This window comes from Lithobates pipiens, unplaced genomic scaffold, assembly GCF_037356315.1.
Source record: "Lithobates pipiens isolate NorthernLeopardFrog02 unplaced genomic scaffold, aLitPip1_a1.2 Scaffold_8, whole genome shotgun sequence".
Classification (NCBI taxonomy): Eukaryota; Metazoa; Chordata; class Amphibia; order Anura; family Ranidae; genus Lithobates; species Lithobates pipiens.
The window spans coordinates 50978834-51050922 of NW_027507903.1; the positions used below are offsets into that span (position 1 = coordinate 50978834).

The 72089-nt window shown below is 45.1% G+C and overlaps 1 protein-coding gene across 1 annotated transcript; it reads left to right on the forward strand.

Moving 5' to 3' along the window:
- The first annotated feature begins 20433 nt into the window (after positions 1-20433).
- LOC143963752 (zinc transporter ZIP1-like) lies at positions 20434-36584 on the forward strand. The gene is made up of 3 exons (XM_077473480.1): positions 20434-20647; positions 33297-33427; positions 35535-36584. The coding sequence occupies exons 1-3, from the start codon at positions 20470-20472 to the stop codon at positions 36213-36215; spliced, it is 990 nt and encodes a 329-aa protein (XP_077329606.1). The 5' UTR covers positions 20434-20469; the 3' UTR covers positions 36216-36584.
- The last annotated feature ends 35505 nt before the right edge of the window (positions 36585-72089 follow it).

Genomic DNA, 72089 nt, shown 5'->3' on the forward strand with positions numbered 1-72089 from the left:
TTCTGAATAAGGGCACAGACAGCAAAAACAAAATGTTACAGGGGTGATAACCCTGCCCTATATTATCCAAAAAGCTTACTAATAGATTTTTGGGCTGGAGCTACACCTGTTCCAAATTACAAACAGAGTCAACTTACCAACATACAGTCCCTATCTTGTTTGTAACCCGGGGACCGCCTGTATACTGCTGTTCAGAGTATATAGTGCCTGGGGGCCCCACGCCTTTTTTTTTATGTGGGTGCGGGGTTCCCCTTAATATCCATATCAGACCCAAAGGGCCCGGTAATGGGCGGGGGGGAGCAACATTACATTACAGCCACAAGCAGTTTTAAATTACTTTTTTCCTTTAGAAATGACATTTTGTGCAGGGACTGTTCTAAACACGGGAAAAATGCACCAATTTACAGGCATACTATAGACACCCCCCAGGCACAATATTTAAAGGAATATTTCACTTTTATTGTTTCACTTTAAGCATTATTAAAATCAGTGCTCCCGAAAAAACATCAATTTTTAAAACTTTTTTTTGCATTGATGCATGTCCCCTGGGGCAGGAGCCGGGTCCCCAAACACTTTTTATGACAATATCTTACATATTAGCCTTTAAAATTAGCACCTTTGATTTTTCACATTCGAGTCCCATAGACTTTAACGGGGTTTACGCGTTTGCACAAATTTTTGGTCTGTTCGCATGTTCTGCCGCAAACCGAACCGGGGGGGGGGGGGGGCTTATTCGGCTCATGCCTAATCTGTACTAAAAGCTTGTCTTTTTTTCAACTTGGCTATGGCACCAGCTGGTATAAATAGCAGTAATGACATCAGTTTAATGGACAACTGACTCACAACATTCCCATACATTGTTCCTCTCACACTAGTCCCAACTGAGCATCAGCAAGTAAAAATACCACCAAAAATTTTCCATTGTAGACAGCAGTATATTCTTTAGGGAAAGGGGAAATGGAGAGAATGAATAACAAGGAAAATAATTTTTTTCCACATTGCTTGATTTGCTGTAAATAAAAGCAAATCCTGTGTCACATAAATACATTAATGTTGTACATTCATTAAAAGATTGTCTTCCTCCCTTCAAATCCAGCGGCAGCCTGTCCATTAGGGCCCCCCATCCATGCGTTTGGTTCCCCAATCTACATACAGGGCGCCGGATGCATGGATGCCAATGGGGGGTGGTATTTTATAAAGCACGTGATTAGAGTGGCTCTAATAGGTTTCAAAAAGGGTGGGCTCGGGATGTAGAGCACTGCATTCTGAGCCCATCCAATTGTGTGACAATGGCAAATGAATATTCACCATTGTCACACTGATCCTCTTCCTGGCCAATCAGGAAGCGGGTCATGAGTGGCCGAAAGGAGAAGCCAACCTATTGGCCTATGAGGAGGAAGGAGGAGGGGGGAGGAGACGTATGGCCAAGGAGACGCATGGGAAGCCCAACCAATGGAGCCTGGATTGAGGGACGGGGGGGGGGAGTCAGGTCCGTGTGCCACCCCCCGGCTGATGGAGCACCAAGCCGCCACTGTTCAAAGCTATGTATTCATTTGTATCGAATATATGGTAGTCCTTGATAGTGTCATAGCGCACTGTCTGTATGTTATTTTTATTTAATAAGTATATTATACTGTATAAAGAGCTTGTTCACACTTACAGTTGGGGAGGGCGGTAAAAATGTGCGGTTTAGCCATGTTTTTGGCACATATGCTTCGCTGGGAAGCCGATGTTTCTGTGCTGAGAACACACTCGCTGCACGCCCCCCAGCACAGAGACCAAGCTGTCAGAGACAGCTGTTGGTCCAGACTAATAATCGTCAGCCAGCGGGACTAGCTCCCAATCATGTGACCACTGTGATAGCCAATAACTTTCACCCCCTTCCCGCCCAGGCCAATTTTCAGCTTTTAGCGCTGTCACAATTTGAATGACAATTGTGCAGTCATGCAACACTGTACCAAAATGAAACTTTTTTAAACAGATAGAGCTTTGTTTTAAAGGTATTTAACCACTTAACAACCGGCCCATAGCCGATTAACGGCTACAGGGCGGTTGTCTAACTCTGAGAGGCCATTAATTAACGGCCTCCCAGAATTCAGCTCTTTCGCGCCCTCTGGGGCGCGCACTCGAGAGCATCTGTGACCGCCGGGTCCACAGGACCCGGCGCATCACGGATCACGGTAAACGGCCGCTCATTGTGGCCGTTTACCACGTAATCGCTCCGTCAAATGATGGAGCGATCACTTGTAAAAAAAACGGTGTCGTGTTATGACGCCGGTTCCTCCCTCCCCCTTTCTGTACCGATCGGTACAGCGGAGGGGGAAGAGATCGGTGTCAGCAGCGCTGTGGGCTGCATCTGCAGTGCCCACATCGCTGCTCACCGAAATGTAACCCCTTAATTCCCTGCCAATACTCTGCAATACCCTGCCAATACTCTGCAATACTCTGCCATACCCTACCAATACTCTGCAATACCCTGCCAATACTCTGCCATACCCTGCCAATACTCTGCAATACCCTGCCAATACTCTGCAATACACGCCAATACTCTGCAATACCCAATACCCTGCCAATACTCTGCAATACCCAATACCCTGCCAATACTCTGCAATAGCCACCAATACTCTGCAATACCCGTCAATACTTTGCAATACCCGCCAATACTCTGAAATACCCAATACCCTGCCAATACTCTGCAATACCCGCCAAGACTCTGCAATACCCTTCCAATACTCTGCAATACCCTGCCATACCCTGCCAATACTCTGCAATTCTCTGCCATACCCTGCCAATACTCTGCAATACCCTGCCAATACTCTGCAATACCCTGCCAATACTCTGCCATACCCAATACCCTGCCAATACTCTGCAATACCCTACCAATACTCTGCCATACCCTGCCAATACCCTGCCAATACTCTGCAATACCCAATACCCTGCCAATACTCTGCCATACCCTGCCAATACTCTGCCATACCCTGCCAATACCCTGCCAATACTCTGCAATACCCAATACCCTGCCAATACTCTGCAATACCCTGCCAATACCCTGCCATTTTTTTTTTATTTCAGGCTTCCCAGCCTATAGGTGAGATGCGGGGTCTTATTGACCCCATATCTCAGTGTAAAGAGGACCTGTCATGCCTATACTAAAATAAATAAAGTAAAATGAACAATAAAAAAGAAAACAAAAAATTTAAAGTGCCCCTGTCCCCATGTGCTCGCATGCAGAAGCGAACGCATACGTAAGTCCCGCCCACATATGAAAACGATGTTCAAACCACACATGTGAGGTATCGCTGAGAACGTTAGAGTGAGAGCAATAATTCTAGCCTTAGACCTCCTCTGTAACTCAAAACATGTAACCAGTAAAAAAATTGAAAGCGTTGCCTATGGGGATTTTTAAGTAGCGACATTTGACGCCATTCCACGAGCGTGTGCAATTTTGAAGAGTGACATGTTAGGTATCTATTTACTCGGCGTAACTTCATATTTCAAGTTATGCAAAAACATTGGGCTAACTTTACTATTTTGTTTTTTTTTAAGCACAAAACTTTTTTTTTTTATAACGCGTTCGAAAAATTGCTGTGCAAATACCGTGCGTGATAAAAAGTTGCACCATTGTATTCTTTAGGGTCTTTGCTAAAAAAACATATATAATGTTTTGGGGTTCTCTGTAATTTTCTAGCAAATAAATGATGATTTTTACATGTAGGAGAGAAATGTCAGAATTGTCCTGGGTGCTCCAGAACGCCTGATGGCGCTCCCTGCATGTTGGGCCTCTGTATGTGGCCACGCTGTGTAAAAGTCTCACACATGTGGTATCGCCATACTCGGGAGTAATAGCAGAATCTGTTTTGGGGTGTAATTTGTGGTATGCATATGCTCTGTGTGAGAAATAACCTGATAATATGACAATTTTGTGAAAAAAAAATCTTGATTTTTGCAAAGAATTGTAGGAAGAAATTACAACCTTAAAAACCTCCCCATGCTTCTTACTAAATACCTTGGAATGTCTTCTTTCCAAAAAGGGGTAATTTGGGGGGTATTTTTACTTTTTTGGCATGTTAGGGTCTCAAGAAATGAGATAGGCCGTCAGTCCTTCGGGTGTAATACATTTTCAGATATTGGCACCATAGCTTGTGGACTCTATAACTTTCACAAAAACCAAATAATATCCACCAATTTGTACTTATTTTTACCAAAGATATGTAGTAGTATAAATTTTGGCCAAAATTTATGAAGGAAAATGATTAATCTGCTAAATTTTATAACAGAACCGAAGAAAAATTCATTTTTTTTACAGAATTTTCTGTCTTTTTTCTTTTATAGCACAAAAAATAAAAAACCCAGCGGTGATTAAATACCAATGTAGCGGGGTCTCTTTAAGAACTATAAAACTACTGTTCCCAGAACCCCGCTGGTTCCCAGGATGCTTTGAGTTATGCCCCAGAGACTTATGGAGGAGGAAATATAAGGAGGGGGAGAGGCCTAGTTCGCTCTCTTTGGACACCCCCCTCTCTTCAAGCAAGAGGAGATCTGTGCTGAACTGCTGAGGCACAAGGCCTGAAGCCTGGGCCTTGTGCTCTTTTCCAAAGAGCTCTCTGCCAGCCTAGTTGCACCTGAGAGACATTTTCTCATTCCTTGCTGCTGTACACCAGAAGGATTGAAGACTCGGAGGTCGGTGGATTCCTGTTCCTAGACGAAAAGGCAGAGAAACCGGACTTGGACTTGTCCAGGTGGTGAGAGCTGTTTAAAGACAGATGCTTTATCTTTATTATACGTTTGGATTACAAAGTTGTTCTTCAAGTGCACCACCGAAAGATTGCTAGCGAATATTGTTTTACTGGACTTCCATTTAGATCAGTCAGGCCTGACTGCATAGGTAGACAGTGCTGGGTGTTTACCCATGTGGGGAAGTAGCTGAAAAAGGGCAGCGCTAGAGTTGCATAGCAATACTTTATTATGCTGATTACTCTGTTTATCTTTATTACTGGTTACTGCAGGGACCTGATTATGTGTTGCAATCCAAATGCTTGATTCATGTTATTCCTTTTATAAAAACAATAAGTAAAGTCAGTTATATACTTTCAAAGATTGTCTATGAGCTTGAGTTACCCACGCACGCACACACACATATTTAGAGTATAAGTGATTTAATGTGTATTGCTAGATACTAACTGTGCCAGAGTGGGTAGTGCAGATTGCCGGGGGGTTGGCGGAGCTGTGCTCAGGACCCAAACCAAACTTGCGGCCCTCTTAAGTGAGGGTATCGCTATACGTGGGGGCTCGTAAATCCGGGATTTCTGAGACAGCGGTGAACACTCCAGAGGTACCGGCATGGACCCACAGGGAGTCAGAGCGTGGTGTGAAGCGGCTAAGGCCGACCCAAGTCAGTCAGTGGTCATTAGCCTCCCAGGGGAGGAGCCATCGCCAACGGGATCACCGCAGGCTGCGGCCCGTACCTCACCCGAGAGTCCCAGATCAGCACCGGCCACCCTTAGCGCAGAACTGTGTGCTGTCCTGGGGGAGATTGTGGCCCAGTGCAAGAAGGATCCCACAGATTACCCGATGTCGGGGTACAGGAAACTCCAGATGTTTTCAGGGAGGAAACCTGTACCTTGGGAAGAAGAGGGATTTGAAGATTGGTTAGATAGCGCAACTCAGGCACTAGAGGAATGGGAATTTCCAGAGCGCAGAAAGAAGCAGAGGATTGTGGAAAGTCTAAAGGGGCCTGCTCTAGAGGCCATACGCAACCTGAAGATGAGCAGGACAGACTGTAATGCGCAGGAGTACCTAGATGTACTACAGACTGTGTTTGGTGGGACAGAGAAAATCTCTGAGCTTGCTTATGAGTTAGAGCATTGCTACCAGAAGAAAGGTGAAAAACTATCAGACTACATGGGACGTTTAGATAAAATCTTGCATAAGATGATCCTAAAGAAGGGGATCAGCCCAGGAAAAGTAGATGAGGCCCGTACTCAACAGGTACTGAGGGGAGCTCAACCCATGGATCCTATTGCATGGACACTGTGTGTCCGACAGGATGGGAAGAGTCTGGAGTACACTGACCTCATCCGAATGATCAGAGAGGAAGAGGCCCTACTGGAAGAGAAAAGGGAAGAAGATCTCACCGAGCCCGTCAACCAACCGGTAGCAATAGTTACACCGGCCATGACTCCCGCTAGAGATAAGGAGCTGGACACTTTGAAGTTACAGATGTCCCAGGTGATGGAGATGTTGACTGCTATGATGGCGAAAGGGCAAGGGGGAGCCGAGAAACCAAGTCCTAGAAAGGAGTTGTTTCCAGATACACCAACACCAAGCCCCACTCGAGACCGAGAAGAGATGCTATGCTACAACTGCGGGGGCAGTGGCCACTTCGCCAGTAGATGTTCCAGTCCCAAGAAGAAGAAGATAGATAACCGCCAGCCGGCGGGAAACTTCAGAGGGCCCCGGTGAGGGAGTCAACCGGGTGCCCATGTCTTTCAGTGAACTCCAAACTGAATAGAAGGAAGAGAGAGAGAGAAAACCAGACCCCTCAGAAGGAATGCCTACAAATAAGAGACAATAACATCCCTCAGCGGGTTTGTACTCCCATTACTGTGGGGAGGGTCAATGCATACCAGGTTCGAAAAAGAATAAAGTCTAAAACCAACTGGATGAAGACGGGTCCCCAGAAGAGGGTGGCCTCAACCCGGCCCTACCCAGAAGAATTGGTCGGCCCGTCCCCCACTGTCTCCATCCAGGTGGAAGGAGTCTACACGAAGGCCCTCCTGGACACTGGAGCTCAAGTGACTTTGTTGTACAGAGACTTCTATGATAGGCACTTGAGCCATTTGCCTATACAGAAGATAGAAGAGCTGGAGATATGGGGCCTGGGAACTCAGAGTTTCCCCTACGATGGTTACCTGCCCATAAAGCTGACCTTCGATCCATCTGTGGCGGGGAAAACAGAGGTGTTTGACACCCTGGCAGTTGTGTGTCCTAGACCGCCCGGGGCCAGCAAGATGTCCCTCATCATAGGGACCAATACGGATCTGGTGCGAAGACTTCTGACCCCTCTAGTGGAGACGAGTAACCATCAAGATCCCAATATCCATCCCATGCTGAAGACAGCCTACCAACGGTTGGTCCTAGAGCAGAAGACCCCAGGAGAGGGGATAGGGAAGGTGTGGAGACTTGGGAGAGAGGGAGTGGTGCTGCAGCCCGGAGAGGTAGCCTGCCTCAGGGCCACGGTGAAGCTTTCCTGGGAGCAGCCTGGCCCCTTTGTCATGCTGGAATCCAATCCAAGGGAGGATCACTCCGGCCTGGAAGTGATACCGGAAGTGATTTCAATCAAGGCCCTGAAGAAGGCTCGAGGAAGAGTCCCAGTGAGTGTGAGAAACCCTACGGAGAGACCCATAGAGATCCCTGCCAGAATGCTGTTGGGGCAGGTGAGTCCTGCGGCCCCAGTCAGCTGGTCAGAAGTAAAAGGAACGGGTGCAGGAGGAGATGTTTGGGAAAAACTTTCCATGGAGAACCCGGACCTACCTGGAGCGTGGAAGGAGAGAGCTAAGGCCCAGCTGACTAGATGGGAGAGGATTTTCTCAAAGGATGAGTTTGATGTGGGATGTGCCAGGAGTGCCACCCACCGAATCCGCCTCCAAGAAGACAAACCCTTCAGGGAAAGGGTTAGGCGGGTCCCTCTAGCTGACCTGGAGGATCTGAGGGAGCAGCTTGCGGAGTTGAAGAAGACTGGTGTGATTCGGGAGTCTAGAAGTCCCTATGCCTCCCCCATAGTGGTGGTCAGGAAAAAGAATGGGTCGTTGAGGCTTTGTATTGACTACAGGACTCTCAACAGGAGGACCATCCCTGACCAGTATACCACACCGAGAATAGAGGATGCCCTACAGAGTTTGGCTGGTGCCAAGTGGTTCAGTGTAATGGACCTCAAGAGTGGGTACTACCAAATCCCCATGCACCAGGAAGACCGAGAGAAGACAGCTTTCATAACCCCAGTGGGATTCTTTGAATTCAACAGAATGCCTCAGGGCCTGTCTGGAGCCCCTGCTACCTTTCAACGCCTCATGGAGAAGACCGTTGGAGACATGAACCTCATAGAAGTCCTTGTGTACTTGGACGATGTCATTGTCTTCGGGAAGACTTTGGAAGAACATGAGGCCAGGTTGGAGAAGGTGTTGAGAAGACTCAGCGAAGAGGGACTCAAGCTTTCTCCCGAGAAGTGCCGGTTTTACCAATCCTCTGTGAACTATCTGGGACACATAGTGTCTGAAAAGGGAGTGGCTACAGACCCTGAGAAGTTGGAGGCAGTTACCTCTTGGCCAAGACCGACAACAGTCACAGAGCTCAGATCTTTCCTGGGGTTCTGCTCCTATTATAGAAGATTTGTGAATGGGTTTGCCCGGATTGCCAAGCCACTGAACGAATTGCTCAAGACTGAAGGAGAAGAGGATGGCTTGGGACCTAGGAGGGCCGGTGAGTCGGTTCAAGATCAGTGGAACCCCAGGTGTGAAGAGGCTTTCCGAACCTTGAAGAGGAGCCTTACCACGGCCCCAATCCTGGCCTATGCCGACCCCACCAGACCATATGAGCTACATGTCGATGCCAGTCATGAGGGCCTAGGCGGAGTGCTCTATCAAGAGTATGAAGAGCAGCTGCGACCAGTGGCCTATGTGAGCCGGAGCCTGACTCCCTCGGAGAAGAACTACCCCACTCATAAATTGGAGTTCTTGGCCCTGAAATGGGCAGTAGTAGACAAACTGAAGGACTATCTCTATGGGGCGGAGTTTACCGTAAAGACAGATAACAATCCTCTGACCTACCTCTTCACTACTGCAAAGTTAGATGCAACCGGACACAGATGGTTGGCTGCATTATCCGGATTCAACTTCAGTCTAAAATACAGACCAGGGGCTGGAAATAGGGATGCAGATGCCCTGTCCCGAAGATCTCATGTCATGGTCGATGACTGGGAAGACTGGACTCAGGTAGCACCGGAAGGAGTGCGAGCACTCTGTCAGGGTGCTGAGTTTCAAGCAAGAGGGGGCTCCAGAGCAGAGGAGATAGGAGTCACCGCAGTGGGAGTCCCTCAACCCTACTGTGGGGTAATTCAACTAGCAGAGGAACTCCTGCCAAAGCTGTCCAGAAAGGAGCTGAGCTATGACCAATTGGAAGACCCCATGGGGAGATTGGTCCTTGAAGCTTTGGAGAATGAGAATCCAGAGGGACTTCGACATCACCCTTCCAAGGAGGCTCGCCTGCTGAGGAAAGAGTTGGATAAGCTACAAGTACATCAGGGAGTGGTCTACCGAAGGGGCCCCTCTGATAACTCAGAAGATAAGTGGCAGTTGTTTCTCCCAGAGAAGCACCGAGAGACGGTACTAATTGCCTTACATGACCAGCATGGCCATCTAGGGGCGGAGAGAACTTTTCAGCTTGTCAGAAGCCGGTTCTATTGGCCCTGTATGAGGGCAGAAGTGGAGGAATATTGCCGTTCTTGTGCACGATGCATCCAGAGGAAGACTCTACCCCATCAAGCTGCCCCAATGGGCCACCTACAGAGTCAGGGTCCAATGGATCTGGTGTGCATTGACTTTCTCTGCCTCGAACCCGATTTGAGTGGATTGGGAAATGTTCTGGTGGTAACCGATCATTTCACCCGTTATGCCCAGGCTTTCCCCACCAAAGACCAAAAGGCCTCCACTGTGGCCAAGGTGCTCATGGAAAAATACTTTGTCCACTATGGATTACCACAGAGAATCCACTCAGACCAAGGAAGGGACTTTGAGAGTCATCTGATCCGGAACCTACTGGACTCATTGGGAGTAGAAAAGACTAGGACTACACCTTATCATCCACAAGGAGATGCCCAACCTGAGAGGTTTAATCGGACCTTACTAAACATGCTTGGAACTCTAGAGACAGAGAAGAAGCAACACTGGAGCCAACACATATCAGCTCTGGTGCACGCTTACAACTGCACCACAAGTGATGTGACGGGTTACTCCCCCTACCGGCTCATGTTTGGGAGAGAAGCAAGATTGCCGGTGGATCTGGCCTTTGGCATTTCCCTAGACCATGCCTCTGCTACCTCCCACAAGGGATATGTGGACCGACTTAGACACAATTTGAAAGTGGCCCATGAACGAGCTCAGGCGGCCTCGGACCAAAGGGGAGCCCGCAACAAGAGGAACTTCGATCTGAAGGTTCGAGTGCAAGACCTGCAGCCTGGGGACCGTGTACTGCTACGCAATCTGGGGATCCCTGGGAAGCACAAGCTTGCTGATAGATGGAGATCGGAGCCCTATGTCATTTGCAGAAAGCTACCTGGATTGCCTGTGTATAAGCTAAAACCAGAGGGGAAAGTGGGGCCCTTGAAAACTTGGCACAGGAATCATTTGCTCCCGCTTACTGAAGCAGTCAGAATACCTCCAGTGAGAAATCCACCTGAATCTGTTTCCATTCTGGATACCCCGGGACCTAGCACTCGGTCTCAGACCTCCCGGGTTAGAGATGGACAAGATTCCCAACAAGGTGAAGGTGGAAGAGGAGAGCTTGAGTGGCTGTGGCCTTCATCAACTCCAGGAAATTCTGCCATAGATCTCCCACCTACTGAGGATACACAGGATGGGACACTGAACCCAGAAGCTACAGAGTTTATTCCATCTAGTGGTGTGCCTGAAGGCTGGGAAGATATCCCTAGCATTTACTCAGAAGAGGAAGGAACCGATATTCCAGAACCAGTGATGCTGTCAGAATGTGTTCCTGAAGTAGAGCCTGTGGCACCAGAGCCTGAAGTCCCAAGAGAACAGAGAGCTCCCCGAGTTGTGAGACCCCCCAAGAAGCTAACCTACTCTCAAATGGGAGAGAGCTCTGAGGACTCTGTTGTGACTGCTAGAAGAAGTGCTGAACGCTCTAATCCTTCCACTGACCATTTGGTGGAGGGCAACCCCAGCTCACTCTCTGGCACAGTTAGGCAGGCCACTCATGTCAGTGTGACCTGTGGGACAGGGAATCCCACCTCTGAGTTCTGGTGGAAATTCCCTGTACCAACATCATACTCAGCACTTTCAAAATTGGTACAGGATATGTGTTAAAAGTTTATCTTTGGGGACCAAAGAGTTTAAGTGGGGGGAGTGTGTAGCGGGGTCTCTTTAAGAACTATAAAACTACTGTTCCCAGAACCCCGCTGGTTCCCAGGATGCTTTGAGTTATGCCCCAGAGACTTATGGGGGAGGAAATATAAGGAGGGGGAGAGGCCTAGTTCGCTCTCTTTGGACACCCCCCTCTCTTCAAGGAAGAGGAGATCTGTGCTGAACTGCTGAGGCACAAGGCCTGAAGCCTGGGCCTTGTGCTCTTTTCCAAAGAGCTCTCTGCCAGCCTAGTTGCACCTGAGAGACATTTTCTCATTCCTTGCTGCTGTACACCAGAAGGATTGAAGACTCGGAGGTCGGTGGATTCCTGTTCCTAGACGAAAAGGCAGAGAAACCGGACTTGGACTTGTCCGGGTGGTGAGAGCTGTTTAAAGACAGATGCTTTATCTTTATTATACGTTTGGATTACAAAGTTGTTCTTCAAGTGCACCACCGAAAGATTGCTAGCGAATATTGTTTTACTGGACTTCCATTTAGATCAGTCAGGCCTGACTGCATAGGTAGACAGTGCTGGGTGTTTACCCATGTGGGGAAGTAGCTGAAAAAGGGCAGCGCTAGAGTTGCATTGCAATACTTTATTATGCTGATTACTCTGTTTATCTTTATTACTGGTTACTGCAGGGACCTGATTATGTGTTGCAATCCAAATGCTTGATTCATGTTATTCCTTTTATAAAAACAATAAGTAAAGTCAGTTATATACTTTCAAAGATTGTCTATGAGCTTGAGTTACCCACGCACGCACACACACATATTTAGAGTATAAGTGATTTAATGTGTATTGCTAGATACTAACTGTGCCAGAGTGGGTAGTGCAGATTGCCAGGGGGTTGGCGGAGCTGTGCTCAGGACCCAAACCAAACTTGCGGCTCTCTTAAGTGAGGGTATCGCTATACCAACAAAAGAAAGCTCTATTTGTGTGAAAAAAAGGACAAAAGTTTTATATGGGTACAGTGTTGCATGACTGAGTAATTGTCATTCAAAATGTGAGAGCACCGAAAGCTGAAAATTGGTCTGGTTATTAAGGGTGTTTAAGTGCCCAGTGGTCAAGTGGTTAATCACCACTGGGTTTTTTTATCTTCTGCTAAACAAGAAAAAAATATGAAAATTTAGAAAAACTAAAAAAAAAACTTTTCCTTCGTTTCTGTTAGAAAATTTTGCAAATAAGTCATTTTTCTTTCTCACTTATATGCGCTGATAAGGCTGCACTAATAGGCACCGATGAGGCTGCACTAATAGGCACTGATGAGGCTGCCCTAATAGGCACTGATGGGCACTGATGAGGCTGCACTAATAGGCACTGATGGGCACTGGTAAGGCTCTACTCATAAGGCTGCACTGATGTGCACTGATGATGCTGCCCTGATGGTCACTGATAGGTGGCACTGATGGGCAGCACTGATGGTCACTGATAGACACGGCACTGATAGGCACTGGTAAGCTGCAAATAAATAACTATTAAATAAATATGTGAAAAGTGTGGCGTGCATTTGTATTCCGCCCCCAAATAAATGGCTTCAGCCAAACACTAACCATGAGTGAAAGAAAAGTTTTTGTGTTATTGAAAGAAAAGTATTCTCTGAAAAATGGTCAAGAAATCATAAATTCTGAAAGGGTATGTAAACTTATGAGCACAACTGTATATGGTTTACTATGCTGGACTAGAAGAAGATGCGTTGTGCTCTTTATAGAAACAATGTGTCTTTTATACATAGCTCAGTGCTGACCCTCTACTGATGATCACCATGTGATAGCAAGAACACAACCCTAAAATGTGCCTTTAGGCATGAGCTTTGGTCTCTGCAGGGCGATCCCTTCGGATTATCGAGCATATGACAGGCGGTGAGGTGACATTGCGTCGCCTCCTCATCTCATGATTCAACCCTGCGTTAGAGTGCCGCAATGACTTACATTGCACAAAGTTGCTGGTCCTATTTACTTGAATGGGCCACACTCAGCAGAACCGACGGGGGGTAGAATTTCTGCTGCGGCTGCAAAGACCGCTATCTCTGCAGCTGAAGTGGGAGTAACTAGGGGGCGGAAAAAGCATGGCTTATTCATGCATTTGTAATGTGCTTGCGGCACATTTTTTTGCCATTATTTATAATAAAATATACTGTAAATATATATATATATATATATATATATATATATATATATGTATACACCCACACACAGAGTATATAATATACTGTACGACTATATTGTGAATTCCCCCAATCTTGCTACATATCATTAAATCATATAACCGATGCTTCTAGACATTACTTCATTCCCATGTCAAATTATATTCTATATGTATTGATCATATAGTGGAACCCTGTATAAGTACTTCTCATTTATCTACATGAGTCTCATCTTGTACTGTATGCACTATTGCTGTCATTAGTTTCATGAATATTATTTCTCTATCACCCAGATTACATAATAGTGGGAATGGTGTGTGTATTGTGCAGCTATGACCACAGTCAAGGCTCCCAGAATCCAGTGGTGGCTGGTGCTCAAAATTGAACAAATTCAAAAATCCTGATAAATACTGATAAAAAAAACCCCCCATCAATGCAGCCTCACTGTGCCCAGCAAATGCGGCAACTGTGCCCAGCAAATGCGGCAACTGTGCCCATCAAGTGCAGCCACTGTGACCCCCGCCCCCCCTCTCGCTGTCTGACAGTCACTTACCCCATCTCATAGTTGCCAACATTGTAAAAAAAAATTGGGACACTTTTTTGGCAGTAGGCGGAGTTGTGTTATAATTAGGGGGCGGGGAATGCAGTTATAGGTGCTGCATAGGAAAAAGTGAAATGCGGTGTGCTGCGCACGGCGCGGCAAAATATGGGCGTGGTTTACGTAAAATAGTGGGCGTGGCTTACATGGGCGTGGCTTACATGGGGCGTGGCTCAAAGGGGTGTGGTTAGTGTCTGAGATGAATGCGGGATGGAGAGGGAAAGGGAAAGGGGGGGAGGGTGGAGGGATGGAGGGACAGCAGCCCTCCGATCCTACACCACAATAGCAATATATGTTTTCCAGAGTTTGACAATCAGCAGATAAAGATACTCCAAATACCTGGTGTTAGCTCTTCAATCATCCCGGCCCCATGATTGTTATGGTGTCAGGATGATTGAAGCGCATTATTTCTATTATTACATTGTTATATAAAATGAAATCATTCAACTCACCATAATGCAGAATCAGTGGGAGCCATGAGCGCGTCACTAGCCACGTTGCCTGCCACCAGATGCCATCAGGTGCCCCCAGCAGAGTCCCTCCTTACATCAAGTGCCCCATCAGAGGTACCTTCCTCACATCTGTGTCCATCAGCGGAGCCCCTCCTTACATCTGGTGTCCCCATCAGTCCTCCTAACATCTGGTGCCCCTCTGACATCCAGACTGGCCCCCTCTGACATCCAGACTCTGACTGGCCCCTCTGACATCCAGACTGCACCCTCTGACATCCAGGCTCTAACTGGCCCCTCTGACATCCAGACTTTGACTGGCTCCTCTGACATCCAGACTCACTGGCTCCCGACATTCAGACTCACTGGCCGCCGACATCCAAACTCACTGGCCCCCAACATCCAGACTCACTGGCCCCCAACATACACAGACTGGCCCCCAACATCCAGACTCACTGACCCCCGATATCCACAGACTGGCCCCCAATATCCACAGACTGGCCCCAACATACACAGACTGGCCCCCGACATCCAGACTGGCCCCGACATACACAGACTGGCCCCCGACATCCAGACTGGCCCCGAGACGTGGCACGCCATCGTTGCCGCGTGGAGACTTTGAACTGCGGCGGCGCCGCAGCATCTCTATTGAAGACCAGCTTCTGGTCTTCTTTAAAATGGCGGCCGCGGACCTCTAGCGGCCAGCGGCGAAAAACGGGGAATTTGAATTTCCCGGGACAAACATAATTTGGGACAAATGTCCTAATCCCAGGAATGTCCCGGGAAATTCGGGACCATTGGCAACTATGCATCTTGGTGGTGGGTCAGGCAGCGGGTAACGGTGGTGATGTGGGGGATGGGCAGTGGTAACGGTGGTGAGGTGGGGGATGGGCAGTGGGTCAGGCGGTGGCTCCTGTGTCCTTCAAGCTTTTCCTCCTGCTAGGTGTCCAATAGGAGTGCTTCCTGATTGGCAGAGGGGCTGTTCAGCGTTAGAAAAGTGAATATTCATTTGCTTTACTAACGCATCTGGGTGGGCCCTGAGCACAATGTTCTGTACTCCGAGTCCACCCTATTTTGAAGCCTTTTAGAGCCTAGGGCTCCAATCAGGTGCTTAAAAAAACACCCCCGCCGCTGTATTTCAGGTGCCTGGTGTACTAAAAGGGGCCAGATGCCTGAATAGGGGTGACAGCTGCGGCCATAGACAGATTCATGCTATGCATGAATCTATCCATTAAGCATATATAGGGGGTGGCGCCTGGGCACCCTTAATGGATGGGCTGCCACTGCCAGAATCGCCTACACATGGCAAAATAGCAGTATCGGTGCAAGCCTAGTTTCTGATACACAGCACTTCCACAGTACATACACACACCGGCCACTTTATTCGGTACACCTGTTCAATTGCTTGGTAACACAAATTGCTAATCAGCCAATCACATGGCAGCAACTCAATGCATTTAGGCATCTAGACGTGGTGAAGACGACTTGCTGAAGTTCAAACCGAACATCAGAATGGGGAAGAGAGGGGATTTAAGTGATTTTCAATGTGGCATGGTTGTTGGTGCCAGACGGGCTGGTCTGAGTATTTCAAAAACTGCTGCTCTACCAGGATTTTCTCGCATAACCATCTCTAGGGTTTACAGAGAATGGTCTGAAAAATTTAAAATATCCAGTGAGCGGCAGCAGTTGTGTGGAGGAAAATGCCTTGTTGAGGTCAGAGGAGAATGGGCAGACTGGTTCCAGACGATAGAAAGGCAACAGTAACTCAAATCACCACTCGTTATATCCAAGGTATGCAGAATACCATCTCTGAACACATAACACATGGAACCTTGAAGCAGACCACGTCACAAAGATCAAATCATCTCACTACTGGTTTCTTGAACATGACAATGAGGTCTCTGTACTCCATTGGCCTCCACACTCACCAGATCTCATCCACTAGAGCACACTTGGGATGTGGTGGGATGGGAGAATCATGGATGTGCAGCCGACAAATCTGCAGCAGCTGTGTGATGCTATTATGTCAATATGGACATAAATCTCTGAAGAATGTTTCCAACACCCTGTTGAATCTATGCCATGAAGAATGAAGGCAGTCCTGAAGGTAAAAGGGGGTCCAACCCGGTACTATCAAGGTGTACCTAATAAAGTGGCCGGTGAGTGTATATTATCAAGTTACTTTATTATCAGTACAAGTGCAATGTATGCGCTTCTATGGCACATTTACCAGGGACAACGTTACCAACTAAATCACAACCCCAGACTCCACCCACCCATTTCTGGGGCCACCTTAGTAGTCCCCATAAGCATAATTAGGCCCCTCCCCTTTCCAAAGGCCACGTCCCCCAGCCTCGGGATAAGATTAGTACAGAATAGAGGGGTGGGGCCATGATGATTGTCTCTGCCCCTCACCCCAGGAGTTAGATCAGTACAGGATGAAGGGGCGGGGCCATGATGATTGTCTCTGCCCCCAACCAAGCAGTTGGAATGATCAGTGGAGTGGAGGGTGTGGCCTGGCTGTTTATCTCCACCCCTACCCTGTAGTGATATCAGCACAGAGTGGAGGGCGTTGCCCTGGGAGTTTGTCTGGCCATACAGTACATTATATAATTTTCTTGTACAATTTTCCTTTCGATTTACCAAAATCATATAACAGGAGGTCAGTCCTAAGCACTTTTAATGTGTACACAATCAGGCCGGCCCTTGCACTACATAGTTGAAGGTAACAACCAGAAAATTGTATAATGCATACCTCCCAACTTTCTGAGATGGAAATGAGGGACACCTATTAGCAAAAGTATGTGAGCATAGGACACACACCCCCTGCCACGCCCCCTTAAAGTTGAATTATACAATAAAAATAATGAGTTAACCACTTCAGCCCCGGAAGATTTGGCTGCTGAGTGACCAGGTCATTTTTTGCGATTTGGCACTGTGTCACTTTAACTGACAATTGTGCGGTCGTGCGACGTTGCACCCAAAAAAAATGTCCTTTTTTATTATTATTATACAGGATTTATATAGCACCAACAATTTGCACAGCGCTTTACAATATGAAGGCAGACAGTACACTTACAATACAAATCAATACAGGAGGGATCAGAGGGCCCTGCTCGTTAGAGCTTACAATCTAGAAGGGAGGGTCAAGTTGAAACAAAACGTAATAACTGCGGCGGTGGGAGGTGATAGAGAAAATGAAAATACAGTTAGGTGTGGGTAGGGAAGGCTTCTCTGAAGAGAATGGTTTTCAGGGATCGTCTAAAAGCTAATAAAGTAGGAGATAAGCAGATAGATTGGGGTAGGGCATTCCATAGGATTGGGGAGGCTTTGGAAAAGTCCTGGAGGCGAGTATGGGAGGAGGTGATGAGGGAGCTAGAGAGCAGGAGGTCTTGAGAGGAACGAAGAGAATGAGTAGGTTGGTATTTAGAGACTAGGTTAGTGATGTAGCTGGGGGCGAAATTGTGGATGGCTTTGTACGCAGTTGTTAGTATTTTGAATTTAATTCTTTGGCCGAGCAGAAGCCAGTGGAGGGATTGAGTAGCAGACACAGAGCGATTGGTAAGGTGGATGAGTCTGGCAGCGGCATTCATGATGGGTTGAAGAGGTGATAGACTATGTAGAGGTAAGCCAATGAGAAGGGAGTTGCAGTAGTCTTGGCGGGAGATGACCAACGAGTGAATTAAGAGCTTTGTTGTGTCATTGGTTAGAAAGGGGCTTATTTTGGGGATGTTGCGGAGGTTGAGGCGGTAGGATTTGGACAGTGATTGGATGTGTTGCTTGAAGGAGAGTTCAGAGTCCAGGACTACTCCTAGAACCTTGGCATGTGGGGGTGGGCTTATGGTTGTGCCATCAATTTTGACAGTGAGATCAGGGGAAGGGGCATATGGGGGAGGAAAAATTATAAGTTCGGTTTTGAATAGATTGAGTGTGAGGAAGTGGAGTGACATCCAGACTGATATATCTGATAGTAAATTAGTGATATGCGAGGAGACAGAGGGAGTGAGCTGAAAGGTAGAGAAATAGATTTGGGTGTCGTCAGCGTAGAGGTTGTATTGGAAGCCATGGGAGGCTATAAGCCAGGGGTCTCAAACTGACGGCCCTCCAGCTGTTGCTAAACTACAAGTCCCATGAGGCATTGCAACAGCTGGAGGGCCGCCAGTTTGAGACCCCTGCTATAAGCTGACCCAGGGAAGAGATGTAGATTGAAAATAGGAGAGGTCCAAGAACAGAACCTTGGGGCACCCCAACAGAGAAAGAAAGAGGAGAGGAGGAAGTAGAGTTGTAAGAAACGCTAAAGGTGCGGTTGGATAAGTATTAAGAGAACCAGCGAGGAGTACAGTCACTGAGACCAAAGGTGTGGAGTTTTTTGAGGAGGAGGGGGTGGTCAACCATATCAAAGGCAGCAGAGAGGTCCAGGAGGAGGAGTACAGAATAATGTCGATTCATTTTGGCTGTTAGTAGATCGTTTGTTAGTTTTAGGAGAGCAGTTATTGTGGAGTGTTGAGGACAAAATACAGACTGAAGAGGATCAAGGCTATTATCAGTGAGGTGGACGCTCAGTCGATTTTAGACCAGACGTCCGAGGAGTTTGGATAAGAAGGGGAGCAAGGAGATGGGGCATAGGTTGTTAGGATTGGATGGGTCCAGTGAGGGCTTTGTAAGTATGGGTTTGACAAGTGCGTGTTTTAGAGAGTTGGGGAAGATGCCAGAAGAGAGGGAGACATTGAAGATGTGAGTTAGAGAGTGTAGCATAGAGCCAGAGGGTGAATGTAGCATTTGTGAGGGAACAGGATCCAGAGGGCAGCTGGTAAGGTGTACATTACCAAGTAGGGGATAGTTTTATGGCATTTTTATTCTTTTTTTTTTTTTTTTACTAATAATGGCAATGATCAGCGATTTTTATCGTGACTGCGACATTATGGCAGACACATCAGACAATTTTGACACATTTTTGGGACCATTGTCATTTATACAGCAATCAGTGCTATACAAATGCACTGATTCCTGTGTAAATGACACTGGCAGTGAAGGGGTTAACCACTAGGTGGCAGTGTAGGGTCTAAGTGTGCCCTGGGGAGTGTTTCTAACTGTGTGGGGTGTGGCTGTGTATGACATGTCACTGATCTCTGCTCCAATCACAAGGAGCAAAGATCAGTGACACTGTCACTAGGCAGAACAGGGAGATGCTTGTTTACATTAGCATCTCCCCTTTCTTCCTCCCCGTGAAGCGATCGTGGGTATCCCCGCGGGACCCGTGATCGGACTCATGGAGGATCCGACCAGCGTGCTCAAATTTAAAGGGACGTACCTGTACGCCCATTTGCCTGTCTGTGCTATTCTGCCGACGTACATCGGCGTGTGCCGGTCGGCAAGTGGTTAAATCACTTTGCCAATTGCATGTTGTAACTTGTTTGTAGCCTAAATGCTGAAATTTACGCTAAAACTGTCATTTTGTAACTTTTGGATATGCCAATAAAAACGTGGCTGTGCCAGTAAATTTTGGCAACACTGATCGGCACCCCTGCTGTGTAACTATTTCCTTTATATTGGCTTTTGGGATTTACAAATACAACAATTTAGAAATCAGGTGGAAGGTTTAGCACTGAGAAACACTTTTTGAAAGATAAAAAGTGCATTTTCATATACCGCTATAGAGATCAGACCAAAATGAGGGACAAGTGAGGAGGAAAGAGGGACTGAGGGACATTGCTCCAAATCAGGGACAGTTGGGAGTCATGATAATGTATGGATGGTTAGCTCGGTATAGAGTGGAGGGGCGGGGTCTAGAGGTGTGTCTCCGCCCCCAGCCTAGGCTTTAGATCAGTATAGAATGGATGGGCGGGGCTGCCATGCTTGCCAGGTGTATTTTTTCCCTCCAATCCGGGATTGTAATACCGTAGTTAGAGAATGGAATGTTTGCTGAGTATGTCTCCGCCCCCAGCCCCGGGACACGTTCTGCACACTTTATCTCCGCCCCCACCTCAGGATTGAATTAGACCAGAGTGAAGGGGCGTAGCCTGGATGTTTGCCGGGTCCTTTCTCCGCCCCCCAGCCCGGGGATAGGCTGAGTAGAAAGCAGAGGGACGGGGATTAGAGAGCGAAGGGGCGGGGTTGTGTGGCGGACAGTCACATGGGGGATGAGTATTGGAGTATCGGAGGGAGCCGGTGTGATCGGTGCGGTGTCCTCCCCGGTGCTCGGCATGGAGTACTTGCTCCAGGTGAAGCTGGGCTGTCTGTTCGGTCTGCTCCTCCTCACCCTGTTCTTTGGGCTGGTTCCGTCCAGGATCCGATGTTTCCGGGCCGCCTCTGGGACGGGTGAGTTCTCTACTTCTGGAACTCTGCGGTCATGTGATGGGATCTGGTCATGTGACAGCTGGGATTGGGATTACCTGTACCATGTTTCCATGCATGGAGGATCCGCATGGACTGGGGATGTCACATGTGGGTCCCTCTGTATACATGGGGTGGGGGACCTTCCAGAGGTGGAGATCTACAGGAGAGGTCAAAGATCACCGGGCACACAATTCCAACCCCCCAAAAAAAGACTTCTCTTACCCCCCCCCCCCCTTTTATTTTTTAGCATCACAAATGCAGGGTTTGGGGGTGATTTGCCCTCGTGGGTGCAGGGATCGGGAGTGTGTTACGCTCGGGGGTGCAGGGACCGGGAGTGTGTTACGCTCGGGGGTGCAGGGATCGGGAGTGTGTTACGCTCGGGGGTGCAGGGATCGGGAGTGTGTTACGCTCGGGGGTGCAGGGATCGGGAGTGTGCTACGCTCGGGGGTGCAGGGATCGGGAGTGTGCTACGCTCGGGGGTGCAGGGATCGGGAGTGTGTTACGCTCGGGGGTGCAGGGATCGGGAGTGTGTTACGCTCGGGGGTGCAGGGATCGGGAGTGTGTTACGCTCGGGGGTGCAGGGATCGGGAGTGTGTTACGCTCGGGGGTGCAGGGACCGGGAGTGTGTTACGCTCGGGGGTGCAGGGACCGGGAGTGTGTTACGCTCGGGGGTGCAGGGACCGGGAGCGCGCATTTCACTCAGTGTCCTCTGCCCCATTCACGTTAAGGATCCACCTGAAAAACTGACAGGCGGATCCGAGCGGGCTTATTGTGTGAAAGGGGCCATAAGGGTAGACCCAAACGAAATTGTACAATCAGATTGTATGGTGAGCCTAAGGCTGACTATACAATCTAATTGTACGATCTCCTTGAGATCTAACATCAGCTATGGAGTGTAAGGAACTGCTTGATTGGAAACGGTAATTGGTTGGATTAGGTAGATCTTCATATTACAAAGTGTTGGTAATTCTAAAGTGGATTGTTTGGGCAGATTGTAATGTGTATGGTGACCGTCTGACCCTCCACTGTACAGTCAGATTGCACAATCTCTTTTAGCTTTGCCAAGACCATGTAATATGAAGACAACCCATCCATTACCTTACAAGTAGCCACTGTACGATGAGGTTGTATTGGCAGTTGTAAACCTGGTACACGAAGATCATTCAATGTTGCATATGCTGAGCAATCACATTGAATTCTCTGCAGACCACTCAGAATCACTTTGATGCATCGATTGATTACAGTCTGTATGTGTCCGTTTCAAAGATTCAATTGTATTTTCTGATTCTGTTAAGGATTGCTTCTTCGGATCATTACATGTATGGCCATCATGAAAGGTTCTTGCATCCATGTTAACCACTCGGATGATTTCCCATCCCCCCTCCTCCCACCAGCCAAAATTCACACCATGCAGATTAGATTAGGAAGGTCGATGTTTTCTTTGGGAATTCAGAGTGATTATAGTTGGGGCTCCAAGCACACTGAGCTTAAGGCGGAGTTCCACCCAAAAATGTAACTTCTGAGATATATATAATCTCTATCAATTAATGCCACAAACGTGAATCATAAAGTGTTATAGTGCATATAACTGACGTTCTAATCAAACGCAGTTCAGTCCAACATAATCGGTATAAAGTCCCTTTTTAAAGGGGTTGTAAAGATTTATGTCTTTTCACCTTAATGCATCCTATGCAATAAGGTGAAAAAAACACTTGGCTGTCATGAGCCCCCCCAATTTTACTTACCTGAGCTTGTTCACCTGCTGTGCGCATCCCCAGCGTCCTCTTCTCCACTGAGTCTGGCTGTTTGGATAGATTGATAGCAGCACAGCCATTGGCTTGCATTGCTGTCAATCACATCCAATGACACGGCCGCCCGGGGGGGGGGGGGGGGGGGGGGCGGTGCGGGACCAAGTCATAGACTTGGCGTCTATGGACGCCCAAGTGTATGACATGGGAGCATGCCCGCAAGCTAACCCCCTCGGGGAAAGAGCTTCCCAGAGAGGGTTAGCTTTAGCGGGGAGGAGACGAGACAGCCGTCATGGGACCCCAGAAGAGGAGGATCAGGGCCACTCTGTGCAAAACTAACTGCACAGTGGAGGAAAGTATAACATGTTTGTTATTTTAAAAAAATCAAACCTATACAACCCCTTAAAGGTATAATGGTGACAATAACATGTTGTGGTGTCCACGCTCAGGTGCTCCTCACCCTCAGGCAATGAACGATCACCTTAGAGCGTGTGACCTCGCAATTAAGTTCGGTCAAACGCATGTGAATCACCTAAGGCAGTGGTCATCAACCCTGTCCTCAGGGCCCACTAACAGGCCAGGTTTGCAGGATAACTGAAATACATCACAGGTGATATCATTTGCTGTTCAGTGATTGCACTATTCTAGTCTGCATCTCCTCAAGGTAATACATAAAACCTGGCCTGTTAGTGGGCCCTGAGGACAGGGTTGATGACCACTGACCTAAGGGATTCTACGTTGGCTGTATGGATCCAGACTGCTCACTGATGCTGTATCCTTATATACAAACCATAGAAAGAGACTCCCATAGCGTGATACTAGAGCTGCACGATTAATCATCAAGAATTGTTATCGCAATCTTGACTAAAGTGTTTCCCAATTCTTTCTATGCAGAGATTTCTCTCTGCTCTTCTGAATCCTCAGCCATCAAAAGAAAGGAAGGAAAAATCAAAACATTATCAGTTGAACTTAAGTATAAACATTGTAACAATTTGTCAGTGGAATAGACTTTGTGTAAGTGAGGAAAGTTTAACCACTTAGAGCCGGTGTTGTGCCATATAGTGTCCGGCCATCATATAGCGTCTGCATGCGCAGTACGGAGCAGACGAAGCTTCAGAAAATCTCCGAAGCTGAACAGTGCCTGCGCCGTGAATGGAGGTGGTAGCCCCACCATCCAAGCGGACACAAGGTTGTGAATATTAGAGGGCCCCTCGCGGGCGAGCTTCGCTCGCCACGCTTCGGACTCGGCCTCGCTGCGCTCGGCTCTTTTTTTATTCCTACTCTATGTCCACTTGGATGGTGGGGATAGAACCTGGACTCACGGCACAGGCGCCGTTCATCCTAGGCAATTTTCGGAATCTGTTGCTGTGTACTGCGCATGCGCAGTACACAGCGGACACTATCGGATGGGGGACCTTATATGATAAGACACCGGTTCACACTGGGATGACTTGTCAAGCGACTGTCGCCTCCCATTCCCAATGAAACCGTTCCAGTAGGAGCGACTCAAGTTGCTCCAACTTAGAAAAAAGGTTCCTGTACTACTTTGGGGGCAACTTGAGGCGACTTGCATTGACTTCTATATAGAAGTCGTTTTACAAGTTGCTGCTGCTGTCGTGTGCAGGTCGCCTGAGGCAGTTGCGCTGCAAGTCGCGCTGCCTCAGTGTGAACCTATTCTAAATCCTCATACAAGCAGTAGAAAGACTCCATAGCATGATACCATTTACCACACTTTTATTGTACAAACAAAAAAGCCCCAGTACAGGGTACTCGCATGGGTTAGGTGCATTAAGTACACCAACCGATAACAATTCTTAACGATTAATCGTGCAGCTCTAGTATCACGGAGTCTCTTTCTACTGTCTTGTATATGAAGATACAGCATCAGTGAGCAGTCTGGATCCATGCAGACAACTTAGAATCCCTGAGGTGATTCACATGCGTGTTTGACTGAACTTAATTGCGAGGTCACATGCTCTAAGATGAGCGGCCATTGCTCATATCTATATCTATACACATCTATATATATATATCACATACATACATACATACATACATACATACATACATACATACATACATACATACATACACACATATACACACACGGGTTGACAAATTTTGCTTTGAATTTAGGAGCCTTTTTTTTTTTTCCAGCTCCCGGGGTAAGGCCACTCTTTTTCACCCCCTATCCCTAACTCACAATGGAGCACCCAGTCAATAACTCCATTGAAACGCTGTTACATCAGGGGTATGGGCTGACCAGAAAGAGTAAGGCTGGCAACAGATGGAACTGGCTGGCGACACTGGAAGGCATGTGGAACTGCCAGATGGCACTGGCAGGTGGCCCTGGTTTGGCGATGGCAGGTGGCCCTGGTTTGGCGATGGCACTAGTTGTCACTGGCAGATGGCACTGGTTGGCGGTGGCACTGGCGTGGCACTGGTAGGCGGTGGCATTGGTAGGCGGTGGCAGGTGGCACTGGTTGGTGTTGGCAGGTGGCACTGGCAGGTGGTTCTGGCACTGGTAGGTGGTGGCAGGTGGCACTGATTGGTGGCACTGACTGACGGTGGCACTGGCAGGTGGCACTGGGTGGTGGCAGGTGGCATTGGTAGGTGGCACTGGTAGGTGGTAGGTGGCACTGGTTGGCGGTGGCACTGATTGGTGGTGGCACTGATTGGCGGTGGCACTCGGCACTGACGGTGGCACTGGCAGGTGGCACTGATTGGCACTGGGTGGTGGTTGCAGGTGGTATTGGCGGTGGCACTGGTTGGCACTAACAGGTGGCACTGATTTGTGGTGGCAGGTGGCACTGATTTGCAGTGGCACTGATTGGCGGTGGCAGATGGCACTGATTGCCGCTGGCAGGTGGCAATGATTGGTAGTGGCACTGGCAGGTGCTACTGGTTGGCACTGATTGGCGGTGGCACTGGTTGGTGGTGGCAGGTGGTATTGATTGGTATTGGCAGTGGCACTGGTTGTCGGTGGCACTGGTTGTCGGTGGCACTGATTGGCGGTGGCAGATGGCACTGGTTGGCGGGGGCACTGATTGGTGGCACTCGGCACTGGCAGGTGGCACTGATTGGCACTGGGTGGTGGCAGGTGGCACTGGTTGGTGGTTACAGGTGGTATTGCTTTCAGATAAAAGTGGTCTCTGTGGTGGATTTGCCGCAAGATCACTTTTATCGGCGGCGGGAGAGGTGCCCACCCCAATCCCGCTGCGTTTCAGTCATCTCCGCCACTTAGAGCCATCGGTAGCAGCAGAGACGATCCAATCCTTTCTGATCTGAGGCAGATGTGATCTGTGTCGAGTGAGGGAATGATGGCTCCTACTCAACTCATAGTTACTTAGTAAGGTTGAATAAAGACACCAGTCCATCCAGTTCAACGTCAAACGTCACTTCCAACAGCCCTAAGGCTGGGTTCACACCGCTGCGGGGGGAGAACCGGATGTGATTCGCACAGCAAATCACATCCGATCTCCGTAGCGCTGCGAGTTCAGCCATACAGATAGTATGGCTGAACTCGCAGCGGTCCCGCAGCAAACTCGCACGGGACCCTTTTTTGGGTCCGCAACGGAATCGGATCGCATGGGGGTTCACACCATGCGATCCGATTCCTGTGCGAGTCGGCAGATCGCACTGCGATATGCCGACGGATCTGGGGGTGTCATTAACATAACATTGACACCCCCAGCCGTCCGCATAGGGCAGTGTGAACTGCCGGCGGGAGGTATGCGATGCGGGAAAACGCCGCGGATTCGCGGCGTTCCCGCATCGCAGCAATGTGAACCTAGCCTTAAGGGAATTTTTTTTTGCAGTTAAGTGTAAGGCTAGGTTCACATTGCTGCGATGCGGGAACGCCGCAAATCCGCGGCGTTTTCCCGCATCGCATACCTCCCGCCGGCAGTTCACACTGCCCTATGCGGACGGCTGGGGGTGTCAATGTTATGTTAATGACACCCCCAGATCCGTCGGCATATCGCAGTGCGATCTGCCGACTCGCACAGGAATCGGATCGCATGGTGTGAACCCCCATGCGATCCGATTCCGTTGCGGACCCAAAAAAGGGTCCCGTGCGAGTTTGCTGCAGGACCGCTGCGAGTTCAGCCATACTATCTGTATGGCTGAACTCGCAGCGCTACGGAGATCGGATGTGATTTGCTGTGCGAATCACATCCGGTTCTCCCCCCGCAGCAGTGTGAACCCAGCCTTAATGTGAGATCTGCTGTCTTTTTGGCCCCAGATCTCACATTACAGAGGTCCTGTCATGCTACTTTTCTATTACAAGGAATGTTTATATTCCTTGTAATAGGAATAAATGTGATCCAAATTGGTTTTGGATTATTTATTTATTGTTTGGGACAGTGTAAAAATACAAAGTTAAATAAGAAAAAAATAACTTTTTAAAGTGACCTGTCCCTTCGTGCTCACACAATCGTTAGAGCGATAGCAATAATTCTAGCAAAATACCTCCTGTAAACTCAAAACAGGTAACCTGTAGAAATATTTAAACGTCGCCTATCGAGATTTTTAAGGGTCAGTTTGCCTCCATTCTATGAGCGGGTGAAATTTTGAAGCATGTCACGTTGGGTATCAATTTACTAACATTATCTTTTACAATATAAAAAAAAAAAGGGCTAACTTTACTATTTTCTTTTTTTTTGTTTTTTTTATTTTTTTTATTTTTATTTTTTTATTTAAAAACTCTATCTCCTCTTTATAGTAACTTGTAAACAACAAGTTTGGAAAAAAAGTGGTTAACCTGCTATATATAAGGAAACAGGATTTTGTGTTTATCTTTTTATTTTTTTTTATTGGATATATTTTATAGCAGAAAGTAAATGCACTTCATTTTCAAAATTTTTCTTTCTTTTTCCATTTTATATTGCAAGAAATAAAAAAAATAAAATAAAAAGCCCAATGGTGATAAAATGCCACCAAATGAAAGCTCTATTTTTTTTTTTTTTTTTTTTTTTTTTTATAAATTACATTTTGGGTACAGCACTGCATGATCGTGTAGTTACCAAGCAGTGCAGTGCTACATAGCAAAAAATGGTCATGAAGGAGATAAAACCTTCTAGAACTAAAGTTGAAAGGCCCCTCCGATTCACACCTAGCATAGCAGGAACATGCTGGGTTTTATTTTTTATTTTTTTTCACGTTACACATAGGGCAGCAGTCTCTTGAATGAGCTGTCCTATGTGTGACAAATGTGCCAAAGAAGCTCCTGAAGCTTTTCAGGTATAAAGTTTGCGTTTTTTCTTACCACAGGCTTTCCAACGCTTGCCAGGCTCAGAAATGGGCATCTGCTGGCCATGTTTGGGGTGTCATGTGCAGATGTGAATACAACCTTACAGCGGTGTATAGCTCCCGCCTAATATTGTGACTCCTTTTACACACCCCTGTAAAGGGACCTTTTAAAATAAAGATCATACTTATTTTGATCTAGGGCTGCAACTAACGATTATTTCCATAATCGATTAATCGGCCGATTATTTTTTCGATTAATCGGATAAAATCATATTAAAAAAAACAAAAACGCACAATATGAAAAATAAACGCACAATGTAAAAATAAATCAATTATCAAATGTTATATATCTCAGAGTGCACAATGACTAAATAAAAAAAGCCAATACTATTAAAAAATATATATATATATATATATATATATATATATATATATATATATATATATATATATATGAACGCTTGTCACAATTGAATTTAAATTGTGCAGATACAATAATGCAAATATTAGTCCTCTAATTAACAAGATTTGCACTTTGCACAGATTTTACAAAAACACACCCACTAATTTCATTTTAATTTTTGTATATTTTACATTTCCTGGGGTTATAAAACATCAGAGTAGAGCGCTTTTACTACCTGTTACTTCCCTTGTTACCTAGTATCATTATTTACCAACCATGCTGAGCTACGTGCCGTGTTAGGTTCTGCATTGCTGGGACTTGTAGTGCCTATCCTGAGCTATCTGCTTCAATGTTCAGTGTCCTCATCCCTATCCCCCTGCTTCAATGTTCAGTGTCCTCATCCCTATCCCCCTGCTTCAATGTTCAGTGTCCTCATCCCTATCCCCAGGCTTCAATGTTCAGTGTCCTCATCCTTATCCCCCTGCTTCGATGAGGACACTGAACATTGAAGCTCGGGGATAGGGATGAGGACACTGAACATTGAAGCCCGGGGAAATTGAAGCAGGGGGATAGGGATGAGGACACTGAACATTGAAGCAGGGGGATAGGGATGAGGACACTGAACATTGAAGCTTGGGGATAGGGATGAGGACACTGAACATTGAAGCCCGGGGAAATTGAAGCAGGGGGATAGGGATGAGGACACTGAACATTGAAGCAGGGGGATAGGGATGAGGACACTGAACATTGAAGCACATAAATTGTATTTGGGTACAGCGTCTCATGCCCACGCAATTGTCAGTTAAAGTGGTTGTAAACCCTTACAAACCACTTTGACCTACAGGTAAGCCTAGATTAAGGCTTACCTGTAGGTCCTACACGGTTTAGGAGATATTTGCAAAAAAGACAGGCAACGCTGTCTACGGCACATGCGGCACACTGGGCATGCTGCTGCTAACAGCGATATGCCGTTAGTGGCGGCTCCCATGCGTGGGAGTAATGTCCATCGCTGCTCTGGCGATGTGAGTGGCCGGAGCAGCGATACCCGGAAGAAGATGGGCGCTTCGTGGAAGAGGTGACATCGCTGGCTCCTGTGTCAGGTAAGTGACACATAATGGACTGTTATGCGATGCATAGTAGTCCATTATGCTTTACCTTTGCAGGGAGACAAAGAGGAAGTAAACCCATCAGGGTTTACTTCCTCTTTAACTTCACAGTTCACACAAATACATTTTAAATTCAAACTGTAGCACTGACGTAAGTCAGCTTTTTTTTTTTTTTTTTATTTTTTTTCCCCCACAGTAGTGTGACAATCCCTCCACCTCCGGTCTAACTAATCACTCTCACCTTATGGCATGGACCCCTGTGCAAACGGGTGGTCATGCAAGTGGGTATCAATAGGGTTAACACGGACCATAAACGTCTCTCATTTCTCCTTAGATCTCAGCAAGGACGCCAGGTCATGGGTAGAAAGAAAATATCGAAGTGCTCACCACTTAAGTATAAGATAAGCTTTTTGTGTTCAAACACAAACTATTCACATAAAGATGATAAAAACACAGCATGTAAAGCCGACAATCGAGTTAGTTCTGTAGGGCAGCAGCGGGTGATGTCACGCATAGCTCCTCCCCGAACACGTTGCGTTCAATTGGAACTTCGATGTTACGGTGGAGGAGTCCAATGACGTTGATGTCTGTCTGTGCTGTCACCGGATCTCTGACTGAACTCTTTTAGACGATCAAAAAATATTAATTGAGGAATTAAAATATATACACACACACACACACACACACATTTTTTGTTCAGGAGACTTTTTCATACTAGTACATGGTACAGGGGGCACATATGAGGAATATGAAGTGTTGAGTAAACAATTTCTTTAAGGCATTCCCTATGTAAGAAATGTATGTATTTGGGAATGCCCTGAACCCCATTATCAAAATGTTGGGGCTATATAAATCAAGTATAATTGTAGCCATACCCAAGGCTGGCCATACACGGTTCAAATCTCTGCCGGTTCAGGGGCAACCAGCTGAGAACCGTTAATGGGCAGGCTGAATGTACCAAGTTCATCCATCAATTTGGGTCCAACCAGCCTGCTGGGTTTTCTTGCGATTATTGCTAGTGGCTGCTATAGCTAGCAATAAATCGCTATCTTCTCCTGGCGCAGACGGCTTCCCCTGCCAGGAGCAGACAATTGATTCCCCTGTCAGCACTGTCTGTGATGATGGGGGGGGGGGGGGGGGGGGGTTCTCTTCTGATAAATAGTATCCTGGTTGATTTCTCATGAACGGCAATTGTTTACAAATCCTGTTACCGTCATTCTAGTTAATCATTTACTATATAAAAAATTCCCTTGTCGTCTTTTTCTCTTTTTTTTTTTTTTTTTTTTTTTTTTTTTTTTGTGACGAAACCCTTTATCAGAATAAACTTAAAAACACGTATTTATAAAAGCAACTTTTTTTTTTTCTTGTATGTATTTTTGGGTACCAAGCCCCCCAAAAAAAAAAAACTACGTAATGTTTTAACAAACCATAGTCTGCTTAACCACTTGAGCCCCGGAGGCTTGATTCAGCACTGTGTCGCTTTAACTGCGAGGTCGTGTGATGTGGCTCTTAAACAAAATTGGCATTTTTTTTTATTATTTTATTCCCCCCCCCCCCCCCCCCCCCCCACAAATAGAGCTTTCTTTTGGGGGTATTTGATCACCTCTACGGTTTTTATTTTTTGCGCTATAAACAAAAAAGAGCGTCAATTTTGGGGGAAAAAAAGTAATATTTTTTTTTGCTATAATATCCCCAAAAAATAAAAAGTTAGTGTCTACAAAATAGGGGATAGATTTATAGCATTTTTATAAATTTTTTACTAGTAATGGTGGCAATCAGTTTATTTATTATATTGGAGAGGGATAGACCGCAATAAAGCCTGCCAGGTGTTCTGTGTCCCATTAGGGAGATTCATCATCTCCCATTTGTCCTGTTCACTGTTATCTAAAAATTAAATAAATAATGAATTTTGGATTGTCCCCCATAACTGGAATACTGGGGAAGTCTTCCAATGAGGACACTAGTTCTGGTGACCTGGGGGGTCCCCAAGGAATTCCCTTCATTTGCAGGTATTTCCTCTCGCTTCCTGTTTGGGACAGGAAGTGAAGGGAAATCTAACGGTTGTAACCCTCCCTTGCTCTATCCAAAATGGGGGAGGGGGACGTTTTGCTTATAGTTCTACTTTTTAAAGTAGCGGTTTTGGAATAGATATTTTTATATAGTTACACTGGTGCAGCTTGAACCAGTGTAAGTATGTGCCATATGTCTGGGATCCCCATGGAAGCTGAATATCACTGTAGTAGTCACCACTACTACAGTGATCACTGCTAGGTCCTGTGTCAAGCAGCTGCCCTGCTGCTTGGTGAACACGGGTGGTTGCTCACTTGGTACGGGCGCTTTGTATTTTCTTAATGAATGTAAAACATTCTGAAAATTGGATTAGGCGGAGATCATTACGTCCTCACCATGCCATCTCGTCAAATCGGAGAATGCTTTGCATTCCCTGTGAAATTTCAAAAGGGGAGATTTACTAAAACTGGTGCACACGTAATCTGGGGCAGCTATGCATAGTAACCAATCGGCTTCTAGGTTTTATTGTGAGAGCTTAAAGTGTTACTAAACCCAGGACCCTGCATTCACTATATCTGGTATCCTACAATACACAGAGCATGGAAATGCAATTATTTTAGTAAATATAAACTGCTAAATGCCTTTTTTCATCAGCAGTATATAGCAGTCTTATGACTTCTGTCTGTGTCTGGTTAAAGCTTGTAGGAGGAGTTTTCATACTGCACTGAGCTGTCCTTTAGGATCCAGGACCCCCGACCCTCTGTCTGGACAGTGCTGATTGGCCCTGTGCAAATCACATTCACTATCCCAACAAAACTCTCTAGCAATACACACCAAACTGAGCATGTGCAGCCTGACTCCAAAGGCTCAGTCTTATCAGGACACGTTCTGGAGTCAGTAGAAGAAGGGGTGGATAAGAGAAGACAGGATCAAACTGCTGTTTTTACACAATGCAGAGGATTAACCCTTTAGGTTCCACAGTGAGTATAACACACATTCTTTACTGCATATACAGACTGATTTTACTGTTGTGCGTTTAGTAACACTTTGATGGATCGAGCTGAGGTTAGAGACTGGTTACTATGCACAGCTGCACCAGTTTTAATAAATCTTGAACCAGTGTAAGTATATATGTATGTATATATATATATATATATATATATATATATATATATATATATATATATATATATATATATATATATATATATATATATATATATATATATATATATATATATATATATATATGTGTATGTGTGTGTGTGTGTGTGTGTGTGTATATATATATATATATATATATATATATATATATATATATATATATTTTCTAAATGTCTTTATTGTTCTGGGTCGGGTGTATATAAGGTAAGCTCTGACTGTGAAATGAACATTACATATGTGTCTGGAATGAGGGGCTTTTAGTGCTTTATCACAAAGATGACTTGAAATGTGCTAGTGGAAATATTTTTTCTCTCTAATATCCGAAGCTGAAACCAAGCAAGTATAAAAATGTATTCTATTTAAAAAAGGTAACTGTATCTTTTTGTAAGTGTCCAACTCTAGCTTGATATCGGCTTCTTATAATTCCCCCACATCAGTACCCATGTAAGAGGGAGGGGCAACAGTTAATATGATACATGTGCTGACAGAAGGGAAACTGATAAGTGAGCAGCAAATGGCCTCTTTAGTCATCTGCTGCTTCTTTACTGTCCAATCCCTGGCTGGTAGCAGGAAGTTTAGCATTCCATTTTGGAGCATTTTGGGTATGGATTTTTTTTTTTTTTTACATAATTGCATTGGCCCAGCGTAACTATGCATAGACCATACCTGTGGGATCCTTCGGAAGCTTGAAATCGGTGTAATATACATCGCTACTCCAGTGATCTCTACCAGCTTCTGGGGCTTGTGCTGTGGCTTCCCTGCTGCGTTGCGAACACAGTAGGTCGACCATTCAACATGGGTGCCAAGCTTTCTCTGATTGGACAAGGAGACCTCACCAGAGCAGTATAGTGCGGTCATTTATCTACAATTAAAGAATTATCATGGTAGGCATTTCCCTCTGTATCCAATTTCCTTGTATAATAACCAAACCTTTTTTTGTTTCTTTTCAGCGATCCATCAGATGTGGTTGAGCTTTATTAGCTGCATAGCTGGGGGAGTGTTCTTAGCCGCCTGTTTGCTGGATATCGTTCCTGACTTTCTCAGTGACATGAAGGAGGCTATGGTGAAAGAGCAAATAATAGTACGTATTATGGAATAAATTGCATGTTGTGTGTTTAAAGGATGCCGGTCAGAAGACAAGTATAGGAGTTGTCCTTTCCAATTTGCTTTGGAAGGGTTACGCCTTGGAGCAGTTATCCTCATCTATGCTATTTAGTGAGTTTCTGTCCTGGATACAAACATGTACATACTATCTTTTGTAATTTGGACATGCTTGGTCCAGGTCAGTGGCTTTCTAGGTAGTGAACGAAGGATCAGCGTAACACCCCCAGAATGCGATCCTTTAAAAGCCAGGAGTGAAAGTTCCCTGTTCTGACCTGATGGGTTCCTTAGGACTTGTTCACACGGGGCATATCAATGCATACACCTATTGATGTTAACTGGGACGCAGCTGCATGGACACAGCCGCTGCTCCCAATTTGACATGCGTGTGGGTGCGCGTACCAAAACTCGGTGTGTGTTTGGGGCTGTGTTCCGAATTTTTTTACAGCATTTTCGACAAATTCAGAAATATCTGAATTAACGAAAACCCAATTTAACAAATATTTTTCCGACTGTTCATAAATTTGAATATTCATAAGTTTGAAAATTTAAAAATGGGGAAAAAAAAATAGAAAATCTAAAATAACTAACTTGACTATTGCTAGCAATTAAATTATAGCTATTGGAATTTCCTTTAACATTTGGCTGCTAGTAAAAGTAAAAAATATGAATTCATCCAAAGTTACAAATTAATCGAAAAATGTTTATTTAATGTTTTTGTTCCATTTGTTTAGATTCGGTATTTCAGATAATTTTCTTAACTTCGGATAAATTTTGTATTTGTTACGTTCGCTAACATCCAAATTTGAAAGGAACTTCCAATGCCTATAATAGTTATTTAAAATTTTTGGATTTTCATTCTTATTTTCGAATTTATGAATTTACATATTGCGATCATAACGAATAAGGAAAAAGGGGGGGGAAAACACTGCGCTAAGGCCAAAAAGGAGAGGGAAAAAATCAGCTGCTGACACTCAAAGCCAATTGAAAATATACAAAAAATAGTGTAGCGCTAGTTAATAGATCAGTGTAAAAAATCTGTGACTAAGTAAAAGGAATAGCAATAAAGCTCAACAACACACCAAGTATTTTAAATGCAGAAGATACATAAATCCTGATTATATACTGGAGAAATCGTAAAAAAATGTCCCAATGTTTAATCCACAAATGTTAGATGGTGAAGTTTCAATGAAGATCCTCCCAGCTACAGTATGGACAACCACACAAATCAAACCAGGAGCAACAGCTTGTCTGTAGTTATAACAGTTTCTGAAAAGGTTGTATACTCTTACCAGAAAAGTTGGACACGCCTGTCATATGACAGTGTGTCATAAATGCTTAAAATCCTGACTGGTCTCAATCAGATTTTGTTGTACATTTAGGTCCTGGGGGTGGGTCATCACTGTATCATCCCAAGGCTCCGCGGTCAGCTGCAACTCCTGATATGGAAAGTGCGTCGCCCAAGTCCAAGAGGTCAAGCACTCGCATTTAAAAGATATCCAGGATATGATAAATAATAAAAATGAAAAAAAGACTCCAGATGGTGCAGGTCAGAGAGCAACCAATAGGTTTATTGAAAAAGTCATAAAAAAATGACCTAAAAAACAGCAAGTGATCACAAGGTAAAAACGGACATAAAATATATCATAAAAGCAATGTGGGGTACAAGAAATGCAAGCCCTACGCATTTCGACAACAAAAGGTCTTCAACAGGGGCATGCCATTTTATGTTGGTGCCCGTGGGAGGAATGGTGACCCGTGGTTGGTGCCTGTGGGAGGAATGGTGCCCCATTTTTTCATTTCAGTGGGAGAAATGGTGCTTCATCTTTGAGTGTCAATTTGAGGAATTGTCCCCCATGTCTGTGTGAGGGATATTGCCACATTGTGTCAGTGGGAGGTATAGTGCCCTGTCATTGGTGTCAGTGGAAGGAATGGGGCCCCATCATTTGGTGTTAGTGAGAAGAGCTGGATAAAGGCAAGCAAAGGACTAAAGTTTGAAAACCACTAGTTTAGACCAAAAGAAAGGAAAGCTTTTAGATTTAGAGGGCTAGCTATAAAAATCTGATTTATGTTCTGTTTCTCTTTAGACAGATTATCCTCTCCCAGAATTCATCTTGGGTACCGGAGTCCTGCTTGTCTTGATTATAGAACGCATTGTCCTGGAATGTAGTCATAGTATGACCGAAGAGGCCGCACCACTGTTATCCAGCCCTTCTTACTCTCGGGCTGTAGGAGAAAACTCGCATCGCCATTCCCATGGTGGTCAGAATCACGATGGGGAACACAGAGTACATCACTTCCACGTGGATTTCAATGCTCACTCCTCCTTCCGGTGTTTTATCCTCATCTTGTCCTTGTCTCTGCATTCTATATTTGAAGGGATTGCCATTGGACTACAAAATGCCCAGTCAGAGCTTCTACAGATAGCCATTGCAATCCTCATTCATAAGAGTATAATTGCAGTCAGCCTATCCCTGCTTTTAATGCAAAGCAATGTGAAGACCCAATGGTTTGTGCTGTCCATTGTCATGTTCGCACTTATGTCGCCAATTGGTATTGCTATAGGAATTGGGGTGATTCAGAATCAAGCAGCTGGAAGTGGTCTTGTTCAAAGTATTCTAGAAGGCTTGGCTGCTGGGACATTTGTCTATATAACCTTTTTAGAGATTTTGCCACATGAACTAAACTCTAGCAGATGGCGCCTACCTAAAGTCATATTCATAGTGCTGGGGTTCTCGGCTATGGCAGCGCTCAGGTTTTTAGGCTGATACTGAAACCCTTACAATAATTTTTTTTAAATGTACCTTTTTTAATTATCTACCTCCCTCTTGTTTACATCAATCAGAAAATGCATATGTATCAAATTATTATTATTATTTTTTTTTTTTTAAATACTTGACTGAAAAGTGTTTTCTCCCCAACACAGTTGGTGCTTTACTCTGTTTTGCAAAGAGCCAAAGAGGACGACCTCTGCACTAAAGGACTTGCAAGGAAATAAAATATATTTTGCTATGTTGTGAGCTTTAACAAATCAAGATTATTTTTAAATGACTTTTAATCTGGAAGTTATTATAGTTATTTTTTATGTTTGTGGCCACCAAGAACCATTAAACCTCAATCATGATTATGCTTAAAAAGCCCAGTGCCTTACTTTGCACTTTATTCTGGTTAATTGCACATCATGTAAATTGCACACTGTGTTAAGACGTTCATAGTACATGTAAAGTGGCATCATGTATCATGGGATTGTATTGGAGACGCCTGACCAGCACACTTGCGTAGGAATTAGTATGGCGTTGCCATCAACCCCCTTTGTCGGTATAATAGCCTTTTGCTCTTCTGGGAAGGCTTTCCACAATTTTTTTTGAAGCGTGTCTGTGGGTATGTGTTTTCAGTATAAAGGGCATTTGTGAGGTCAGGTGTTGACGGATGAAAAGACTTGACTTGCAGGAATTAATCTAAAAGGTGTTCAGTAGGGCTGAGGTCAGGACTTTGAGCGGGCTATTCAAGTTCTTCCACACTAGGCTCATCAATTTGTGCCTTGGTTTGCCCACCGGGGCGAAGTCCTGCCAAAACAGAAAACGGGCTTTACTAATCTGGTGGGATAATGCTAGATGGAGACTACCTTCAACCCCTCATAAGACCTTTTGGAGTCTGGTCCAGAGAAGTATCTCTACAGGATGCTTCATGGTGGGTATGATGTGCTTAAGCCAAACATTGCTTTTAGTCTGATGGCCAAAAAGGTCAATTTTGGGCTCATTGGACATAGAAACTTCTTAAAAACGACTTTCCCATATACCTTTTGCCAACTGTAGGTGAGTTTGTCATGCATTTTAGTTAAGTGTCTTTCTATTTTTTTTTTTTTTTTTTTTTTTTTTTTTTGTGTCCTACTCTCATAAGGCTGTAAATGTTAGTTTTTTTTTTTTCCTCTTGGGCCACAGATATAAGCATGGTCTCTGCCACATAGGGTTGTAACTCCAGGGTTGATGTGGATCAACAGAAATATTCTCTTTTTAAAGAGGAAGTAAACCCTAATGGGTTTTACTTCCCCCCCCCCCCCCCCCCCATTGCATACTAGCCTATTATGTGCACTTGCCTGCAAAAGAAACCTGCGACGTCCCTACTGGTGGTCGCATTCATCTTTGCCCCTCTTCCTTCCATTGCCCCGGATTTCATGACTGGACGGAGTCGCATGATGTTGCATGCGTGGGAGCCATCAGTCACGGCACTTGCTAATGAAGAAAGGGCACGGAGGTCCGTTTCGTCACAGCGCGTGCGCCGATGACATCGGCGCAAGTGTATATGGTAAATACCTTTTTAGATTTAGGAGATATTTATAGTACCTACAGGTAAGCCTTATTATAGGCTTACCTGTAGTGTAAGAGGGTTTACAACCGCTTTAAAGTTAAAAACATTATTTGCAAAGTGACTCTAATTACAATGTATAAACATAAAGTAATTGATTGCATATGCATACACCTCCATCAAGTCAATTGGGTGGCCTCCCTAACTAGTCTCCTTTTTGCATGGTGATTTACTTTTTGTGGCTAGTCTGGACTTGGCCGATTTACAGCTCTTCAGTACTTTGTTCATGTCTTGGTTATGGATGTAAAAGTTCTCTAAAACTAGCCAGAGATGGATCGAAATTTGTTTGGTTCTGCAGGAGTCCCCACTGTTCTAATGCAATAGTGCAGCGGGGAGGATTCCCCAATCCACCTCGACTGTGTGGATGGAGGAATAGGTTTGGCTTTTTATTATATATATTTTTTTTTTTTTTTTTTTTTTTGGATAAAGTAAGCGAGGTTTATGATCCCCGTCTGATTTTTTTTTTTTTTTTTTTTTTTTTTTTTTTTTTTTTTTTTCTGCCATCTGTGTGCCATTTTGGAGATTTCCCTTCACTTCCTGTCCCATAACCAAACAGAAATGAGAGGAAATTCGTTCAAATTACGGGTTATCCTTGGGGACCCCCAAGTCACCAGAACTAGTGTCCCCATTGAAAGGTTACCCCAGCATTTTAATCCCTCTGCAGTCTATCCAAAACAAAAGAAAAGCTTTGCCTTCAGTTATTCTTTAAGACTTGGAATTTTTATTTATTTTTTTGAACTCCTTCGAGGCGGTACTGTTTGCCCAATTTCACACCAGAGTCGTGTAGAAGAAGATATTGTCAAAATAGGACAAATCGCCGTTATCCCTGGATCGGCAGATTCGGGTGAGCCAGTTAGTCAGGGACTCTCTTCTCTGGTGGCTGAGATCTCCGGCCCTTTGGTCTAGGAAATCGTTCCTGCCTCTTCGTTGGACGGTGATCACAATGGACGCCAGCCTGACCGGCTAGGGTGGAGTACTAGGAGTACAATCGATCCAGGGTCTCTGATTGAGGGAGGAATCCCAGCTGCTGATCAATGTGTTCGAGCTTCGAGCGATCAGGCTATGCCTCTCCACATGGTCGATGAGACTACGAGGTCATCCGTTCAGAATCCAGTCAGACAACGCCACAGCGGTGGCATATGTCAGCCATCAAGGAGGACCAAGAAGCTCTGTTGCAGCACGAGATGTCGCTCACATCCTTTGGGAGTGACACGTACCAGCCCTGACGGCCATATACATCCCGGGAGTAGAAAACTGGCAGGCGGACTATCTTAAGTCACCAGATGCTGGACCCAGGAGAATGGTCACTGCATCAGGAGGTGTTCAGGCTTCTTTGCTTGCGGTGGGGCACACCAGATGTGGATCTTCTGGCCTCTCGGCTCAATCGAAAGGTGCGGAGGTTTGTGTCCAGGACAAGAGATCCTTGGGTGGACGCGTCAGGTCTGTCGAACTCGGTAATTTCCACTATGCTGAGGACACAAAAATCTTCTTCTCAGAAGATATACCATCGTACATGTGTGAGGAGATGGGGTAGCGTCCACGCACCTATTCGGTGTCCATGATCCTGCTGTTCTTACAGTGTGGAGTGAGCCAGAAGTTGGCCTAGGTCACCATCAAGGGACCGATATCAGCCTTGGCTGTTTTTTTTCCAATGACTCCTGGTGTCTCACTCATTGAGCACCTTTTGTGCAAGGGGTCCAGCATGTAGTCCCTCCGGTCCACCCCTACCTCCGTGGGATCTGAAGCTGGTGCTATCGGCGCTTCAGAAACCGCTGTTTGAGAACATTGGGGAAATTCCCTTGTTGACTGTTTCCTAGAAAGTGGTCATCTGGTTATCCACAGGGATAAGGTGGTGTTGCATCTGCAACCTTCTTTCCTGCTGAAGGTCGTTTCGGCCTTCCATCTCAATGAATACATTGTTACCATCTCTGTGTCCTAAGTCGACACAGCCTAAGGAGGTGGCCCTACATTCCCTGGACGTGGTCCAGGCTTTAAGGGTATATCTGTCTGCCAACCCCCCCTACTGGAAGTCGGATTCGCCCTGCGTTTCGGTGGCTAGTCCGAAAGAAGAACTGGTGGTCTTGTCAACCACCATTTCCAGGTGGATCAGACAGATCGTGGTCTAGGCTTACGCCCTGAAGGGGCAGGTGCCCCCCTTTCCTGTCACGGCCCATTCCACCAGGGCAATTGGGACCTCTTGGGCCTTCCGACATCATGCATCAGTCTCTCTGTTCACACTTTCACAAAGTTGATTGTAAGCGTATCTTCTGATGCTTGCTTTGGCTGCAAATTTTTGCAGACGGCTGTGTAATGTTGCAATTTACAGCCTTTCTTCTTGTTACAGAAAGTTGCATTTTGATTGTCAATGCTTTCTGTTGCATATGTTGACTGCTAGTTCTGATGCGGTTGGTCCAGGTGGTGACTCTTCCGTTGGAGAGCACCTCTGGTTGTGGGTGAAGTTATGTTTGCTGTTCCCACCCCTCGTTATGACATTGCTTGGGGACGTGCCTATGGTCAAGATTAATGGAGCTGTGTCCGTCACTGAACTTCAGAGAAAAGGATTTTACGGTGAGTACAAAAATCCTATTTTTGCCTCAATTGTTATGCGTTTTCCAATAATTTCAACAAAGGTGCATTTTTTTTTAATTTTTTATAAAAATTATATAAATTAAAAAATATAAATTATTATAAATCTGCTTCCCTGTAGCAAGCGCACGCCACCCGCTGTACAGTAGGAGTCACTATGTGCATGCCCGGCGGCCATGCTCTCAGCCAGCCAACCGTGTTTGTGAGAACGAGAGCCAGAACGGGGATCTATCAATGTAATCCGACAGATCCCTGTTCTGACAGGGAGTTAGAGAGACATCTGCTGTTCCTAGGAACAGTGATCTCCTCTCTTCCCTCCTCCAGTCAGTCCCCTCAGTTCGAAATACCGCCCTAGGGAACACTTAACCCCTTGACTGGCCCCTAGTGTTAACCCCTTCCTTGCCAGTGACATTTACACAATAATCAGAGGCTATCTTTATCTCTGATCGCTGCATGAATGTCAATGGTCCCAAAAAAGTGTCCGCCACAATGTTGCAGTCCCGCTAACAATCGCTGATCACTTAAGAGGAGGCAGGTGCAAGATAAAATATAACTTTACGTGGACGACGCTTTGTTGTTTTTGGGGGATGCTGGGGACTCTCTCTCTTCCCTAATGTCCACTATCAGTCTTTTTGGGTACTTTTCTGGATTTGTGATTAATTGGGATAAATCTGTGCTCTTCCCACTAGATGGCCAATCAATTGCTCTACCTCCATGTCCCCATCAAATGAAAGAAGTATCAGCTTTCAAATATCTAGGTGTTTGGGTACATCCTTGTGTACAAGACTACTTATTATATTTATGTACAACCTTTATTGGAAAAAATTCAAGACTAAATGCAAGGCTTGGTGTAAGCTCCCGCTGTCTGTGGTGGGTTACACGAGCCTGGCTAAAATGATTTGGGCCCCCCAACTGCTGTACGTTTTACACAGTTCACCCGTCTGGATACCACTGAATTGGTCCATAAAGATAATTTCCCTTTTTAGCACATTGATATGGAAAGGTAAACAACCCAGGATTAGGTTAACTAATCTTCAGCTATTTTTTTGCGCAAAAAAATAACGCAGAGGTGATCAAATACCACCAAAAGAAAGTTCTATTTGTGGGGGAAAAAAATGTCAATTTCGTTTTGGGTACAGCGTCGCATCACTGCGCAATTGTCAGTTAAAGTGACGCAGTGCCGTATCGCAAAAAATGGCCTGGTCATTAAGGGGGAAAATGTTCAGGTCTGTAAGTGGTTAATTGTAATTGATTTTAAATACTCTTCATTTGTATGAATACCTCTATTCATAAGCTATAGCCCCTTTATAACTGCCTAACACGTGCAAAATAGTGGACTTTAATGCCTGCTTAAGTGTCGCTGGACGGTCAATGTTTCTATGCTGAGTGTGTTCCCAGCAGAGACCGAGTTGTGATAGCGAGTGGGACGGACGCTTGATCATGTGAGCACTGCGACATATGTGATCAGCCGATGTTTACTGCCCCTCAACATTAAGAACTTTTGAAAGGGATGCTGCAGCAGATGGGAAGGGGTTAACAAACTGAAGTGGCCTAAAATATCCTAAAGCAGAACTAAAGTCCTACAACCCAAACAAAAACAGCGCTAGAGTGTTTCTGCAGAAGAAACCTGCAAAGTCTCTTGCTAAAAAAAAAAAAAAAAAAAAAAAAAAACACATTCCATTTCATTCATAGATGCCGCATTGATTCCTATAGTACTGCGTTTAGATGCATGCCAACTATAAACTGTATGCATCTAAATTTAGCCTTTTGGACACCTGTGTGAATGAGCCCTTACTATGCATATCATAGAAAAAGCCTTCACATTGTACCACTTTAGTACCGCACTATTGCCAAAAGAGGGATACAGCATAGTACTATAGTCCTGGGAGGGTGTCCATAGATGTTGGGTGCACTGTATGATCTTCAGACACAGCCGATTACAGATCAGGGTAAATGGCCAGTTGCGGTGCCCCTTACCATGTGAACAGCTGTGTCCAATCACAGCTGGTTATCGGCAGTCCTTTCCTCACACGCTGTGTCTGTGTGAGGAAAGGAGTGCCGATGACCAGCAAGGCTGTCGGCACACCTTTTTACACTGATAATCGGGACGCCCCATGAGTGAAGAAGAAAAATCCTGTTATTTGGTAAATTTTGGTACCTAAACTAACCAAAACGTGTGGGGTTTTTTTGTTTTTTGTTTTTGTTTTGTTTTTTTGTCTTTCTGTTTGGCAAAAAAGAAAAAGCCCAGTGGTGATTAAATACCATCAAAAGAAAGCTCCATTTGTCTAAAAAAAAAAAAAGAAAAAAGATAAACATTTCAGATGGGTATAGTGTTGCATGACCGTGCAATTGTCATTTAAATTGCAACAGCGCTGAAAATTCGCTTGGGCAGGAAGTGGGTGAAGGTGCCCAGTATTGAAGTAGTTAATGTCTATACTCATGGTTTTGGAGTGAGATATTTAGCAAGCTCATAAAGGTACAATGGTCCAGTACTGAGGTAGTCTGCCAGGAAGAAAGTGTTTAATGTGGTGTAATGCAATAAAAATGTAAACCATACATTTTCAAAATGAATCCAATGACAATTTGGTAGGTTAGTTGGCTCCTGTCTAAATTGTATTTGAGATCAGGACCCTAAGCTTGTCATAGACTGATTGAAATTTGGCTGGTTCAGCAGGGACCGGACAAATATCAATTGGTGTGTGGCCGTGTCTGCTCGACAGAAGTCAATGATTTGATCCGCTTAGGTTGAAGGAACATACTAGAAAACGTGTCGCTCAGCAGCTGCTGATCAGTGTCTATCTCAACAGCAGTGGGTTCCACTGTTAGAATACAACATCCTGTCCTCACCCGCTGGCTAAATGAAAAAAAAAATGCTACCCGTTTATGGCCAGCTTTAGATTGTAAGCTCCTCGAGCACAAGGACTGATCTGAATGTACAATATGTAAAGTGTTGCAGATATTTCCTGTGCTTTTATAAATGCCTGTTATCAATAAATATACACATTGGTTCTGTTACTTTTCTTCCATGCAGTCTATTCCCCAATGGGTGCTCAGCTTTGGGTCCCTATTCCTTCTTAGCCATTCTTGCTATACATTTCTGTAGTTAGGGTACCTGAAATAAGAAAATGACTAAAACAAAATTATTTCTAGTTATTCTGCTAAGCTTCCAATACTAAAAAGAAGAAAACAACAGCACATGGTCATTGTATCTTATTTTCTTTTTTAACTCTGTAATCTGACTCAGTGCTGTCAATAGGAAAATGATAGTGGTAATAATAATAATTGATATGACAAATACTGTATCTACAGTTGTATAGCAAAACATTTACAGCGATAACTTACAATACAGGAGAGCCCAACCTGTGGGATAATACAGTGAAACCTTGGACTGCGAGCATAATTTGTTCTGGAAACATGCTTGTAATCCAAAGCACTTGTATATCAAAGGGAATGTAAGAAATAATGGAAACTCAGATGATTTGTTCCACAATCATTTATTCATAGGTCTTTCAGTTTATTGTCCATATAAAAAAATGAAAGCAATGTGATAGGTTGTTTATAAAATGTCCATCCACAAATGGAAGCCTCCACAAGGGGCTTAGAAGCAAAATCCAGCAGGAGCTACAGAGTATAAAAGAGAAGAGAGGCGCCTCTAAGTGTAGCAATATGGTTATATTTAACTGACGGTACAACATTTAGCAACTCAAATGGTTGATGATTAAAACTGACACATCATGCAAGTATGGGGTAAAGCTGCCCACATAGACCGGCCTCTGCACCGCCGGCTCTCACCACTGTCAATCTGCAATCGTGACCGTGAAGATTACCCTGCAGTAGAGCGATCTGAAAGCGAGGCTTGAAGTGCTTGTGGAGCACAGAGTGGAAGCAATGACGTTGATGGCGGTGCAGAGGATGATGTGTTTGGAGGATGGGAGTTTCTAAATGTTGTACCTTCATTAAATGTAAACATATTGCTACACTAAGAGGTGCCTCTCTTCTCTTTTATACTCAGTTGTGACATGAAGCTACTGGGTCAAAATTTATGAAAAACTTTGCTTGTCTTGCAAAACGCTCTCAAACCAAGGTTTTACTGTACATTCTTTCCATCACTGTTTCTTGAGAACTTTATCCCATGACTGGACTGGGCAGTATAAGGCCTCATTGCACAGTGAGTGTCTAGCCCCAGTGCATGAGACCCTGGCATTCTGGTGCAGGTGGAAGGCACACGGTACAGTCCCGCAGCCTGTAAGACTTTTATGAGAAGCTGAGACTGGATGGCGCACAGATTGGTACCAACCTTTAGGGGACTATGCACCCAGAGATGAATGCCCAAAATGCAAGCAGCCTGCATTCTGAACATATGTTCCTGAGGCAATACTGTTCTAAATGTTAGTGCACTGTCCATTCGCAGCAGCTTTCAGCCTCTCATATTATTTTACAGACCGCTTGCAGTAGAGCTGCACGATTCTGGCTAAAAGGAGAATCGCAATTTTTTTGCTTAGAATAAAGATCACGATTCTTGCGGTGTAACATCTTTAACATTATACAAAAGAATTTGGCTAACTTTACTGTTTCCTTTTTTTTTTTTTTTGTTTTTTGTTTTTTGACAGCTCGGCTCTGCACTGTTTACATAGAATCGAGGAAATGGCCGATTAGGATCATAAGGGTGGTTGAATTGAGATCTTGATTTTTTTTTTAACGATTAACTGTACAGCTCTAGCTTGCAGTATGCTTGGGTCTTCTACTCAGATCAAAATTCCAGGGTCTCATGCACTGGGGCTAAACGACCAGTGTGCATAAGGCATATTTCATCTATACTGGGGGGAGGGTGGGGGGGGGTTGTCAGGTGACGGGTAGATCATGTTCCCTTCCCAGCCTTGCTGACCCTCAAACTAGATTGGTCCTCCCCCATCTACAGAGCAGCCCAGGGAAGCAATGAGCTCAGTCATGGGAAGCTATCAAAGCCGGCAGCCAATCCTAAGTGGAAGAGGCATTTTGTGCAATGCAGCACGCCCCTTGCATACGTGCGGCTGCGGGGCAGGAAATTCCTGTGCTGCCTTTGATTAGTTGTCGGCTTGGCCGGTTTTCAGATGGCATAGCTCCGGTGGGTTCAGAACTAGGGATGAGCTTCGTGTTCGAGTCGAACGTACGTTCGACTCGAACATTGGCTGTTCGTCCGTTCGGCGAAATCCGAACACTTGGTCCGTTCGCGTCAAAATTCGCATGGCGCTCACGGCCCACAATGCACTGCGATGGCGCAGTGCATTGCTGGCTCATGATTGGCCAAGCATGCACTGTGACCCTGCATGCTTGGCCAATCGCAGCGCCAGCAGCGAGGAGAGCCATGATTGGCCACAGGCAGGATGCCTGTGGCCAATCATAGCTCAGGCTGTGTAGTGCACGCCCCACACTATATAAGGCCGCCATTGAGGCGGCCTCGTGTAGTATGTTGGCATCTGAAGCAGTGGGTGTTCTGTGTACCTTCAACACAGTACACACCGATCGTTTTTGGCTGATTTCCTATCTTGCTGTTGTGTAGTGGTTATTGTCTGTGCCCTGACCGCAGTATACACCACTATATTCACCTCACCTATATAGCTAGTGATCTATCTTTAATAATAGAGCTTGCAGTCAGTAGTGTTAGGAGATAGTGCGTGCTGTCTGCGTGCTCTGTACCCAGTACATACCGCTATAATCCACCTACATAGCTGTTCTCTATTTGAGCCCAATTGCCATCTGCAGGAGTTATTGGAAGTTGTGTGTGCCTCCAGCACAGCATACATCTGTTTATACCCCTTTATCTCTGCTGTTTTCTGGTTATTGTCTGCGTGCCATGACCGCAGTATACACCGCGATATTCACGTCACCTATATAGCTAGTGATCTATCTTTAATAATAGAGCTTGCAGTCAGTAGTGTTAGGAGATAGTGCGTGCTGTCTGCGTGCTCTGTACCCAGTACATACCGCTATAATCCACCTACATAGCTGTTCTCTATTTGAGCCCAATTGGGGTTATTTCCTGCAAATTCCTGCAATAAAACAGGGCTAATTCCTGCAATAAAACTAGAGTATATGGAAGAGGTTGCAGTGTGGTGGCACCAGCAGCAGTGCCTAAGGCCAAATTTTTCTGCCCCTGTTTAACAGGGACATGTAATTACAATTCTTGATATAATATTTCATAGGAGGGCCCCTTCCTGTGCCCACCCAGAGTAACGGTGAGGACTTATAGTGTTGTGGCACCAGCACCACAACCACCAAAGGTCAATTTTTCTACCACTGTTCAACAATGGCATGTAATTACAATTCTTGATATAATCGTTCACAGCAGGGCGCTCCAGCGCCCACCAAGAGTCACTTTGAGGGCTTACAATGTTGTGGCAAAACCAACACCTTGTTCTGCCATTTCTGCAGAGCATATAGGGCAGGCCAATACTTTCAAACATCCAACTTACAAACATCTCCTACTTGCAAACGCAAGGAGACAGCAGCAAGTGAGATGAAAAAAGATGGACGACAAAACAAATTATACAGGGGTGATAACCCTTCCCTATGTTTTCCAAAAAGCTTAAAAATAGTTTTTTTGACTGGAGCTACACTTTAAAAATGTACCAGTTGAAAATTACAAACAGATTCAACTTAACACAACAAACCTACACAGTCCCTGTCTTGTTTGCACCGCCTGTATACTGCTGTTCTGAGTATATAGGGCCTGGGGGCCACACGCATTTCCTTGCTTTTAATATGGGTACAGGGTTCCCCTTAATATGCGTACAAGACCCAAATAGGCTGGTAATGGGCAGGGAGGGCTACCCATGCCATTTTTCTGAATGATTTTCAACCATATTGCAGGAACCAGATATAACATTAAAACCGCAAGCAGTTTTCAATGATGTTATTTCCGTTTAATGTCATTTTGTGTAGGGACTGTTCTAAACACGTGGCACTTCACAGGCATACTACAGACACCCCCCAAGCACCATATTTAAAGGAATATTTCACTTTTTTTTCACTTTAATCGTCAGTAAAATCAGTGCTCCCGCCAAAACGGCCATTTTTAAAAACATTTTAGGCATTGACCCATGTCCCCTGGGGCAGGAGCCAGGTCCCCAAACCCTTTTTAGGACAGTATCTTGCATATTAGCCGTTAAAATTAGCACTTTCCATTTCGAACGTTCGAGTCCCATAGACTTCAATGGGGTTCTAACGTTCGTAACGAACGTGGGGTCAGTTCGAAAGTTCTGGTGCGAACCGAACCGGGGGGTGTTCGGCTCATCCCTATTCAGAACATCCCTTATTGTAGGGCGCTGATCCCAACTGGCCCTCTTCTCCAGTCCATCCCAGGCATTTGTTGGTCACTTCATATGGCATAGAAAACAGAGTAGGCCCAGTGTGGAGCAGCATGTCAGAATAAGTAGATCTGCCATAGCAGTGCCCTACTGACCACCAGTACCAGGCCTTGCTGAACCCCTTGCACTGCACCTTTAAGGCAAACTAAGTTTATATTAGTGACATTTGTGTTATTAGATTTTTCTAAGAATTCTTCATGCTGTCCTTGCTTTTTATTGGGTTCTTGCTAGTTAAGTTAATAAAAAAAAAGGGGGGGGGGGGGCACCACACCCTGGTGATCTTTGGTTTCTTCCATGTTGTCTTGGTGTGTAGTAGATCTCCACCTCTCAAATATTGCCTACTCCTGGTCTATATTATAACTATTATTTTTAATATAACTGGCTGTTAACATTTATGGATAATACCAGTAATTTGTTGATCCAGGGAATATGCAATTGCCTTAGGGCAGGGATCCCAAACTTTTCATTCTAGGGACTACTCCAAATATTTTACAAATATCTGTGGTCCAAAAATAAAAAAGAACCTTGCCTCAGGGTCCCCATCAGAGTCTCCCCCCCCTTCCTTGCCTCAAGGGTCCACCAGAGTCCCCCCCCCTTGCCTCTGGGTCTCCACCAGAGTTCCCCCCCCCCCCCCCCCCTGCCCTTCTCACAAACAGACTATAGGCAGTCCCTTCTGACCTTAATCCACAATGTAGTGCACATTGAGGATATGCCACTGACCATAGCTTTGGACTGGATAGACTCTTGTATTGAACTGTATGTGGTACATGGGCCATAAGTTGGTGACCCCAGGCTTAGGGGATCAGAAAGGATTTTTTTTCCACCTAGTGGGGCAAAGCAGACTAAACTTTATAGGGTGTTTTTTTACATTTTATTTATGTATTTATTTATTTTTTGCTTCCCTTGGATCGCTTGTGGGTATAGGGTCCTGTATATGCAGGTTTTCAATTTTTATATTAATATATTTTTTTTTTTTCTGCTGGTTGAACTTGATGGACTTTTTTCAAACCTGAGTATGTACTGTAACTATTTCCTAAACATTTAAGTATACAGTCTCGCCCCGTAGGTGGCGCTGTTGCTTCAGTCTTGCACCTCTACATATGCACTGGACATGGACATCCAATATCAATACATGACTATCTTTCCATTATATTTTGTGTATTAGTACTTATGCTCTAGAGATAAGATAACTCTTGTTTATTTGTTTTAGATAACGCACAATACAAACTGTTTTAAAAAAGCAAGAAATATTTTGATAAACTTTTAACTTTCAAAAAAAGTTTTTTATGAATAGCAAAGCAAAATATAATAACAAGTGCGTATCGCAGTGACAGGCACCATAGTACAAAATACAAATTTGCAGCGCCAGAAGATAATCCTTTAGAGATTAATTTCATTCCAGAAATCCCATTAGGAAAAAACTTACCACTGAAATCAAAAGTGGCAACAAATAAAATAATAGGTCCGTGACTTGGAAAAAACAAAAGGAAGTAACACAGCACCAAAGGTTTGGAGAGTGCCATTCACCCCTGATTGCAAAGAAAAAAGATCTCCCCTATGGTGGGGTTTTTTTTGGCAACAATATGTCTATAATATGGTAAAAAACATGTATATGCGAGTAGATTTACTACAAACGCAAAAAATCGGGCAAACTTGTTATTTCATAATATTTATTAAGTAAAAAAGAGGATATAAATGACTAACATGATAGTCAAGAATTGAACTCCACTTGGCAATAAAAACATATATTATGGATGCACATATATGGTCAACATAGATTATGTCACATAAACACTGTACACCTATATATACAATGCAGAAATGACTCTGACGCGTTTCGACCCTCGCAGGGGTCTTCTTCAGAGAATTTGTCTATCGTGGAAGAAAAAAGACAACTGTAAATAGATATATGAAAGAAGGAATTGTTCATCATAATATACTAAGAACAATTTGCTGTAAGCAATATATACATCTATCATCACAATGTTGTATAATTACCAATTAATGTGCATCACACGCCATAAAAAGTATGGTCCACAGTGGAGATCCTCATTAGAAAGCACATGTGGCCCCAAACATTCCTCTCCTGTCCTGCATAGATGCACCGAAGATCACACACTAGACCAGTGATGGCGAACCTTGGCACCCCAGATGTTTTGGAACTACATTTCCCATGATGCTCATGCACTCTGAAGTGTATTTGAGCATCATGGGAAATGTAGTTCCAAAACAGCTGGGGTGCCAAGGTTCACCATCACTGCACTAGACCCTTGTCGCTGGAGTCCACCCCAGAAGGGGGGGAAGAAGGGAGTCCAGGGGTGTGGCTTGCGAAAGATCACATGTATAGATCCACCTCCAGTGTAACACACGGAGGGGAGTACAGGTATCGATAGCCAGAGGCAGGATGGGACGCACCTGCAACAGGACAGGACGTAAAACAAACTGATTAGGCAGTTATCAACTCCAAAAGAAATGGAGAAGGTCCCCCACTGCTAGTAATGAGTAAGGGAACATAAGGTAGCATACCGGAACAGTATCCAATGAGACTAAAGCTGATAAGTAACACCATAGATAGAGAGTAAAAAGTGCACTCAATAAACAGTGTGACCACCATTATTATTGGTGAGTAATATCAGGAAAAGGTGAAAAGCCGATAGTGGTGCCATAGAGTGAAGGAAATGATATAATGTAATAAACAAAAAGAAACATCCAAATATGGATGTAGTGTAAAGTGCACAAGGAGAGAGACGTATATAAGTTTACCTAAATATATGTCATCTGATAGAAGATTCTTAGAGAAATGAACCAGGATGACCACAGTGCAAATAGAGGAGAGACTATCTGGTCCCAACCTCAGGGGTCCAGAGTATGCTCACCCCACACCCTTATATGGCTCAATAGGGTACAGAGGACCCAGGTCTGTAAATGAAAATGATAAGGGCAATAGTGACCGTAGTGATCAAAAAATAAAAAAGACTAGAGTGCCTAAAGAAGTCCAGAAAGTGACTTACCCAAGTGTACGGTAAAGTATCAGCAAGTAATAGTCTCCTCGATGGGGACGGATAGATTGCCCTCCCTCATTGTCGAATAAATATAGTGTATGGCCAAACCTACCCCAGCTGTGTCCTGTTCCGCAATCGCAGATGGGTCCCACCCAGTACATCCTCCATCGAAATAAACCCGCATGGTTGCCAAACATGGCTGACCACATGTGGTCTCCCCGGCTTTCCGGAAGTGACGGAATGACTACAGTTCCGTCGCACAGGCGTGACGTCAGCACGTCACGCACATCCGCGAAAATCGCGCTAGCGTGCCGCGTCCGGAGCTGTTCCGGAATGCCGCCGGCCGGGCGATGAATCCCAGGAAAGCGGGCGGTACCTACCCGTCTAGATCCCGGGAGCCTAGGGGAGGGGCCCGCGCGCGCTCCGGCCCATCCCCTCGTCTGGCCGGGAAGCCACACACTGCAGTTCGCCCTCTAAAACAGTGACAACAAAGGTCGAGGCGCCATCTAGAGGCAGGGAAAGAGAAGACATTTATGATGGCCACATGTGTCAAAATGTATATAAATTACATAAGAAAATTCGCCCAATGGCTATCAATGTTACTAAATATAGACATATATATATAGAAATTACAACAATTATGCAAGTATTGAAGAAATTACAAAAAAAGATTTTTCAAAGACGAATAATTGGCCAAAAATTCAATTGACAGTAAGTCTAATAAAAATCATGTATCCAATATCAAAAAGCAAGAACTAAAAACTTGATCCCAATGAATCAATCTAAGTTAAGATTTGAAATTGAAGAAGATCATGATGAGACTGTCTAGATAAGAATGAAAAAATAATCAGATGAAAAAATAGAATAAATAGGAAAAAAAAATAAAAAAAATAAGTAAGTTTTTACTGTCTTTCCTGAAATGAATCCCTTAAGAAATGGGGCAAACGACTTGAAGTAGCAGAAAAACTGATCACATAAGATAACATCCTAGGAATGTTATTACATGCAGGTGATCCCAAATACCAGATTTTGCACTGAAATATAACTACAAGCCCTTGCGAGCCAAAATTGCATATAAAAGAAAAGAGCAAAAAAATATATTAAGAATAAAAAGAAAAGAGGTAGGGAGAGGGCAAAAAGAAGGTCAGAGAGAAGGGGAGAGGCCAGAAAAAGAAGGAAGATCTAGGTCAGTGATGGCGAACCTTGGCACTCCAGATGTTTTGGAACTACATTTCCCACGATGCTCATGCACTCTGCGGTGTAGTGGAGCATCATGGGAAATGTAGTTCCAAAACATCTGGGGTGCCAAGGTTCGCCATCACTGATCTAGGTGAAGGTGGAGCCCAGAGACCCTACTGCACTGGCAACCTGAGAGAGTAACATGGAGATATTTTGCCCAAGGTTCCCAAGTGTGTTCAAAGAGGGACTTGCGGTCATTGACAATACTTGCAATCTTTTTATGTAACAAAATCCACAAAATGTTATGTTTCAACCTTCTAAATGACAAGGAGGGTGACTTCCATGCCCCTGCAATAACGATCATAGCAGCTGGGATAATGATAATAAACCAGCTGCTTTAATGGACGAGGCTACTCCAGGTGGAAACTCGTTAACGCTAAACTGGGGTGCTGTTAATTAGAAAAGTCGGTCAGCTTCTGGAGCATGGAAAATGCCCTATTCCAGAAAAAGTTTAGGGCATTCCCACATGCATCATAGAGCCTCTCAGTTTGCAATTTCAAAAATACTCTTCAGGAATCATAGCATACATCCTGCCCAGACGAGTAGGAACCAAGTACCACCTGGTCATGACTTTAAGGCTAGCCTCTATCAATGAAACATTCAGGACACCCTTATAAGAAATCTGGAGTCTATATGCCCAGGAGTCCAGATCAACCTCATCATTAAGGTCCCTCTCCGAAGCCAACATGTATTGTTTTTGAATCGGGGGGAGCAGCGGTGTGTACACCAAAGAAATACCACCTCTCGTACACTGGTCTTTAGTACACCATTGTTCTTAAACTGTCGCTAAAGGGTTTTCTCCAGAGGGCCAGATAAAGTGTAAAAAGTGAGATACAGTCAGTCCATAAATATTGGGACATCGACACAATTCTACTCTTTTTGGCTCTATACACCACCACAATGGATATGAAATTAACAAGATGTGTGACATCTGCATATACCTCATTAGCACAGATTTCATAATCCTGATTTCCCTCCGGGTATGGACATTAGAGCATTTAAATGGTGGACAGATAAAAGGTCTGTATCGTATCAGCCACTTTTTTACGCACTGTGGGATATTTACCCTATCTCGGTTGTCAGTCTTATGCCGCGTACACACGATCAAACAAGCGGGTGGAAAAGTCCGGCAAACTCAAGTCCGCCGGACAATCCCCCCATGTGTAGCCTCCGGCATACTTTTTTCACCCGAAAGTACGACGGACTTAGAATGTAGTTTTACACTCCAATCTTCCCGCCGGACTCGCATTTCGGCGGACAATCCGGCCGTGTGTGTGCCAGTCCGCCGTACTTTTGAAATGAGCGGACTTTTCCCACCCGTAGAAAAGTCCGCTCATTTCGAGCGGGTCTCCAGGTAGGCGGGGCCCGCGAAGGAGACACCGCTGGCCCCGCCACCTGGTATGGACTTAAAGGGGAACCCCAACGCCAAAAAAATCGGCGTGGGGTCCCCCCAAGTTCACAACAGACCCTTGTCCGAGCACGCTACCCGGCCAGCCAGGAAAGGAGGGGCGAGCGAGTGCCCCCCCCCCCCCTGAGCCATACCAGGCCGTGTGCCCTGAACAAGGGGGGTGCCTTGGGGAAGGGGGGGCCGCGCGGCCCCCCCACCCCAAAGCACCTTCTCCCCATGTTGATGAGGACAAGGGCCTTTTCCCGACAATCCTGGCCGTTGGTTGTCGGGGTCTGCGGGCGGGGGGCTTATCGGATTCCGGGAGCCCCCTTTAATAAGGGGGCCCCCGGATACCGGCCCCCCACCCTATATGAATGAGTATGGGGTACAATGTACCCCTACCCATTCACCTGTAAAATAAAGTACAAAAAAAACACAACACACAAGATAAAATAATTTATTGCACAGCTCCGGGGGTCCTCCGGGGTCTTCTCGCCGGACTCCTCCGCTATCTTCTTGTAGCTCTTTTAATAGCGGAGGAGTCCGGCATTCTTCTTCGTCGCCGCGGCCTCTTCTTCCGACTTCGGGGGTCTTGTCCCCCTACAAGAAGATAGCGGAGGAGTCCGGCGAGAAGACCCCGGAAGACCCCCGGAGCTGTGCAATAAATTATTTTATCTTGTGTGTTGTGTTTTTTTTTGTACTTTATTTTACAGGTGAATGGGTAGGGGTACATTGTACCCCATACTCATTCACATAGGGTGGGGGGCCGGTATCCGGGGGCCCCCTATTAAAGGGGGCTCCCGGATTCCGATAAACCCCCCGCCCACAGACCCCGACAACCAACGGCCAGGGTTGTCGGGAAGAGGCCCTTGTCCTCATCAACATGGGGACAAGGTGCTTTGGGGTGGGGGGGCCGTGCGGCCCCCCCTTCCCCAAGGCACCCACCATGTTGAGGGCACGCGGCCTGGTACGGCTCAGGAGGGGGAGGGGCGCTCGCCCCTCCTTTCCTGGCCGGCCGGGTAGCATGCTCTGACAAGGGTCTGTTGTGGACTTGGGGGGACCCCCACGCCGATTTTTTTCGGCGTTGGGGTTCCCCTTTAAGTCTATACCAGGCGGCGGGGCCTGCGACGTCTCCTTCGTGGGCCCCGCCTACCTGGAGACGTGCTCGAAATGAGCGGACTTTCCTCCGCGTGTGTGGGCGAGTCTGTTCATTTCAAAAGTAGGGCGGATAGTACGGCGGACTTAGTACGCCGTATTAGTCCGCTGAAAAAGTGCCGTGTGTGGGCAAGTAGCCCGTTCGGAAAGTCCGACGGACAGTCTGGTGGGAAGTCCGCCAGACTAATTACGTCAGACAGACGTGTGTACGCGCCTTTAGAGATGCCTCCTTCGAAGAAGTTTTGTGGACATCGACACAATTCTAATCTTTTTGGCACTATACACCACCACAATGGATTTGAAATGAAACAAACAACTTTAATTGCAGACTTTCAGCTTTAATTTGAGGGTATTTACATCCAAATCAGGGGAACGATGTTTTTAAGGGACCAAAAGTAATGGGACAGATTAACAATCATCCATCAAACTTTCACTTTTTAATACTTGGTTGCAAATCCTTTGCAGTTAATTACAGCCTGAAGTCTGGAATGCATAGACATCACCAGATGCTGGGTTTGATCCCTGGTGATGCTCTGCCAGGCCTCTACTGCAACTGTCTTCAGTTCCTGCTTGTTCTTGGGGCATTTTCCCTTCAGTTTTGTCTTCAGCAAGTGAAATGCATGCTCAATTGGATTCAGGTCAGGTGATTGACTTGGGTATTAGATAACATTCCACTTCTTTCCCTTAAAAAAAATTCTGGTTGCTTTCGCATTATGCTTCGGGTCATTGTCCATCTGCACTGTGACAAACTCAAAAATGTTTCTTGTACGGGGACAGAACAAAAGATTTTTGTTTATTGTGTACCGTTTTCATACAATTTTCAGAAAAAGATTGTGCATGATCAGAAACAATAAAAAAACTAAAAAAATGTTGCTGTGAAACAATGAGGAAAATCGTTCGCCCAATTTTCTTAGTGTGTGTACCCAGAGCTGGTGGAAGGATTTTTGACACCCTAGGCAAAACCTAATTTTGCCGCCCCCATGGCTCCACCCCCGACTTCACACCTTTTGCTCTGTCCATGTATACCCCACCTTTTTAATGAAGGGCCCATCAAATGCGGCCTCACCAGCGCCCATCAAATGCGGCCTCACCAACGCCCATCAATGCAGCCTACCAGGGTCCATCAATGCAGCCTACTAATGGCCATCAATGAATGTTTGCTTGCTTCCATTCATTTGGGAGTCGGGACACAGTCCTCCACTCCTCCACTACAGTCCTCCACTACGCCTCTTACACTATGTGCAAACAGAGCGGCGGCTACCTGCTGATGCTGAGACTTTGTTGGATGCTGCAGAGAGTAGGAGAGTAGGAACATCAGTGGCTGAGCGCCCTAGGCACCAGTGGGCCCTGGGCGGGTGCCTAGTTTGCCTAGTGGTAGCACTGGCCCTGTGTGTACCCCACATTAGACTCACCATACACTATACAATATCCTTTAGCTCTACCAACAACTATGTAATGCAAGAGCCTATTTAATTGGATATATACTCTACATGATTGTATATAGGTTGAATGGATTGTTTAGGTTTGTCTTCATATTACAAAGTTTTGGTAACGCTAAAGGAAATTGAACAATATAATTATATGGTGTATGGCCAGCCTTACACAGCAGCACTCACACTGGGAAAGGGAGGGCTGCTACTCTGATCGATTTAAAGGCTTTGTAAAACCAGCCATACACTATGCAATCTGATTATACTAACGGATTCCTCCATCCCCACTAAAGGCTCCCTGACCTCCAAAGGCCGAATGGTGACCCCCAGAGTCAGGGGGAGCTGACCTCCTTCCTTGTAGTATGGGTTATTAGGCATGGTGGGTGTATTGCAAGTTGGAAACATGGTGTGGTACTGCTTACCAGCGGCTGGCAGGCGTTCAGGAGGTGCTGCTGTTTTTTTTGTTTTTTTTACTTTTATTTTTAAATCGCTGAAAGTCAAATTTTACATTGCAGAACTGTGCTGCAACCGCGAGTCAACCATTCGCCTCACGGTGTGGCCCAGTTTAACACTGTGGGCGAGTTTGACAGGCGTTGTCAACTTTCAGACACTGCACCCTGAGTTAAAAATGCTGCAGCATGGGGGCGTGACCGGATGTGCAAGATGGAGTGAGTGAGAGATGTGAGACGCCGTGTGTGACTCTCTCCCAGACCCCCTCGATGAGAGCGTGGAGCGCTTAGTGCCACGGTCGGACGTAGCGTGCGGTGGGCTGGAGCTGTACATTGAAGCTGGACGGGAGGAGGAGTAACAGCGCATTACTGTACGATCGTGCCGAGCCCTCGGAGATCCACGCTTACTTCCGGGTCTTGAACCCCAGCGAGCACGGCCAAAGAAGCACGAGTACCCCCGACCAAGCCGAACGCTTTTGAACCCTGCCGAAGAGACGCCGCACACTGTGGACACCAAGAGGCCCTCCCGCTCTCCAGTAAGCCACGATAGGAGGAAGGAGGTAAGCGGCAGGATTGCGGGGGGGGGGAAGAAGTCGGAGGTGTGAGGGGCATAGCAGGTGGAGGTCTGGCAGAGCAAGTTATGGACATAGCGATGCCTGAGAACTGGTAACAAGTAAACAAGAGGGCGCCGGCCGGGGGTGAGAAGGACCTATAGCTCTTGTTCCCTGGAACTCATTGCTTCGTTTTGTGCTCTAAGACGAACGAATGATAACCCAGGCAGTATAAGCAAAGAAGTACCTGCTGTAAAAACGAACGTCTGTAAGCAGCGAACCAGGAAGTCTGTGATATGTGAATGGAGTGCTTGTGGACTGACTGACTATAAGATAAGATCAGTATCGCATTAATTGATTAACTGAGGGATGGTGGCTGCTCTAAAAATCAATTGGTTGAACGGTATCTGAACTAAGTGCGTGCAAATAAATGCCTGCTGTGAAGCATTAAAACAGGAAGTTTTGGTGATACATGAAGTGAATACTGGAGAACTGGTTATAAGATACGGCTAATATTGCACTAAGCGATCAACTGAGCGAGGGGCGGCTGGGTTAAAAAGTTAAAAATATATTAAAATACGATATATCCAGGACTGTTCTGTGGAAGGGGGCGAGAAAAGGAAATTAAGATGCAGCACTTGCGCTCTGCAAAGGAAAGAGGGGAAAAAAGCTCGCAACAGTCTACCACAGCAGCTAAATTAGAACAATATGCTCATAACCCTGCACAGTCATCGCAGACCCCTCCAAAAAAAGGGCAGACAAAGGGGCAGCATGGAGAAATATCTGAAAGGAAAAGCATGGGTCAATCGAATATTAACATTAATACGCAGGCCGGAGCAGTGGCCAAATGCTCAGTTAATAAAAAAGCGGGTGCAGGGGAACAGAATATGGAGATCACAACGGGTGACTCTCCTCCGTTAGAAAAAGAGCCAACAATTAAGGACGTGTTATTGGCCGTAAACGCATGTAACATCTCACTGAAAGAACTCTGTAATCAAATGAAGGGAGTGAAGGAAGATCTAATGCTGGTAAGGCAAGACCTACAGAAAGTGGTGGAAAGGACGACAGAACTTGAGTTAAGGACTAGCAGATTGGAAGACGATACAACATTCCTAATTAAAGAAATAGAAAGCCTGAAGGAGCAGTTCGGCAGATATAGAACAAGAATGGACGAAATGGAAAATAGGCTCAGGAGGGACAATGTGCGAGTAGTGGGACTTCCGGAAAAAAGTGAGGGTGTAAACCCTGCTGAATTTATGGAGCATCTTCTGGTTGAACTGTTTGGGAGGGATGTTTTTTCAACAGCGTTCTCAATAGAGAGGGCGCATAGGGTACCTTTTAGAGCACCATTGGAGGGGGGCCGTCCTAGGCCATTATTAATGAAATTACTGAACTATAAAGATAAAGTGGTATTATTACGGAAGGCAAGGGAAATGGGGAATGTATTGTATAAGGGTGTTAGAATTTCATTATATTCTGATTTTTCCCCAGAACTTCAGAGAAAAAGGGTAGAGTTCCTCCAGGTGAAACGCAGGTTACAGAAGCTCAGGGTGCCGTATGCTCTGCTTTATCCTGCAAAGTTACGGATTAATGCACTAGGGCATACTCAGGTTTTTTGTTCCCCGATAGAAGTGGAAAAATGGATAGAAGAAAATAAAGAAAAGTTGTAGTTGCTGGGGTTTCTAGTACTGAGTGGGATGGGAAGATGGAAGGAGAGGGGGGGATGAAGTATGTGTGTCTTTGGGGTTTCTTTTTTTTTTTTTTTTTTTGCTGGGTGTGTGCTGTCTGTGTCTGTATGGGAGGGGGGTGGGAGGGAGGTAATACACGGCGAGCGCACTAGGTGAGGGTGGTAAATAGGTTGTGAAGAGAGTGGTATAAGGTCACTAATAGCCCCTAGGGTAACACCTAGGAAGGTGGGGGAGGGGCGGGAGGGAGGTAGAAAGGGGGGAGAGGGGGTGGGTGTAGTAGGGAAAATAGGGGGGAGGTCGAAGGGGGAAAAAATATATAAGTATGCACTAATAAATGGAGTACAGGAAATAATTCAAAGCAAAAAAGGACACAAACTGTGGGGTGGTAAAACTTGGGGTGGTAAAAAACAAGGAAAATGTATTGGTCACAAGGGGGAAAATGGTAATAAACAATCATATAGTATAATGTATATTCAAAGACACATAACATACGAGTTAATGGTGACGCCTAATAAATTTGTTATCATACAAGGAAGTAATATATGGGGAGTGTGGTATAAGGTAATAAAAGAAGTTAGAGGGGAGTTGGTGGGTACTGGGAGACAAATGGTTCTTAATAGTGTCATCAGTAGACTGGTTATTTCGCTCTCTTTCTTTACTACCTTAGGTTTTTCTTTTTCTCCTCTTTATTTGTTTATGGCTATGCAGGATGGTAAAATTAAGATAGGCTCCTGGAATGTGAGGGGTCTGGGGACGCGGCTGAAACAAAAAGCTGTGCTATCCTTGTTGGAGGGATGTGGAGTAGAGTTGCTCTGCATACAGGAGACCCATTTAAATAGAGATACAATATACCGGCTGCAGAGCAGAAAATATCAATTTCAATATCACTCTGTTTATTCGACATATAGCAGAGGGGTGAGTGTCTTGGTAAAAACGGGGGTGAATTTTGTATGCAAACGGGTTAGCCTGGATGAAAAAGGCAGATACATTTTCTTACAGTGCCTAATTGAAAATAGAGAATGTATGCTGGCAAACATCTACATCCCTCCACCATTTAAAATGGAAGTGCTTTTTAAATTACAGGAATTTTTAGTGGGGATAGATGGTGTCCCTATAATAATAGTAGGGGATTTCAACACGGTATTGGATATTAAAATTGATAGATTCCCAGAAAAAACACTGGCGGAACCAGCTTGGCAGGGGAGGTTGGGACAGTACCTGGAAGAAGTAGGATTACGGGATTTATGGAGAACTGGGAACCCGGGAGTTCGGCAGTATAGTTGCTACTCGTCCACACATACTACGTTATCCAGGATTGATATGATACTGGGGAATGACCTGGCCTTACAAATGGTGGAAAAGGTTGAATATCAGCCCAGGGGGATTTCAGATCATTCCCCAGTGACAGCAGTATTAAAAATGAGAGAACGTAAGGTACAGAGGTTGTGGAAAGTGAACCCGCTCTGGTTAGAACTGATAAAAAAAGAGACAGAAGAACGCCCTGAGAGAATACAGTGGGAATTAAAAGAATTTCTAAAAAATAACCGGGGTACAGTAACATCGGGGATCCTGTGGGATACTCTGAAAGCTTTCCTAAGGGGCCTTATGATCCAATCAATAGCAAAAATAAACAGAAAATCTAGGGAACAGGAGGTACAAATAGGGAGAGAAGTGTTAGAGGCTGAAAGAGATTTTATTAGTGACCCCACGCAGGGCAAAGAAAAAATCTGGTTAGATAAACAAGAAGAACTTAGGTTATTAACCCTAAAGAAAGCAGAGATTCAGCATATGTTCCAACGCCAAGCCTCCTTCGCGGAAGGGGAAAGCGTGGGAAAAATGTTGGCACAACTGGTGAAGAATAACTCGGGTCCTTCCTCAATCTCGGCGATTAGGATATCTGAGGGAAAGGTTATAACAGAAACGGGGAGTATTTGCCAAGCATTTGAAGGATATTATAAAAACCTATATACTGCACAAAAAGTGGGGATGGATGAGCAAATGGAAGCATTTTTAGGTCAATTAGAGGTACCATGTTTGAAACAAGAAGAAAGAGAGGAACTGGAAGCCCCAATAACTTTGAAAGAACTTCAGGAAGCAGTTGCGAGTATGCCCAATCAGAAATCGCCTGGGCCGGATGGACTACCGATTGAAGTCTATAAAAACTTTGGCGAGATACTGATTCCTGAACTCCTGGAGATGTTAAGAGGAGCATATGGGGAGGGTAAATTGCCTCCATCAATGATGGAGGCGGTTATAACCCTGTTGTACAAAGAAGGGAAGGACGCCTTAGATGTTGCAGCTTATAGGCCAATCTCTCTCCTGTGTACCGATACAAAGATACTGGCTAAGGTATTAGCGACTAGGCTTAATCGAGTCATAGCAAGATTGGTCCATATGGACCAAACAGGGTTTATAGCCAACAGGTCAACGAGTATAAATATTAGAAGAGCCTTTTTGAATTTGCAGGTCCCAATGGATAACGATACTCCGGGTGCAGTGGTGGCATTGGATGTAAGGAAAGCATTTGATAGCGTAGAATGGGGATATATATGGAAAGTTTTGGAGAAATTTGGCCTGGGTCCTTCCTTTATAGGATGGATTAGGATGCTATATGACAAACCTAGTGCGAGACTAAAAATTAATAATGAGTTATCCGGGAAAATAGAGTTGGGGAGAGGGACGAGGCAGGGGTGCCCATTATCACCCCTGCTCTTTGCATTGGCCATAGAGCCCCTGGCATGTGCAATTAGAGCAAACCGGGATATTGTCGGTTTTGTAAGAAAAACTGGAGAGGAAAAAATCTCACTTTATGCAGACGATATCCTATTGTTCTTAGGGGATATGAGATACTCACTACCAAGGGCAATGGGACTGGTGCAAGGGTTTGGAGGCTTCACTGGGCTGGAGATAAATTGGGAAAAATCGGAATGTCTCCCTTTGGACCCAATTGGTCAGCAAACGGCCCTGGGAACCCCCCAAATGCCAATAGTGGATAAGTTGAAATATCTGGGAGTAACCTTGTCAAGGGATCCTAAGCAATATATAAGTCATAACTTAGTCCCATTATTGGCTAAGTTTAAACAAAAAATTGCTATATGGAAACGAATGCCTCTCTCGGTCGCTGGCAGATGCAATCTGATAAAAATGATATGGATGCCCCAACTTTTATACATATTACACAATGCCCCAATATGGATTAACAAAAGCTGGTTTGATAAAATCGAGATGCTGTTTAGGGAGCTAATATGGAGGGGAGGACAGGCTAGATTGAGATTGCGGATGCTTCAGCTACCGGGAGAGGAAGGAGGATTCGCGGTCCCTTACCCGGAGTGCTATTTTTGGGCGTCCCAATTACAACAGCTAGGGGGGATCGATGAGAAGAACGGAGGAACCCCAAATGGGAGATTAGTATTAACAGGCTCCCCACATAGTACCCTGATTGAGACCCTGGAAGCGGACTCATTCCAGTGTAGATGCCCTACAGTAAAAATGATGTTAAAGCTATGGGGTACAGTTAAAAAAAAAATGGGATATAGTGAAATAACAAAGTATACGCCTCTATGGAACAATAAGAAGCTACAGGAAATATGGCGGGTTGGAAAAATTGCAAATTGGGAAAAATGTGGCATTGTAAGGCTAAGCCATTTATATGGCGGCAGGGGTATTAAATCCTTCGACCAGCTGCAAAGAGAATTTAAGATATCACAAAATTCATTCTATGCCTATATACAAGTGAGGCATGCTTTAAGGACCCAGTTTGGAAACCTGTTATTAACATGGGAGGAAATGCCCTTGCTATACCCAGTAGCACAAGCAGGACCCACTAAAGGATTAATATCTAAATTCTATGCCCAGCTGGGTGAACAGATTAATAGTGAGAGGAAAGGGAGGGTTGAGAAAGGGAAATGGGAGCAAGACCTAGGTAATATAACACGAGTACAGTGGAAAAATATCCTAGCGGCATGCCCAAAGGTCTCGGTCTCTCCTCCTCAGAGGATTTCCCATTTAATGGTAATTAATAGAGCATACTATACTCCCCAGAAATTATTTAAATTTGGTAAGAGAACAGATGACTTTTGCCCCAGGTGTGGGGGGTCAGGGAATTTAATGCACATGCTTTGGAAATGTCCCAAATTATTTAGATACTGGGAAGGAGTGGTAAAGATAATAAGTAGGGTCTTTGGGACAGTAATAGAGTTAAATCCCATAGTGTGCATTTTAGGTTACAGAGAGGCGGAAGTAGAAAGGAAGGGAACAACAACGGCAATCCTAAGATGTTTATTTCAAGCTAGAAGGATGATAGCTAGGAGATGGCAATCAAAGCTACCCCCTACAGTAGAGGATTGGACAAGGGCGGTAAATGACTATCTATGTAAGGAGAGGGCAGTATATGCAAAACGAAATAACTTAAAGGAGTTTAATAGGAACTGGCGAGAGTGGATAGAAGTGATGCATACCCCAGTTTAAACCATGATAGGAAAGGGAAGAGGGGAGGGGGAGGGGGGATGGGTAATGGGAAGGAGTAGGGTAGGGTACATTAAAGGTTCGGGAATCATTATAACACAATTATGCTATACTGTAGGATAAAAGCACCAATATATATATAAGAGGGGAGGGGAGGGGGGGCGGGGTTGATAGAAAGGATGGGAGGGAGGGGTGGGGTTATAACAATAGGAAAAACGTAGGAATTGCAAAAATAGTGATGGTAGGAGAAGGGGGGATATGGTACTGTTTAGATAATGTGCTTTTTTTTTTTGCTAATTATATGTGATGTATGGATGTATCTTCATGTCCCCCTTCCCTTCCTAGAACTCTAAAACTCAGATCTCGGAAGGGAAGAAAGAGGTATTTGAACCCTGGTAATGTTATTTTAAAATGTGGTCAGTATAAATGTGAAAATTTAATAAAGATTAATAATTAAAAAAAAAAAAAAAAAAATGCTGCAGCATGTGTACAGCCCTGCCTGGTTGTGTTGTTACAGTTAGGGTTGATTGTCGGGAGGGACAGTAAAACTGCAGCTCATCCACCTGTATTTACCACACCTCCAGCTGCCTGTCTGAAAGAGCCTTTAGGCTTTCCTACTACATTGTTTTTAGTCAATCTAAAATAAATTTAACATTCAGACACAAATGTGTGGCCTCCTCGAAGCTGAAAATGTGTGCTACATTGTCCCATCACCAAGGTGTTGCTAGGAAGGTAACTGAGAACAGGGGTATATGTCAGCTTTTTTTCCTAGTGCCCAATCAGATGATTGAGTATGGTCTCCAGGATTTGGGGAGAAGATTGTTAGACTGAAGGTTGCTATAAAATCTCTAGTCCATCCCAGGTACTTGTTGGTGACTTCATGTGGGATGGAAGACAGAGTAGGGCCAGTGGGCAACAGTGTGCCAGAATAAGTAGATTTGCCACAGCAGTGCCCTGACCTCCAGTACCAGGCCTGGCTGAGCCCCCTGTTCTTCACCCCACTGACCCCAGTCCACTGCCCTACTGATCGCTGTACATTGCTCTACATTAGGGGTCTCCAAAGTTTCTAAACAAACAGTCAGTTTACTGTCCTTCATACTTTAGGGGGGCTGGACTGTGGCCAATAGAACATTTTCTGGTATCGGTGAGAGTAAACAATGCCCCATCCTTTGTATTATGGGGCGTAATAGTGCCCCAATGTTGGTGACAGTTGGGGAAATGCCCCCCATTTTTGATGTTAGTGGGAGAGGTAGAGCTCTAGCTCTCAAATATTGCCTACTCCTGTTCTATATTATAACTATTATTTTTAATATACAGTGCCTTGAAAAAGTATTCATACCCCTTAATATTTTCCACATTTTGTCATGTTACAACCAAAAATGTAAATGTATTTTATTGGGATTTTACAAAGTAGCACATAATTGTGAAGTGGAAGGAAAATGATAAATGGTTTTCAATTTTTTTTACAGATATCTGAAAAGTGCGGGGTGCATTTGTATTCAGCCCCCTTTACTCTGATACCTCTAACTAAAATCTAGTGGAACCAATTTCCTTCAGAAGTCACCTAATTAGTAAATAGAGTCCACCTGTGTGTAATTTAAGCTCAGTATAAATACAGCTGTTCTGTTAAGCCCTCAGAGGTTTGTTAGAGAACATTTGTGAACCAACAGCATTATGAAGGCCAAGGAACACACCAGACAGGTCAGGGATTAAGTTGTGGAGACGTTTAAAGCAGCTTAGTTTACACTCCAGTATATCTGTTCTTCAAACCTTAAATTTTGTCACCTATAGTGCACCTTACACACAACTTGCCAATACCTTTTCACACTTTGTAACAAATTATTCCTACTGTCCATTCAGTCCTCCAGTCCATACCAGTGTTTACTCAGTGCTGGTTTATGTATATGCATGCCAATCTACTGTATTGAGTTTATCTGCACTTGCAGGGTCTTTATGACACACATATACTTTTTAAATTTTTTTTAGCAGTCATTCATTATGGACAAAGTAAGACTCCTAGGGACACTTACACATACCAAAGCCATGTCGGTGCTCTGGTTGTTCCCCTGTTGAGGTTACCTTTTGCTCTGCCTCCTCAGCTCCCGAGCTGGATGTCTGTTGCTGCCGCCGCCTGTGGAGTCAGTGATTGATGGCCCGGCCCAGTACATTGGTGAGTATGGTGTCTCACACTCAGACCCCTATGACCACTCACCTCCCTGCCAATTTCTGTAACATACATTTATTTGGTTTACTACTTGTATTGCAGATATATTAAAGCATCTAACCCTGAAGAAGCGTGTGTGGTCTCACGAAACGCGCTGGGTACTACTGATGCTTGTATATCATTTTGATGCCCGTATACTGTTTTTTACATACGATTTATTTACCAATGTATGTGGATTGTTCTCTTTTCACACTGTATACCTCATCAGCCTGCATTTTTCTGCTGTTGTGTTTTACATGCACGACAGTTTGCAATAAATCTATATTTTTTTATATTCTCATGATATGTTCTTTGGCTAACCATACTCACCTCAGGTTCTGATCAATTCAGATCCAGCTAAGCGAATATCTAGATATTATGGAGCAGTGGGCCCGGGGGCGATGACTACAACTTCTAGGCCCATGGCGTGATGGGTGGCAATTGTCCCAGAGTTGTCAGAGGAAATGTGGCAGGAGGTACTGGACACGTATTTGGTGGTCTGTTGTCTCCTCCACGGACAAAATGATTCAGTTCCGTTACCTTCACCAACAGTATTATACACCAGTTAAAGTGGTTGTAAACCCTTACAAACCACTTTGACCTACAGGTAAGCCTAGATTAAGGCTTACCTGTAGGTCCAAGAAATATCTCCTAAACCTATACGGTTTAGGAGATATTGGCCCGAAGACAGGCGCCGTTGTCTACGGCGCATGCGCTGTAGACAGCAGCGTGCAGGCGCACTGAGCGCTGCATTTCCAACAATAGAGCTGCCACGCGTGTCGGCTCCCGTGCGCATGCGCGGGAGTGACGTCATTGCGGCTCCGCCGAATGACAGCGGCGGAGCTGCAAGACCCCACCGAAAAGATGGATGCGCCGGACTACAGGGGACAGCGGTGACATCGCTGGCTCCTGTGTCAGGTAAGTGACACATAATGGGCTACTATGCGATGCATAGTAGTCCATTATGCTTTGCCTTTGCAGGGAATGAAAGAGGAAGTAAACCCATCAGGGTTTACTTCCTCTTTAAACTTTACCGAATGTAAAGGAGGGAATCGGCTAACTGCCATAAATGCAAGGGGGCAGAAGGTACCTTCCTACATATGGTATGGGAATGCGAAAAAGTGAGACCATTATGGTCACAGGTGACTGAAATTATTTCGGATCATTTTGATTTGCCTAAAATTTGCTCTCCGCTACAATGCCTACTTGGGGTCTTCAAGGAAGAAGAGATGAATGCATAAACAAAACTGTTCTTCAGGATCCTATTTTTTGGTGTGAGGAAACTCATTGCTAGACGCTGGATACATGACGAACAGTTAACACTGGGAATGTGGATAGAAATAGTAAATGCTGATGTGCTGATATATAAAATGACCTATGAAGCTAGAGGGGCTCCCAAGAAGTTTAGGAAGGTATGGTTTAGATGGGTCAACTCTGAGAATACATTGGAAGAAGAGGATGATAGACCGTTAGATTTTCTAGGACTACCCAAAATTGTTGGAACTCTGAGGGATGAAAGTGAGGGCACTTCCTTTAGGCTGCTTTCACACTGGGGCGGTATTCAGGCGTTACAGCGCTAAAAATAGCGCCTGTGTAACGCCTGAAAAAAACCGGCCCCTTTAACTCCAGTGTGAAAGCCGGAGGGCTTTCACACTGGAGCGGTGCGCTGGCAGGACGGTGAAAAAAGTCCTGCTAGCCGCATCTTTGCAGCGGTGAAGGAGCGGTGTATTCACCGCTCCTATACCGCTCCTACCCATTGAAATCAATGGGACACCGCGGCAATACCGCCGGCAAAGCGCCGCCTTTTCGGCCGCTAGCGGGGGTTAAAACCACCCCGCTAGCGCCCGCACACCGCCGCTAAAACGGCGGTAAAGCGCAGCTAAAAATAGCGGCGCTTTACCGCCGACGCTGCTCCCGCCCCAGTGTGAAAGCAGCCTTAATGTGGACAGAGGTGGGTTTTCTGTATCCTACTGAGCATAACACTGAAAAGCAGACATCCCTTGGGGAGGGAGTTTTTTTTTTTTTTTTTTTTTAAGGGGTTATCCAACTGGCTTTCAGTTTTAGTTTAATGTTGTTTGTTTAAAAAAAATAAAAAGCACAGTGTATGATAGGGGTGAAGTTATGACTGGCTCGGAAATGAGAAAATTTATATTTACAAAGCTTGTTATCCCTAATGAATGTTGATTCCTTAACTGATTTGGATGTAACCCTTGTCTGATGTACTGTTTGAATATTACTCATGTGCACAATAAAAATCTTTAAAAAAAAACAAAAAAACAAAAAAAAAAAAAACATACTTACCTCATTCAAAGTCACAGGGCGAATCCTATGTATATATGCATTGTATTGGTGATATTGGTGATGTTGGAGTGACACCAGACCTTCTATTATGTTTTTAAAGCAGGGTTAGGTTATAAAAAAATCCCAAGCTTTGAACATCTCACAGAGCACAGTTCAATCCATTATCAAAAAATGGAAAGAGTATGGCACAACTGCAAACCTACCAAGACATGGCCGTCCACCTAAACTGACAGGCCGGGCAAGGAGAGCATTAATAAGAGAAGCCACTAAGAGGCCCATGGTAACTCTGGAGGAGCTGCAGAGATCCACAGCTCAGGTGGGAGAATCTGTCACAGGACAACTATTAGACATGCATTCCCCAAATCTAGCCTTTATGGAAGAGTGGCAAGAAGAAAGTCATTGTTGAAAGAAAGCCATAAGATCTTCTGTTTGCAGTTTTGGAGGAGCCATGAAGGGGACACAGAAAACGTGGAAGAAGGTGCTCTGGCCAGATGAGACCAAAATTGAACGTTTTGGCCTAAAAGCAAAATGTTGTGTGGTGGAGAACTAACTGCACATCACACTGAACATGCCATCCCCATTGCGAAGCATGGGGATGGCGACATCATGCTGTGGGGATGCTTTTCTTCAGCAGGGAAGCTGGTCAGAGTTGATGGGAAGATGGATGGAGCCAAATACAGGGCAATTTTAGAAGAAAGCCTGTTAGTCTGCAAAAGACTTGAGACTGGGGTGGAGGTTCACCTTTTAGCAGGACAACGACCATAAACATACAGCTAAAGCTACAATGGAACAGTTTCGATCAAAGTATATTCATTCGGGGGGGGGGGGGGGGGGGCTGAATACAAATGCACGCCACACTTTTCAGATATTTCTTTGTAAAAAAAATTGAAAACCATTTATCATTTTTCTTCCACTTCACAATTAACTGCTACTTTTTGTTGGTCTATCACATACAATTCCCAATAAAATAAATTTAAGTTTTTGGTTGTAACGTGACAAAATGTTGAAAATTTCAAGGGGTGTGAATACTTTTTCAAGGCACTGTAACTGGCTATTAATATTTCTGGGTAATACCAGTAGTTGCAGTAATTGTTGATCGAGGGAAAATACAATTGCCTTAGGGCAGAGATCCAAAACTTTTCATAATGGGGACCACACTGAATATTTTACAAATATCCGTGGTCCTAAAAAAAAATCCACATCAAGGTTCCCTAATAATTTTCATCCCCTTATATCAGGGTCCCCACCAATGCCCCGCCTTTACATCTGAGTCCCCTCTTACATCAGGGTCCCCACCAGAGTCCACCATTACATTAGGGTCCCCAACAGAGTCCCCATCAATGCCCCACCCTTACATTTGAATCTCCTGTTACATCAGGATCCCCATCCTAGTCCCCTTTTACATCACAAGCAGAGACTATAGGCAGGCAGCCTCTGCTGACCTTAATCCACAATGCAGTGCACATACACCATTGACCCTAGCTGTGGATTGGATAAAATCTTGTATTGGACTGTATGTGCCACAGTTTGGTGACCCCTGCCTTAGGGGATCAGAAAGACATTTTTTCTTCACCTAGTAGAGGAAATCAGACCAAGCTTTACAGGGTTTGTTTTCCTTCCCCTGAGCCAACTGTAGCTATAGGGTCCTGTATATAGAGGTTTTCAATCTTTTTTTCTTATTTTTTTTCTTCTTCTGCTGGTTGAACTTTTTGTCGTTTTTCAAACCAGAGTATGTAACTATCTTCTAAAAATTTCAATGCACTGTCCCACTCCGTAGGTGGCGCTGTGACTTCAGTCTTGCACCTCTACACATGTGCTGGACATGGGCAGTCGATATCCAATATCAATGTAATAACATCACCATCTTTTCATTATATTTTGTGTGCTAGTATTAGCACGTATGTTCTAGATATAAAAGATAACCCTGGATTATTTATTTTAGTTATCACATATACAGACTATTTTACAATAGCAATAAATATTTTGATAAAATTTTACTTAAAAATCTTAAATGCTATTTAAAGCGGAAATAAACCTCTGAAAAAAATATCTCACTTGGACCCCAGGAGGATTTCGCCATAATGTACTAGTGTGCACAGCATAGTAACACATTATGGTGACTTACCTGGCTAGTGATCACTTTCAGCGCTGTGAGCACTCCCATCAGGCATGAGTGCTGCCATCTTCTCCTAAACTTCCTTACGATTTTCCACTTTTCAGCCACTTGGTTGGCCTGGCCATGTTGGCATCACTCCCACACATGGGCATGGGAGTCCCATCATCACTGCTCAATGTGGTGCTGTAAATGTAAGCTGAGCTGCGCATATGTGACTCGGCGTACACAAATGCTGTCAAGCAAGGAGAAGGGTTTATGACAGAGGGGTTCAATATGGTTTCTTCGGTCATAATTGATTACACTTTAAAAAAATAAATGTACATCTGTAAATCTCTCTTGATAGCAGCCTCCTGCAACCTCTTAAGGCCCATACACACGGTCGGACTTTTTGACAACAAACATGCAAATTACCGTATATACTCGAGTATAAGCCGAGATTTTCAGCCTCTTTTTTGAGGCTGAAAGTGCCCCCCTCGGCTTATACTCGAGTCATCGCTGTCTGCCCGCTCGATCAGCGTGTCGAGCAGACAGACAGCGGCCATTCTATGATTCAAAAGCCGCGCCTCCGGCTCCGCCTTCGCCTGTGATAGGCGGAACACTGAATTTCCCAGCAGCCTGTGTTCCGCCTATCACGGGCATCGTCTCATCCTCGTACTACGGACGAGGATGATACGACGTCCGTGATAGGCGGAACACAGGCTGCTGGGAAATTCAGTGTTCCGCCTATCACAGGCGAAGGAGGAGGCGCGGCTTTTGAATTTTACAATGGCCGCCGACGAAGAGGGCACGGGACGGAGGCAAGGCAAGGCACGGCACGGGACAGGACAGGACGGGACGGGACGGGACGGGACGAAGGCAAGGCACGACACGGGACGGAGGCTCGGGACAAAGGCTCGGGACACAGGTAGGCTGGACACACACACACACACACACACACACACACACACACACACACACACACACACACACACACACACGGATGGAGACACACACACACGGATGGATGGATGGATGGAGACACACACACACACACAGGGATGGATGGATACACACACACACAGGGATGGATGGATGGATGGAGACACACACACACAGGGATGGATGGATGGATGGAGACACACACACACAGGGATGGATGGATGGATGGATGGAGACACACACACACAGGGATGGATGGATGGATGGACACACACACACACAGGGATGGATGGACGGACACACAGGGATGGACGGACACACAGGGATGGACGGACACACAGGGATGGACGGACACACACACAGGGATGGACAGGCATGTCTCACCCTCGGCTTATACACGAGTCAATAAGTTTGCCAGTTTTTTTGGGGGGAAATTGGGGGCCTCGGCTTATATTCGGGTCGGCCTATACTCGAGTATATACGGTAGCTGTTTTGGAGCAACATCCGACCGTGTGTATGCTCCATCGGACAAACTTTTTTGGTTTTCATCTGACTTTTGTTGGCTGTGCGAACGGACAAACTTTCTGGCAACAAAAGTCCGATGGAGCAAAGTCTGATCGTGTGTACAGAAAACCATAAGACTTTTGTACAAAGTACAAACAGGCATGCTCAGAACCAATGCAAAAGATCAGACAACAATACAGAAGTTGACCAAAGGTGGCGGTAAAGAGCAGAAAAACCACATGATTTGGTGAAAGTTGGCTGAAAAAGTCCTGCTGTGTGTATGCAATACAAGTCCTGGGCCGACGCCCTTTGTACAAAAATCCAAGCGAAAGTTTGTACAAAGTCCGATCGTGTGTATGAGGCTTTAGACTGACCATACACTCTGGCTGTACAATCTCTTTTAATTCTACCAACAACTATGTAATGTAAAGCCTCATACACACGGTCGGACTTTGTACAAACTTTTCCGTGGACTTTTGTCTAAAGGGCGTGGTCCACAAGTTTGTATTGCATACACACGGTCGGACTTTTTGACAACAAACACGAACGTAGTGACGTCACAACGTACTGACGCCACTTCAAAAGAGGACGTTCAATGACTCCAGCGCCACCTTTGGTCAACTTCTGTATTGTAGTCTGATCTTTTGCATTGGTTCTGAGCATGCGTGTTTGTACCTTGTACAAAAGTCCGATGCTTTTGCGTACACGCGGTCGGACTTTGCTCCATCGGACTTTTGTTGCCAGAAAGTTTGTCCTTCGCAAAGCCAACAAAAGTCCGATGAAAACAGAAAAAGTTTGTCCGATGGAGCGTACACACAGTCGGATGTTGCTCCAAAACAGCTAATTTGCATGTTTGTTGTCAAAAAGTCCGACCGTGTGTACGGGCCTTAAGAGTCTATGCGATTGGATATACAGCATCTCACAAAAGTGAGTACATC

Bases quoted from the DNA above. Each gene is read 5' to 3' on its own strand.
- LOC143963752 (XM_077473480.1), top strand. From the start codon at position 20,470: ATGAGTATTGGAGTATCGGAGGGAGCCGGTGTGATCGGTGCGGTGTCC. The intron at 20,648-33,296 runs GTGAGTTCTCTA...GTTTCTTTTCAG, and splicing joins CCGGGCCGCCTCTGGGACGG to CGATCCATCAGATGTGGTTG. The intron at 33,428-35,534 runs GTACGTATTATG...GTTTCTCTTTAG, and splicing joins TGGTGAAAGAGCAAATAATA to ACAGATTATCCTCTCCCAGA.